At 39.4% G+C, this 72089-nt stretch overlaps 1 long non-coding RNA gene across 3 annotated transcripts; it reads right to left on the bottom strand.

Annotated features, from left to right (window-relative positions):
* Nucleotides 1-26331: 26331 nt before the first annotated feature.
* Nucleotides 26332-30081, bottom strand: LOC136117555 (uncharacterized). Of its 3 annotated transcripts, none has more exons than XR_010655094.2 (3): nt 29362-30081; nt 26719-29305; nt 26332-26662 (listed from the first exon to the last, which is right to left on the bottom strand). It is a non-coding gene; the product is annotated as an uncharacterized lncRNA (long non-coding RNA). The 3 variants fall into 3 exon arrangements; XR_010655095.2 differs by having other exon boundaries at nt 26332-26659; XR_010655096.2 differs by having other exon boundaries at nt 26719-29302.
* Nucleotides 30082-72089: the final 42008 nt, after the last annotated feature.

Here is a 72089-nt window from a genome sequence, read left to right as displayed (position 1 = left end):
ATATAGAAAACTCCAATGCAAAGGTTTGATTAAATCTTATTGGGACATCAAAATCTTATTGGGACATATATATATATCACATGGCGACCGTGACAGGACCTCAGAAGATTGCAACACCTCAGAAGATCGCAGAACGAAGGACAACCCAGTAAGTTGAAGAAAAATCTGATGACCTGGAGGAAATCAGACTGGAGGAACGAAAAATAGTCTGGAGGCCAGTAAAAAAAAACTGAGTGAGTAGAGATGGAGTTATGGCTAAAAGCGGGAGCGTAAGAAATAAAATAAACAATAGAATAGCGCACGTAAAGTCGCTATATTTTAAGAAACAACCACCACCCCCATGGGCAACTGCCCAAAAACTACAAGATAAACCTGATTTTTTAAATTCAAGTCTCGAAAAAAAGCCACTAACTCCAGCTCACTCAGCCATAAAAGTTATAAATACAAAAATAACACCTCCTCTTCCGAAGCCTCTCCCCAAAAGTACCCGTAAGGCTATACGAACAAATATGAAAAGAACTGTAAAAGAGATACACTTTTTTCTCAATCAAAAAAATTCAAACCAAAAAACTTATAAATTAAACAAAAACAAGACAGGAAGTAAACTTCGGCAAGCCGAAGCTTATATACCCTTGCAGTTATATTTATTAAATTTAAAAATAAAAAAAAATGACATTCCCAATAGTATATATGTCAGAAAACAACGGAGCTATAATTTGTTTCATATTATTTTCCCACCAAATTTCCGATCGTTCTTATGGCAGCTATATGACATAGTCGTCCGATTTTGATAAAATTAAATTCGAAATTCAGAACTAATAAAAAAATTTAATTTCCAAGCGTATGTAAAAAAACACCGAAACTATAATTTGTTTAATATTATATTCCCACCAATTTTCCGGTCGTTCCTATGGCAGCTATATGATATAGTCGTCCGATTTTGTAATTTTAAATTCGAAATTCAGTACTAATTAAAAAATGTTATTTCCACGCATAGGAGGTTATATGTTAAACAAGAAAGGAAGTTAGCTTCGGCAAGCCGAAGCTTGTATACCCTTGCAGTTATAATTATTAAATTTAAAAATACAAAAAATGATATTCCCAATAGTATAAGATAATATGTCAGAAAACACCGAAGCTATAATTTGTTTCACATTATTTTCCCACCAATTTTCCGATCGTTCCTATGGCAGCTATATGATGTAGTCGTCCGATTTTGATCAATTTAAATTCGAAATGCAGAACTAATTAAAAAATGTTATTTCCAAGCGTAGGAGGTTATATGTTAAACAAGGAAGAACGCTATAGTCGAGTACCTCGACTATCAGATACCCGTTACTCAGCTATATGGAGATATGCAAGCAGCAAATCGAGATTTCAATACGCCACCTACCGGCGGAAGACAGATTTAAGCGTTATGGGCGTTAGAGTGGGCGTGGCAATTTTTTTTTCGGGACTCGATAGGTATTGATGAGAAGAATACACTTATGTTAAAATTTTTATTCTAGCATCAAAACTGTAGGAGCCACAGTTTTGGGCGGCTTGTGGGCGTAAGAGTGGGCGTGGCACATTGCTGAAACAAACTTGCGCTGCGTAAGAAGCTCAGGAATCTGCACGCCAAATCTCAATAGCCTAGCTCCCATAGTTGCCGAGATCTCAGCGTTCATCCGGACTGACAGACAGACGGACAGACGGACATGGCTAGATCGACTCGGCTAGTGATCCTGATCAAGAATATATATACTTTATGGGGTCGGAAACGCTTCCTTCTGCCTGTTACATACTTTCCGACGAATCTAGTATACCCTTTTACTCTACGAGTAACGGGTATAAAAACATGATCATAAAAGAACACAAAAAAAAAGAGAACTAGACTGTTGGGGCGGGGTGGCCTGAACGTTGAAGATAGATGAAGCCCCAAGATCGATCACTTGGGGGTTTTTACGCGACCTTGGAATGATTGTGAGCCCCGCAATTGGAGGAGTACTTCTGGATATGTACTTTTTGAAGCCGATTCTGGGGGCTTAGCCGTAGAAAGTGGTGGCACTTCCGTTGAGGATGGATCTTTTGGCAGACTCGGCATTGGTAGGATTTAATACCTCGAGTACGTCTGCCATGCAAGGCGGGGTATGGAACCCAATATTCGGATGGAGTATTCTTAGGAGGGACTTTTTGTACGGAAACTTGAGCTGAATAGGACAAAATGATGTATGGAGCTGAGGCGGATACTGGCCTTGGAGGGTCGGATGGAATCGGCGGAGTAGTAGGGCCGCTGTTTCGATGCAGCAAAGTGTGATGCCGATCTTGGCAAGTTAGACAGTTGTGGGCGCTTGTGCAATCCCGCAATTGATGGCTGCTTGCAAAGCAATTGGAGCACAACTTCTTCCTTTTAGTATAGGCTAGGCAATCGTCTACCGTCATTTGTAGGAAGCGTGGACATATACGCACGGGGTGGTTCTTCTTTGAACACAGATCGCAGCCTTTGGGTATCGGAACTAGCCTTGTGTTGAAGGAATTTAATTTTGGAAATTCTGCCACTCGATTTGTGTCTTTGAACTGGACGTGGTGGAAATTGGAAGATTGGAAGCTATCGACGGCCTCAAGAGTTAGATGGCGCTCCGTCAAATATGCATCAAGCTCAAGCCACGTAGGAATTTCGGCTTTATTTTGGATGGATTGCTCCCATAGTGAGAGAGTGAGCTTTGGTAGTTTTGTCGAGCACATATAAACCAGGATAGGGTCCCAATTCTCAATATTAACACCGGAAAATTTTAAGGAAGTTAAGCAACCTTGAAAAGTGCGTTGAAGTTCCTTTAAGGCTGCTCCCGACTCCTGTGCTATGGATTGCACATTGAAAAGTGTCTTCAGGTGACTGTTCACCTGCAATCGCTTATTTTCGAAACGCTCAGTTAGGTTATTCCAGGCTGAGCGAAAGCCGTCATTGGTGAGTGGGGATCTTGAAACTATGGAATGAGCTTCGCCACTTGTTTTTGAATTTAAATGGAATAATTTTTCAACGGGCGTTAGACTAGGATTGTCTATGTATATTGCCGTGAAAAGGTCCCGGAAAGTCGGCCAGCGAAGATAATCGCCAGAGAAAACCTATGTGTCGATAGGAGGGAGCCGACAGCCATAAGACGTGGAATTTTGGGACGGAGTTACTGGAGCTTGAGGTATTTGGGAGGAGCCTTTTTGGATTTGTTCCATCAGCTGCGCGGCAAATATTTCGTAAGTGGAGTACGTTTTGTAATACTTGAACTTTAGTATGGATTTTGTGTCTGCGGCGCTCTCGCCTGCAGCTATAATGCAGTCGAAGCATATGTCGTATGCTGCCTTTACCGTTTGCCACAAGGAATTGAGGTGTTCGCGACGGATTTTATAGGCGGATAACGTTGGGGTAGGAGCACCTGGAGCGTTCACAGTGGCCTCAAAGTGAATCAGACAGTCAGCTGTGGCCATAAATCGGGTTAAAGCGGATTTTACTGATGTTCCCATGACGTTAAATAATTTAGAAATTTAATTGAGAAGTAAGGAAACGGATTGGAATCAAATTGGAATTTAGGAACCAATTAAGATTGTAAATATATACGATCACACTGTCGGGTAGGCAGAGTCAATAAATATTTATTATATCGGATGGTCGGAATTATGTAAAGAATTACGGACTTTTATATTGTATGTTTGAAAGGAACATTTATTGTGAGCTCTTGAGTTGTAATAGAGTTAAGAATTCATTGAATAAAGAAAACTCCAATGCAAAGGTTGGCTTAAATCTTATTGGGACATCAAAATCTTATTGGGACAATATATATATATATATTGATTGCAACACTTCAGAAGATCGCAGGCGGAAATCGGACGGGAGGAACGAAAAATAATCTGGAGGCCAATGAAAAAAAAACTGAGTGAGTAGAGATGGAGTTATGGCTAAACGCGTGGGCGTAAAAAATAAAATAATCAAAAGAATAGCGCACGTAAAGTGGGTATTGTTTAAGAAACAACCACCATCCCCCTGGCCAACCGCCCAAAAACTACAAGATAAACTTGATTTTTTAAATTCAAGTCTCGAAAAAAAGCCACTAACTCCAGCTCACTCAGCCATAAAAGTTATAAATACAAAAATAACACCTCCTCTTCCGAAGCCTCTCCCCAAAAGTAAGAAAACGTGCCCGAAGGACTACCCTGAACCGCTGGAAAGCCAAATGACCCGCGGAGAAAAACCGAAAGAAAAAACATGTGCGATGACTGGCACCGGTGCCGCCTGAGCCCAGAGGCCCCGGACAGCAGCAGCAGAAACTACAAGTACGGGGGGCAAGCCAAAACCGCTACGCCGTCGATGGAGCATCAGCGTGCCAACCCCGGCGACGCCCAGCTGATGCAATATAGGGTCTGAAGAAAAGCGGATTAAAAAAAAAAAAAATTATCAAAACAAATTTAAGTTAATGTAAAGTTTGTTATAATTCAAATTTGTAAAATTGAGCGGAACCCTTTCTGCCCAATAGCAGTATAGCCCGTAAAGCTTTACGAACAAATAGACATAAAACTTTAAAAGAGATACATATTTTTTCTCAATCAAAAAAATGCAAACCAAAAAACTTAAAAATTAAATAAAAACAAGAAAGGAAGTTAACTTCGGCAAGCCGAAGCTTGTCTACCCTTCCAGTTATATTTATTAAACTTAAAAATACAAAAATTATATTCCCAATAGTATATATGTCAGAAAACACCGAAGCTATAATTTGTTTCATATTATTTTCCCACCAATTTTCCGATCATTCCTATGGCAGCTATATGATATAGTCGACCGATTTTGTCAAATTAAATTCGAAATTCTGTACTGATTAAAAAATGTCATTTCCAAGCGTAGGAGGTTATATGTTTAAAAACACCAAAGATACAATTTTTTTAAATTTTTTTTCCGATTATTCCTAAGGGAGCTATAATATAATATATAATATATATATTGTCCGTTCCGACTGGTTCCGCCTTATATACTACCTGCAAATTATAGAAGACTTTTGGCATAGTTTCAGCCCGATAGCTTTAAAACTGAGAGACTAAACGGACGGACAGACGCACAGACGGGCATGGCTAGATCGACTCGTCTAGTGATGTTGATCAAAAATATATACACTTTATGGGGTCGGAAACGTCTCCTTCACTGCGTTGCAAACTTCTGACTGAAATCAATATACCCTCAGCAAGGGTATAAAGAAGAAAGACCTAAAAGTAAAAAATGAAATACTAATGAATAATAATAGCATAAGAAAATTCGATGAAAGTAATGAGATAAGTTATATAAACACAGTGGGATTGATCGATACGAAAACAGTGGACTCCACTGCAAACGTGATCAATAAAATAGAATCGACAAATATCGATCCCCATTTAACAAATATATTGTTATTGATAATTGTCATAATTTTGTGCGGATATATACTATATAAAGCATACCTATTGCACAATAAGTTTATAACAACAAGGGCCCTAAGCCAAGCAAACGATCTAGATAAGATCTAATTGCATACGCACAACATTATGATAATTATAATAAAAATATATTTTCAAAAACCTTGAAATAAATATATATAAATTGAAAACAAAACTTTTTCAAAATAATGGTCTAAGTAATGATGATTATAAAAATAATGATGATAAATATAAATAAAAAAAACATGATCGTAAAAGAACACAAAAAAAAGAGAACTAGACTGTTGGGGCGGGGTGGCTTGAACGTTGAAGATAGATGAAGCCCGAAGATCGAATGGTACGCAAAAAACACGGGGGCACTTGGGGGTTTTTACGCGACGTGCATAGATGTTTATTTGTACACTTTGAAATAAGAACCGCCTAAGCCTAACTTAACTTAAGCGCTCCAGAGCAGAGCGGAAGCTTAGGGAAGAGATGGAGAGGGAGAGCGGACGGCAGTGCGAGCGCGCGAGATGTAGACATCTGGATAAAGCTGCCGCTCGACACTGCCTCCTGAAATTAAACGCCCTTTTGACGTAAACATTTTAAATTTTAAGAAAGTTAAGCAACCTTGAAAAGTGCGTTGAAGTTCCCTTAAGGCTGCTCCCGACTCCTGTGCTATGGATTGCTCATTGAAAAGTGTTTTCAGGTGACTGTTCACCTGTAATCGCTTATTTTCGAAACGCTCAGTTAGGTTATTTCAGGCTGAGCAAAAGCCAGTGGGGATCTTGAAACTATGGAATGAGCTTCGCCACTTGTTTTTGAATTTAAATGGAATAATTTTTCAACGGGCGTTAGACTAGGATTGTCTATGTATATTGCCGTGAAAAGGTCCCGGAAAGTCGGCCAGCGAAGATAATCGCCAGAGAAAACCTATGTGTCGATAGGATGAGCAGCTTTCATTCCCTAAGGCGGAGAAGGTGCTGATGAACCAAATATATGTAGACGACATTCTTTCTGGAGGACAAACTATAGATGAGGCAGAAAATATACGGTTTCAGGTATCTGGTGCTATAAAATCCGAGTGGCTGGAGTTGCGAAAGTGGGCCAGCAACGATTCGAGGCTTTTGCTCTCGATTCTGTCAGAGAACCATTGCAGTCAGACCCTGTTAAGTTGGGACACTTCAGATCCTATAAAGGCTTTAGAAATGTATTGGCTCCCAAGTAAGGACTGTTTTAAGTACCAGATAAACTTCGAGATTCCAGTCAGCTCCACGAAGAGGATGATCTTATCCAGTATCGCAACTATGAAAGCTAGGCTATTGAGATTTGGCGCGCAAGTTTGTTTCAGTAGACTGCCACGCCCACTCTAACGCCCACAAACCGCCCAAAACTGTAACTCCTACAGTTTTGATGCTAGATAAAAATTGTAACTGAAATGTATTGTTCTCATCAATACCTATCGATTGACCTAAAAAAAAGTTTGCCACGCCCACTTAAACGCCCACAAATCGCGAAAACCTGTGACGCCCACAATTTGCATGCTAGATAAAAATTTTTAACTGAAATGTATTGGTGTCGTCAATACCTATCGATTGATCAAAAAATAAATTTGCCACGCCCACTCTAACGCCCATAACGCTTAAATCTGTCTACCGCCGGTAGGTGGCGCATTTTAATCTCGCTTTGCTGCTTGCATATCTCCATTTCCCTTTGAGTAACGGGTATCTGATAGTCGAGGTACTCGACTATAGCGTTCTTCCTTGTTTTAATTTATATTTACTCTCTCTAGCATAATCATCTATGTTATATATAGGCTCTATGTTTTTGATGGTATTAAATTGTTTTGGCAAATTCAATGTTTTGCCAAAACTAACTCATATGGAAAGTAATCATGTGCCATTGAGGGTTTAGTGTTGAAGCAGTATACAAAATATTTTAACCATGCGTCCCAATCTTTTTTATCAATCAATATGTAAGAGCGAATGTATTCGTAAAATGTTCTCTGACTTCTTTCTACTGTTCCAACTGTCTGGTGGTGGTGTGCTGTAGATGTTATATTTTTATACACGTTACTCGTAGAGTAAAAGGGTATACTAGATTCGTCGGAAAGTATGTTACAGGCAGATGGAAGCGTTTCCGACCCCGTAAAGTATATATAATCTCGATCAGGATCACTATCCGAGTCGATCTAGCCATGTCCGTCTGTCCGTTTGTTCGTATGAACGCTGAGATCTCAGAAACTATAGGAGCGACAATACTGGGATTAGGCATGCCGATTCCTAAGATTCCTGCGCAACGCAAGTTTTTTTCAGCAATGTGCCACGCCCACTCAAACGCCCACAAATCTCCCAAAGCTGTGGCTCCTGTGGAATAAAAATTTTAGCTGAAATGTATTGTTCTCATCAATACCTATCGATTGACCCAAAAAAAAGTTTGCCACGCCCACTCTAACGCTGACAAACCGAACAAACCTGTGGCGCCCACAATTTTCACCCAAAAAATAAATATTTACTGAAATGTATTGGTCTCGTCAATACCAATCGATTGATCCAAAAAAAAAAATTTGCCACGCTCACTCTAACGCCCACAAACTGAGCAAACCTGTGGTGCCCACAAATTCCATGCTAGATAAATAATCTTAACTGAACTGTATCAGTCTTGTTAATACCTATCGATTGATCCAAAAAGAAGTTTGCCACGCCCACTCTAACGCCTACAACGTTTAAATCTGTCTACCACCCACATAACCATATATTGAGATCACGGGTAGGTGGCGCATTTCAATCACGGCTTGCATATCTCCACTTCCCTTTGGTCTCTTAGCTGAGTAACGGGTATCTGATAGTCGAGGTACTCGACTATAGTGTTCTTCCTTGTTAATTTTTAAATATTTGCACAATTCGTTTATAATTCAATTTTTATATTTGGTTCCCATGTCCGAAATGAACGTCTTTATTGGAACGTGCCTTAATTCAATTGGTAATTGGAATGGCAACTAAATATTTTGTTAAATCGCATATAAATATGACTGCATATTCGTTACCATTATCTGATTTTGGTAGTGGATCAATTGTGTCCATCACTCTGTCGAAAGCATTTATTGGAATGCCTGTGATTGTCATAGGAGTCTTTGTATGTGTTGTCACTTTTGATTTTTGGCATTTTTGACATTTTCTTATGTACTTAGTAATATATCGGGTCATACCTTTCCAATAATAAAATCTTTTGACCTTGGCCAAGGTTTTAGTTATGACAGTGTGACCTTCTTGGATCGTTGTGAAATGTAGACAGTATAGCTTCTTTTTCATTATCATTATATATTACGGTCACCGGGTTGAGTAGCGCTACTCTCAATGTTTTCAGTGTCTTATTGCCCAGTTTCTTAAAATCATCTATTAAAACTTGTTCAAAGATATTTTCCCACGATGCCACTTTTAGTTGGCTGGTTTTATATATACCGGCTTGCATTTCAAGCCTTTGGAAGAACTGACCTAAGGCAAGATTTTCATTGGTAAATTAATCGCTAACATTATATCTTGCAGCTTTTTTTTTTCTATGTTTGAAGAAACAGGTCATATTATTTACGTGCAAGGTCACTACTTTACGTACTTCGTCATTATTGATGACTCCGTATACGTTGGGCTTTGAAGATTTTTCTATAGATTGCCTAGGCAACTCTATTTGTTTTTCTCCTCCGCAGGATTTCTGTCTACTTTGATATCTTGTAGTGACCTTATTTATATTTCTGGTAATGTCTGTTAGCTCTTCGGTGGTTATTCTCGTTAACTCATCTGCTACGTAATTGTCTTTACCCTTTAGATACTCTACAGTGAAGTCGTACTCTTTTAAATCAAGCCTTATTTGCGTGAGATTGGAACTTGGATTTATCATGGAACATAGGTACGTAAGTTGTCTGTGATCTGTTTTGACAGTGAAGTGTCTACCATAAATATATGGTCTGAAGTGTGTTATTGCCCAATGAATTGCTGTAAGTTCTTGTTCCGTTGTACTTTTGTTACTTTCACCCTTTGTAAACGATCTCATTGCGTATGCAACTGGGAGTTGGAGCCCATTTTTGTTTTGAGGTAAAACTGCTCCACAAGCTTGCTTACTAGCATCGGTTTTTATGTAAAATGCTGTACTGAAATCTGGGCAATGTAACAATGTTGGTTCCATTAAAGCCGATTTATGATGTTCGAACGCATGCTGACAGTCAGCTGTCCATTCAAATTTTACATTTTTTTTGCATAACTTAGTTATGTGATGAGAATAATCGGCAAAGTTTCTAATAAAACGTGTGTAATAATTGCAGAATGCAACAAATCTTCTAGCGCTGTCCGAATCGCGTGGGACTGGATAATTTTTAATGACGTCGCTGGGCAAGATTCCTTTATCAGTGCATTTATGTCTTAGAAAAGTGACTTCATGCATAAAAAATTACCATTTTTCAGGATGTAACTTCAGGTTGTATTTCCTACATTTCTCAAAATCATCAGATAAGTTTTAAGCATATGTTTTTTTGAATGCTTGAGAAGGGTCTAGTCCAGAGAATGCTATAGTCATCACTCTCTGAAATGAACCATTGCTTGTTAAAAAGGACGCTATATATCTAGAGCTTTTTTCAAGCTCGATTTGGTGAAAACCTGACATTAAGTCGAGACATGAAAAATATTTTGCTCTACATAGTTGTCATGTCATCAATTCTAGGTAGAGGGAACTTATCAGACAATAGTTTTTTATTGATCTGACGATAGTCAATTACTAATCGCCATTTCTTTTTATCTGAGCCCGGGATGGACTTTTTCGGAACTAATAACCACTGTTATCGTTTGATTTATCAAAAATACCCTATTCTCTATTCTCAAAGTCTATGTTTACGTCAAAAGGGCGTTTAATTTCAGGAGGCAGTGTCGAGCGGCAGTTTTATCCAGATGTTTACATCTCGCGCGCTCGCACTGCCGTCCGCTCTCCCTCTCCATCTCTCCCCTAAGCCTCCGCTCTGCTCTGGAGCGCTTAAGTTAAGTTAGGCTTAAGCGGTTCTTATTTCAAAGTGTACAAATAAACATCTATGCACGTCGCGTAAAAACCCCCAAGTGATCGATCTTGGGGCTTCATCTATCTTCAACGTTCAGGCCACCCCGCCCCAACAGTCTAGTTCTCTTTTTTTTTGTGTTCTTTTATGATCATGTTTTTATACCCGTTACTCGTAGAGTAAAAGGGTATACTAGATTCGTCGGAAAGTATGTAACAGGCAGAAGGAAGCGTTTCCGACCCCATAAAGTATATATATTCTTGATCAGGATCACTAGCCGAGTCGATCTAGCCATGTCCGTCTTTACGTCTGTCTGTCAGACCGGAAGAACGCTGAGATCTCGGCAACTATGGGAGCTAGGCTATTGAGATTTGGCGTGCAGATTCCTGAGCTTCTTACGCAGCGCAAGTTTGTTGTATGTTGTATGTAAAATGCTGTACTGAAATTTGGGCAATGTAACAATGTTGGTTCCATTAAAGCCGATTTAAGATGTTCGAACGCATGCTGACAGTCAGCTGTCCATTCAAATTTTAAATTTTTTTTGCATAACTTAGTTATGTGATGAGAATAATCGGCAAAGTTTCCAATAAAACGTGTGTAATAATTGCAGAATGCAACAAATCTTCTAGCGCTGTCCGAATCGTGTGGGACTGAATAATTTTTAATGACGTCGTATTTTTTGTCGTTGGGCAAGATTCCTTTATCAGTGCATTTATGTCTTAGAAAAGTGACTTCATGCATAAAAAATTACCATTTTTCAGGATGTAACTTCAGGTTGTATTTCCTACATTTCTCAAAATCATCAGATAAGTTTTAAGCATATGTTTTTTTGAATGCTTGAGAAGGATCTAGTCCAGAGAATGCTATAGTCATCACTCTCTGAAATGAACCATTGCTTGTTAAAAAGGACGCTATATATCTAGAGCTTTTTTCAAGCTCGATTTGGTGAAAACCTGACATTAAGTCGAGACATGAAAAATATTTTGCTCTACATAGTTGTCATGTCATCAATTCTAGGTAGAGGGAACTTATCAGACAATAGTGTTTTATTGATCTGACGATAGTCAATTACTAATCGCCATTTCTTTTTATCTGAGCCCGGGATGGACTTTTTCGGAACTAATAACCACTGTTATCTTTTGATTTATCAAAAATACCCTATTCTCTATTCTCAAAGTCTATGTTTACGCCAAAAGGGCGTTTAATTTCAGAAGGCAGTGTAGAGCGGCAGTTTTATGCAGATGTCTACATCTCGCGCGCTCGCACTGCCGTGCGCTCTCCCTCTCCATCTCTCCCCTAAGTCTCCGCTCTGCTCTGGAGCGCTTAAGTTAAGTTAGGCTTAAGCGGTTCTTATTTCAAAGTGTACAAATAAAAATCTATGCACGTCGCGTAAAAACCCCAAAGTACCCACGTGTTTTTTGCGTACCGTTCGATCTTGGGGCTTCATCTATTTTCAACGATCAAGCCACCCCACCCCAACATTTTGGTCCAGTCGAAGCCGAATTTCAAATTCTTTGGTTTTTCCTCTCCTGGAGTTTCCTTTGATTTTGTACCAGCAGGCTTGAACCGCTCCAGATAAGTTCCACTTACTAGAATTGCCGGTCATACAGCCAGTTTTTTGAATCCTATTTCGACTAACTTTCTGTATGATATATTGTCTAAATCCAAAAGTGATTAATCCGACTCATCGGCATTGAATGTATGTATACCATTCCGTTATTTGTGCCCGACAATAATTCCAGTTTCTTTTGCCCACAATTGTACACTTGAAACAATTCCAGTAGATATTTCAGTGCTACTATTCAACTCAAATATTTCTCAGGTATATTTTCAATTCCAATTGTGTGTAAAATATAACTCAGCCACAGTAAAAAATTCACGATGATAAAACTTTTCCTTAAGATTTGCAGTCTTTATTTTTTACTATGTTCCAGATGCGTGTGTATATTTACATAAATATTCTAATACAGTCCACTCTAACTACTCTTTCTAATACAGTCCACTCCAACTACTTTTCTCGACCTACAAATACGGCTAAACTATTTTTAAAATTAAAAACAAAGTTACAAATTCCACAAATTTACTGCAGCAAATCGTTTGCAATTTAGTTGTGCAGGTGACAAACAAACGCACCGACATACAGACATAAGCGGAGTCTTTCCAATTCCTGCAACGTTATTCCGCTATTCGCACTTCACATGTGTACACATGTATAGTGTACACACATACGTATATCGATATTTTCGCCAGTGCACAGTGGGTCAAGAGCTCACAATAAATGTTCCTTTCAAACATACAATATAAAAGTCCGTAATTCTTTACATAATTCCGACCATCCGATATAATAAATATTTATTGACTCTGCCTACCCGACAGTGTGATCGTATATATTTACAATCTTAATTGGTTCCTAAATTCCAATTTGATTCCAATCCGTTTCCTTACTTCTCAATTAAATTTCTAAATTATTTAACGTCATGGGAACATCAGTAAAATCCGCTTTAACCCGATTTATGGCCACAGCTGACTGTCTGATTCACTTTGAGGCCACTGTGAACGCTCCAGGTGCTCCTACCCCAACGTTATCCGCCTATAAAATCCGTCGCGAACACCTCAACATACGACATATGCTTCGACTGCATTATAGCTGCAGGCGAGAGCGCCGCAGACACAAAATCCATACTAAAGTTCAAGTATTACAAAACGTACTCCACTTACGAAATATTTGCCGCGCAGCTGATGGAACAAATCCAAAAAGGCTCCTCCCAAATACCTCAAGCTCCAGTAACTCCGTCCCAAAATTCCACGTCTTATGGCTGTCGGCTCCCTCCTATCGACACATAGGTTTTCTCTGGCGATTATCTTCGCTGGCCGACTTTCCGGGACCTTTTCACGGCAATATACATAGACAATCCTAGTCTAACGCCCGTTGAAAAATTATTCCATTTAAATTCAAAAACAAGTGGCGAAGCTCATTCCATAGTTTCAAGATCCCCACTGGCTTTTGCTCAGCCTGAAATAACCTAACTGAGCGTTTCGAAAATAAGCGATTACAGGTGAACAGTCACCTGAAAACACTTTTCAATGAGCAATCCATAGCACAGGAGTCGGGAGCAGCCTTAAGGGAACTTCAACGCACTTTTCAAGGTTGCTTAACTTTCTTAAAATTTAAAATGTTTACGTCAAAAGGGCGTTTAATTTCAGGAGGCAGTGTCGAGCGGCAGCTTTATCCAGATGTCTACATCTCGCGCGCTCGCACTGCCGTCCGCTCTCCCTCTCCATCTCTTCCCTAAGCTTCCGCTCTGCTCTGGAGCGCTTAAGTTAAGTTAGGCTTAGGCGGTTCTTATTTCAAAGTGTACAAATAAACATCTATGCACGTCGCGTAAAAACCCCCAAGTGCCCCCGTGTTTTTTGCGTACCATTCGATCTTCGGGCTTCATCTATCTTCAACGTTCAAGCCACCCCGCCCCAACAGTCTAGTTCTCTTTTTTTTGTGTTCTTTTACGATCATGTTTTTTTTATTTATATTTATCATCATTATTTTTATAATCATCATTACTTAGACCATTATTTTGAAAAAGTTTTGTTTTCAATTTATATATATTTATTTCAAGGTTTTTGAAAATATATTTTTATTATAATTATCATAATGTTGTGCGTATGCAATTAGATCTTATCTAGATCGTTTGCTTGGCTTAGGGCCCTTGTTGTTATAAACTTATTGTGCAATAGGTATGCTTTATATAGTATATATCCGCACAAAATTATGACAATTATCAATAACAATATATTTGTTAAATGGGGATCGATATTTGTCGATTCTATTTTATTGATCACGTTTGCAGTGGAGTCCACTGTTTTCGTATCGATCAATCCCACTGTGTTTATATAACTTATCTCATTACTTTCATCGAATTTTCTTATGCTATTATTATTCATTAGTATTTCATTTTTTACTTTTAGGTCTTTCTTCTTTATACCCTTGCTGAGGGTATATTGATTTCAGTCAGAAGTTTGCAACGCAGTGAAGGAGACGTTTCCGACCCCATAAAGTGTATATATTTTTGATCAACATCACTAGACGAGTCGATCTAGCCATGCCCGTCTGTGCGTCTGTCCGTCCGTTTAGTCTCTCAGTTTTAAAGCTATCGGGCTGAAACTATGCCAAAAGTCTTCTATCATTTGCAGGTAGTATATAAGGCGGAACCAGTCGGAACGGACAATATATATATTATATATTATATTATAGCTCCCTTAGGAATAATCGGAAAAAAAATTTAAAAAAATTGTATCTTTGGTGTTTTTAAACATATAACCTCCTACGCTTGGAAATGACATTTTTTAATCAGTACAGAATTTCGAATTTAATTTGACAAAATCGGTCGACTATATCATATAGCTGCCATAGGAATGATCGGAAAATTGGTGGGAAAATAATATGAAACAAATTATAGCTTCGGTGTTTTCTGACATATATACTATTGGGAATATAATTTTTGTATTTTTAAGTTTAATAAATATAACTGGAAGGGTAGACAAGCTTCGGCTTGCCGAAGTTAACTTCCTTTCTTGTTTTTATTTAATTTTTAAGTTTTTTGGTTTGCATTTTTTTGATTGAGAAAAAATATGTATCTCTTTTAAAGTTTTATGTCTATTTGTTCGTAAAGCTTTACGGGCTATACTGCTATTGGGCAGAAAGGGTTCCGCTCAATTTTACAAATTTGAATTATAACAAACTTTACATTAACTTAAATTTGTTTTGATAATTTTTTTTTTTTTTAATCCGCTTTTCTTCAGACCCTATATTGCATCAGCTGGGCGTCGCCGGGGTTGGCACGCTGATGCTCCATCGACGGCGTAGCGGTTTTGGCTTGCCCCCCGTACTTGTAGTTTCTGCTGCTGCTGTCCGGGGCCTCTGGGCTCAGGCGGCACCGGTGCCAGTCATCGCACATGTTTTTTCTTTCGGTTTTTCTCCGCGGGTCATTTGGCTTTCCAGCGGTTCAGGGTAGTCCTTCGGGCACGTTTTCTTACTTTTGGGGAGAGGCTTCGGAAGAGGAGGTGTTATTTTTGTATTTATAACTTTTATGGCTAAGTGAGCTGGAGTTAGTGGCTTTTTTTCGAGACTTGAATTTAAAAAATCAAGTTTATCTTGTAGTTTTTGGGCGGTTGGCCAGGGGGATGGTGGTTGTTTCTTAAACAATACCCACTTTACGTGCGCTATTCTTTTGATTATTTTATTTTTTACGCCCACGCGTTTAGCCATAACTCCATCTCTACTCACTCAGTTTTTTTTCATTGGCCTCCAGATTATTTTTCGTTCCTCCCGTCCGATTTCCGCCTGCGATCTTCTGAAGTGTTGCAATCAATATATATATATATATTGTCCCAATAAGATTTTGATGTCCCAATAAGATTTAAGCCAACCTTTGCATTGGAGTTTTCTTTATTCAATGAATTCTTAACTCTATTACAACTCAAGAGCTCACAATAAATGTTCCTTTCAAACATACAATATAAAAGTCCGTAATTCTTTACATAATTCCGACCATCCGATATAATAAATATTTATTGACTCTGCCTACCCGACAGTGTGATCGTATATATTTACAATCTTGATTGGTTCCTAAATTCCAATTTGATTCCAATCCGTTTCCTTACTTCTCAATTAAATTTCTAAATTATTTAACGTCATGGGAACATCAGTAAAATCCGCTTTAACCCGATTTATGGCCACAGCTGACTGTCTGATTCACTTTGAGGCCACTGTGAACGCTCCAGGTGCTCCTACCCCAACGTTATCCGCCTATAAAATCCGTCGCGAACACCTCAACATACGACATATGCTTCGACTGCATTATAGCTGCAGGCGAGAGCGCCGCAGACACAAAATCCATACTAAAGTTCAAGTATTACAAAACGTACTCCACTTACGAAATATTTGCCGCGCAGCTGATGGAACAAATCCAAAAAGGCTCCTCCCAAATACCTCAAGCTCCAGTAACTCCGTCCCAAAATTCCACGTCTTATGGCTGTCGGCTCCCTCCTATCGACACATAGGTTTTCTCTGGCGATTATCTTCGCTGGCCGACTTTCCGGGACCTTTTCACGGCAATATACATAGACAATCCTAGTCTAACGCCCGTTGAAAAATTATTCCATTTAAATTCAAAAACAAGTGGCGAAGCTCATTCCATAGTTTCAAGATCCCCACTGGCTTTTGCTCAGCCTGAAATAACCTAACTGAGCGTTTCGAAAATAAGCGATTACAGGTGAACAGTCACCTGAAAACACTTTTCAATGAGCAATCCATAGCACAGGAGTCGGGAGCAGCCTTAAGGGAACTTCAACGCACTTTTCAAGGTTGCTTAACTTTCTTAAAATTTAAAATGTTTACGTCAAAAGGGCGTTTAATTTCAGGAGGCAGTGTCGAGCGGCAGCTTTATCCAGATGTCTACATCTCGCGCGCTCGCACTGCCGTCCGCTCTCCCTCTCCATCTCTTCCCTAAGCTTCCGCTCTGCTCTGGAGCGCTTAAGTTAAGTTAGGCTTAGGCGGTTCTTATTTCAAAGTGTACAAATAAACATCTATGCACGTCGCGTAAAAACCCCCAAGTGCCCCCGTGTTTTTTGCGTACCATTCGATCTTCGGGCTTCATCTATCTTCAACGTTCAAGCCACCCCGCCCCAACAGTCTAGTTCTCTTTTTTTTGTGTTCTTTTACGATCATGTTTTTTTTATTTATATTTATCATCATTATTTTTATAATCATCATTACTTAGACCATTATTTTGAAAAAGTTTTGTTTTCAATTTATATATATTTATTTCAAGGTTTTTGAAAATATATTTTTATTATAATTATCATAATGTTGTGCGTATGCAATTAGATCTTATCTAGATCGTTTGCTTGGCTTAGGGCCCTTGTTGTTATAAACTTATTGTGCAATAGGTATGCTTTATATAGTATATATCCGCACAAAATTATGACAATTATCAATAACAATATATTTGTTAAATGGGGATCGATATTTGTCGATTCTATTTTATTGATCACGTTTGCAGTGGAGTCCACTGTTTTCGTATCGATCAATCCCACTGTGTTTATATAACTTATCTCATTACTTTCATCGAATTTTCTTATGCTATTATTATTCATTAGTATTTCATTTTTTACTTTTAGGTCTTTCTTCTTTATACCCTTGCTGAGGGTATATTGATTTCAGTCAGAAGTTTGCAACGCAGTGAAGGAGACGTTTCCGACCCCATAAAGTGTATATATTTTTGATCAACATCACTAGACGAGTCGATCTAGCCATGCCCGTCTGTGCGTCTGTCCGTCCGTTTAGTCTCTCAGTTTTAAAGCTATCGGGCTGAAACTATGCCAAAAGTCTTCTATCATTTGCAGGTAGTATATAAGGCGGAACCAGTCGGAACGGACAATATATATATTATATATTATATTATAGCTCCCTTAGGAATAATCGGAAAAAAAATTTAAAAAAATTGTATCTTTGGTGTTTTTAAACATATAACCTCCTACGCTTGGAAATGACATTTTTTAATCAGTACAGAATTTCGAATTTAATTTGACAAAATCGGTCGACTATATCATATAGCTGCCATAGGAATGATCGGAAAATTGGTGGGAAAATAATATGAAACAAATTATAGCTTCGGTGTTTTCTGACATATATACTATTGGGAATATAATTTTTGTATTTTTAAGTTTAATAAATATAACTGGAAGGGTAGACAAGCTTCGGCTTGCCGAAGTTAACTTCCTTTCTTGTTTTTATTTAATTTTTAAGTTTTTTGGTTTGCATTTTTTTGATTGAGAAAAAATATGTATCTCTTTTAAAGTTTTATGTCTATTTGTTCGTAAAGCTTTACGGGCTATACTGCTATTGGGCAGAAAGGGTTCCGCTCAATTTTACAAATTTGAATTATAACAAACTTTACATTAACTTAAATTTGTTTTGATAATTTTTATACCCGTTACTCGTAGAGTAAAAGGGTATACTAGATTCGTCGGAAAGTATGTAACAGGCAGAAGGAAGCGTTTCCGACCCCATAAAGTATATATATTCTTGATCAGGATCACTAGCCGAGTCGATCTAGCCATGTCCGTCTGTCCGTCTGTCCGTCTGTCCGTCTGACCGTCTGTCCGTCTGTCCGTCTGTCCGTCTGTCCGTCTGTCTGTCCGGATGAACGCTGAGATCTCGGAAACTATGAGAGCTAGGCTATTGAGATTTGGCGTACAGTTTCCTGAGCTTCTTACGCAGCGCAAGTTTGTTTCAGTAGACTGCCACGCCCACTCTAACGCGCACAAACCGCCAAAACCAAGACCTAAAAAAAAGTTTGCCACGCCCACTAAAACGCCCACAAACCGCGAAAACCTGTGACGCCCACAAATTGCATGCTAGATAAGAAATTTTAACTGAAATGTATTGGTGTCGTCAATATCTATCGATTGATCCAAAAATAAATTTTCCACGCCCACTCTAACGCCCATAACGCTTAAATCTGTCTACCGCCGGTAGGTGGCGCATTTTAATCTCCCTTTGCTGCTTGCATATCTCCATTTCCCTTTGAGTAACGGGTATCTGATAGTCGAGGTACTCGACTATAGCGTTCTTCCTTGTTTTTTTTTTTAATCCGCTTTTCTTCAGACCCTATATTGCATCAGCTGGGCGTCGCCGGGGTTGGCACGCTGATGCTCCATCGACGGCGTAGCGGTTTTGGCTTGCCCCCCGTACTTGTAGTTTCTGCTGCTGCTGTCCGGGGCCTCTGGGCTCAGGCGGCACCGGTGCCAGTCATCGCACATGTTTTTTCTTTCGGTTTTTCTCCGCGGGTCATTTGGCTTTCCAGCGGTTCAGGGTAGTCCTTCGGGCACGTTTTCTTACTTTTGGGGAGAGGCTTCGGAAGAGGAGGTGTTATTTTTGTATTTATAACTTTTATGGCTGAGTGAGCTGGAGTTAGTGGCTTTTTTTCGAGACTTACATTTAAACAAGGAAGAACGCTATAGTCGAGTACCTCGACTATCAGATATCCGTTACTCAAAGGGAAATGGAGATATGCAAGCAGCAAAGCGAGATTAAAATGCGCCACCTACCGGCGGTAGACAGATTTAAGCGTTATGGGCGTTGGAGTGGGCGTGGCAAATTTATTTTTGGATCAATCGATAGGTATTGACGACACCAATACATTTCAGTTAAAATTTTTTATCTAGCATGCAAATTGTGGGCGTCACAGGTTTTCGCGGTTTGTGGGCGTTTAAGTGGGCGTGGCAAACTTTTTTTTGGGTCAATCGATAGGTATTGATAAGAACAATACATTTCAGTTAAAATTTTCTATCTAGCATCAAAACTGTAGGAGTTACAGTTTTGGGCGGTTTGTGGGCGTTAGAGTGGGCGTGGCAGTCTACTGAAACAAACTTGCGCTGCGTAAGAAGCTTAGGAATCTGTACGCCAAATCTCAATAGCCTAGCTCTCATAGTTTCCGAGATCTCAGCGTTCATCCGGACAGACAGACGGACAGACGGACAGACGGACAGACGGACAGACGGACATGGCTAGATCGACTCGGCTAGTGATCCTGATCAAGAATATATATACTTTATGAGGTCGGAAACGCTTCCTTCTGCCTGTTACATACTTTCCGACGAATCTAGTATACCCTTTTACTCTACGAGTAACGGGTATAAAAATCAAGTTTATCTTGTAGTTTTTGGGTGGTTGGCCAGGGGGATGGTGGTTGTTTCTTAAACAATACCCAGGCGAAGAGTCGCCGCGGCGGAAGGAAGGTCTTATGTTCACTTGGTGACAGAGCGGTCGTGCATGTCAAATATGCAGACTCAGCACTGTCCAGTCCCAGCCCAGTCCCAGTGCACTCAACGGCGATCATATTACCGGGCACTTGAAGAACTGTTTGGGACTCGTATTTGTGGCTTACATATTCTGGCCTATGTGTATGTAATAATATTAATGCGAAACACTCAGTACAATGTGCATTCGATATGTGAACATACTACACTCGAACACATTTTGGTAACTCACTCAGTTTGTATACCAGAACCACACCACAAAGAGGAAGCGAAAAGAATAGGGCGCTTTGCGAAGTCCGGGGTGCCGTTATTTCGCTTATGTATCAATGTCTTCGTTTCACTGCTTCGTTGAGCCGGCGTGTCGATCTGATGCCGCCGCGATCTAATGGAATTTATTTAACGGAATTCTATTGAACTTTTTAAGAACTGTATTTGCTTTGCAGGTTTCCCTCGTGGGCCACCATGTGCAGTTGTGTCCCCTACGGGTACACTACGGGTCATTGTAATAGAGGTTTCCAGGCGGAGACAAACACAAAAGAGTAAATTCAAAGCGTTATAATTATTCTGATTCCAGATTTACAAGTATATGACAAAAGTGCTAAGTTCGTTAGATCGGCGGCGTGCGCTCAGCGTTGCTCGACCGTGCAGACTGTTGCTTCTTTTTTTCTTCGTTCCTTTTTCTATGCTTTCCCCTACACAGGTCCAGATGAGCGAACGATCAGCTGATGGGGTCGCTCTTAAACTATCGGGACAAGCAGTAGACTGAACACATACGAACACAGCCATATAAGTATTGTATTGCACTTTGCCTCTGATTCGATATAATGTGACAAATGGGACACATAGATCGACCCCGATAAAAAAAAACGATCGTTGTGAATGAAACCGGTCGACTGGAAGAAATAAGGTGCATCGTCGTACAACCTTCCTTCTGAAATTCAGCTTTCAAAATAATGTTGTTGAACTAATAAGCTTTTTTATTAGTTATTGCTAAATTAAAATACGAATTTCAGGTTGCTTTAGGCTTGCTAACAATTTATTAGCGAGAGAGAGTACAGCAGGCGAGACAAGAGTGCATTTAATGTCGAGATCAGAATTCGTACTACTTTTACAAAGGGACAGCCAGCCGAATGCTGGGCCCAAGAATGCAAGTACACAAAAAAAGAGGGAGCTAGATAGAGAGAGCTATCTTTCGCGATGCAATTAATATAAGAGATCGAATTAAGCTAACTAGCTGCTGCGGCTGCGTGACCCGACATACTCAACATCATCCTTAAGGGGAAGAAGACACAGCTTGTTTACTGCTCGCTTTTTCACTCCTGATGCTGTCTTCAGAACGGCAACTCGAGCAACCCCATCTCCACCGGACAGAAGCTCGATTACTCTGGTGAGGGGCCACTTCATGGGAGGCAAGTTTTCGTCCTTGACCAGAACTAAGTCTTCGACAACCAGGCCAGGTTTTGGGGTGCGCCACTTGGAGCGCTGCTGCAGTAACGTTAGGTATTCTTCCTTCCATCGGGACCAAAAGATCTTCTGCAAGTAAGCCACGCGTTGGCATCCATCCAAGCGATTGAAGTTAAGACGGAATAATTCCTTAGCCGGCCATCCACGTAAAAATCACGACGAATGACCTCAGTCCCAAGTGGAAACGCTGTATGCTCGTCTGCTGACAACTGATGCATAGCTCGCACAGCCAGAAATGATGTTGGCTTCGTGCCATAAGTAACGGTGTCTAACTTAAACACCCGCAATTGGTCCTGGGGGAATCCCTCCACAAACTGCATTTCAAATGGCTGTCCTCAGGCTGAACCCTAACACAACGGTACATTTTGCAAATGTCTCCTGTGGTTGCTACTGGGTGTGAACGAAACCGAAGAAGAATCTGGAACAGCTTAGGCTGAATAACAGGGCCTGCCATTAGAACATCGTTGAGAGAATAGCCTGAGGCAAGAAGTATCGGCATCACCCGATGTCAGCGGCAGAAACTGATGACATATGTCCAAGATAGAGGTATTCTTTTATGAATGCTGCATATTGAGCCTTCAAAGCTGGCTGACGATTCAACTTTCTCTCTAGGGACAAGTATCTTCGATAAGCTTGCTGGTAGGACTCTCCCAAAAGATCTAGATTGAACTTGGCAGACAGCCGAACAGAATAATCACCAGCTGGAAAACGAACGACGTGTCTTTCCACTTCTTAAAATCGTCGAAGAAGATCATCTAACCGATCGAAGCTATTCTCTCTACTAGCGAGAAGTACATCTTGAGACGACATTGAAGCCGAGTCATTGTAAAGGCCATAACCTCCAGAAACAACCCAACCAAGACGCGTCTTTTGAATTAGGGGTAATTTAGGTGGGAGCTTGATTTGGCCAACGCACAACATCTCGAAAAAGAGGCTGGCCCCGATTAAAAGATCCACCCGCTGGCGAGCATAAAACCTTGGGTCAGCTAACTGTATAGTTTTGGGTATGTTCCAGCTGCCAATGTCGACGTTGAAGCTAGGCTGTCGCTCTGTTATGTTCAGAGCAATCACCGCGGTAATGTTGGCTGCGTATTCGGAAGTTCGGGACTGAATCGTAATATTGACCGAGTGACCGTCCGTCACAAAACTGGAATCTCCTATTCCAGTTACAGATGCTGAAGATTTTATTATTATTATTATCGAGTAGAGCTCGGCAGGGAACGAAAACCCCGGAACGGTTTTTTACTAAAACGCTAGCCGTTGCTAAGAGCACAATATCGTTACTAAACTCCTGTGTAAGAGCAGTCGAAGTGGAATGCAGTGCAGAGGGTGAGGCAGAGGGAAGTGCTTCTTGAAGCCGTGCTCCTTCTTGTGAAGGAAAGGAAGGTGAGTTTCACAGAGTGAGGTGGTTCCCCAGGGTGTGGTGCTTAGATCCGCATGCACGACAACTACTGGAGTTGCATTGCCGAACTTGATGACCAACCTTAAGACAATTTATGCAAAGACCGAGCCGTTTCGCTTCTTGAAGGCTATTCGCAGGAGACAGGATTTTAAAATTTTGAAAACAAGAAATGGAATGCCCCGTATCATTACAGAATATACAAATCCAAGGGTTAGCACTCGAGGCAACAAATGCTGATCTACGCGCATTGGGTGTTCTGTTACTTCCCACCTGATTGCCCGGCGCATAGTTTGCCATGGCAAAGTCCATAGTCTCCAAAGTCCTGCATCGCTGCTCCAGAAATGATGTTATTGACTCCCACGTAGGAATTAAATTGACGAAGGCAGGGTCTCCTAAACGCTCTTCCCACTTTGCCTGACTTGCCGGATCCAACTTTTGGAACAGGACTTGGACGATGATGCATCCTGCGATTTGTTTCGTCGTGCCCAGTCCTTTGAGAGCACGAATATGAGCGTTGAATTTATCGGACAGCTCCCGAAGTGTCGAGACGGAACCACTCTGCACCGCCTTAAGTCCCAGGATCTCAGTAATGTGTGCCTGAAAAACCAAACGTCGATTATCAAATCTGTTTTTCAGCAAATCTAAAGCAATTGCGTAGTTGCCATCCGAAATTTCCAATGAGCGAATAGTTTCCAACGCTGCGTCCCTCAGGCACGATCGTAGACGATGCAGCTTTTCTACGTTTGTGAGGTCCGGATGACTATCTTTGATCGTGGTAAACATAGAAAAAAAGTCAGACCAATTTGCATAACCTCCAGCGAATTTTGGAAGCTCCAGTGGGGGCAGCAATGCTGCCCTATGTCGAGGCTGACGCTGCTGGGGGCCGAAAACTCCCGGAGTGATGCCGTCAGCAAAAGTTCAGTGCGAAAGAAGCTGTGAGGCGCGCTTTGAAATTTCGGATCGAACCGATGACTTCAGAATTACGAGAATGTCATCAAATTTCTTACTTAAATCACTTTCAATTTCCTCGAAATCCAATTCTTCCAGCTCACCGAGCACCTTTTCAAATGACTCTTGAAGCTCATCAATCAACTCCAACCTCACATGAAGACCGGATTCGTCGCATGAAGTTAACGCCGCACTTGATAGGGAAATACAAAGCTCTCCACTCTATTAAAAAAAAGCCGTTGCCTTGCGTTTTAAAAATATTGCCCTGTTTGCATCAGCGGTAACATCTCCAAAAGAAAGAAATTCGGCTCCAGCGGGAAGAGCGCAAAGCAAACGAGGGAATAACAGCCCGTTACTTGGCTATGTACGCTTCTATGTAAAGCTGATTTTGCGCCTTATATATTTATAGCGCTCACTGCATTTAGGCCCTTATGATTGTTTCTCCGCCAATGCACCGCAGCCGCAAGAATGAAAAAAGTCAATAAATAGACTTATATGATTTGCACTTAGTATTATTTATGCACAAATCACGTCGGTGTCACCAATGTTGAACTAATATGCTTTTTTATTAGTAATTGCTAAATTAAAATACGAATTTCAGGTTACTTTAGGCTTGCTAACAATTTATTAGCGAGAGAGAGCACAGCAGGCGAGACGAGAGTGCATTTAATGTCGAGATCAGAATTCGTACTACTTTTACAAAGGGACAGCCAGCCGAATGCTGGGCCCAAGAATGCAAGTACACAAAAAACGACAGAGCTAGATAGAGAGAGCTACCTTTCGCGATGCAATTAATATAAGAGATCGAATTAAGTTAACTAGCTGCTGCGGCTGCGTGACCCGACAAATGTTCTTGTTGATTTGTTGAATTTCTGTACCAAAAACGAGTTGTTGAATATGATGCATTCCGCTTAAAGACATTTTGCAATTCAAGAAATCCTCTGCTGACTTTGACTTTATTAAGGACACGCATCACGAAAGCAATGACCCGCAGAATGCATCGATAGGATGGAAACATGTTGATTACGTCATCACGTCATCGCCACCGTTACCAATATTGCCACACTTTAGGACTGTTGTTTCTCGTTTCTAGTTCTACTTCGCTAACCTGAGAATTTGGGGTATGTTAAGGCCTTTTCGATGAGTCTCCAAGTAAGAAAGGGGGTCCACAAAACCACACAGTATCCTTAAGGTCAGATGCTGCGCAACCTCTAGACACTATGGTAGCGAAATTATCTTTGTCAGGTACGTGCCTTATCCTAACCGTTGATGATTGCATCTCTAAAATCCGGTTGGTGACGGGATAGAGGGTTCTATGACACGATTTAGAGTGACAGAGGCAAACTTTTCTGGAGATTGCGCTGCTTCTTGCGAAGAAGTAGAAGCTAAAATTCCCTGGTGAAGCAGGGTGTAGTGCTTAGATCGGCATGCATGTCAATTACTGAAATTGCATTGTCCGCCAGACGCTCTTCCCATTTTGCCAGACTGGCCGGATCTAGCTTTTGCAGCAGTACATGGATGATGATGCATCCTGCGCCCAGTCCCTTTTGAGCGCGTATACGAGCGTTAAATTAATCCGACAGGTTACGGAGCATCAAAACAAAACAACTCTGCACAGCCTTTAGCCCCATGATCTCAGTATTGTTTGCCTGAAAACTAAGCGATGATCAATAAACTTATCTTGCAACAAATTCGAATCAATAGTAAAGTTGCCATCCGAAACTTCCAGCGATCGAATGGTTTCCAGCGACTCTGCGTCTCTTAGACGGATGAGGCTATCTATGATCGTAGTAAACATAGAACAAAACTCGGACAACTTCGCATAGCCTTTATAAAATTTCGGAAGGTCAAGAAGGGCCAGTAAGGTTGCCCTATGTCGAGGCTGACGCTACTTAGGGCAAAAGCACCGGGAGTAATACCGTCATCAAATGTTGAGTACGAAAGCAGTTGAGAAACGTGTTTTGATATTTCCGTTCGAAATACCAGAATTTGCGAGTGAATTTCGGTGAACGCCGTTAGCCGCCATGCAAAGAACAAAAGCCTAGTACTCAGATCGGCTAAGAGTTTCACTTGTCGAAAAATGTTATTCTTTGTAGTGTAACCGAAGTTTTCAAAGTTCACCCGCAATGCATGTCAAGCCGCTGGGTTTGATTCCAAACGGAAAACAAATCAAATGGAGAAATTTAAAAAGGAGGAGTCTGCTGGTACACAAAAAAACTAAAATAAAAAAACAAATGGCATGTTCAGCGAATGATTTTATTTGTGTAAATTAGTAGTTTAATGATTCCTTCTTGTCCCATGGACGCTTCGACATTTTTCCCGCTCCACCGCAGTCCAGCTCAGTGTCCCAATAGGCATATTGGACCATGAGGAAGTGGGAGCCGGATTGAGAACGGGAAGTCGCCCAGCATCCTGGCTGTGGCTTGCTATGACTTCTTTAACTGTTCCTTAGCGGGCGCCCTACTTTCCTCCTCCCTATAGAAGTCAGCGGGTCCTCCAGCTCCGCTTAAGCTGCCAAGTAGCTGGTGGTGGTGTCCGGAGTCCTATTGGCTAAGTCGTCGGAAATCGTATTACAGGTGGTGCTGCTAAAAAAAATACTTCTTTAGTACAAGGCAACCAAGTTCTTTTGGCCAGATCTTACTTTCTTTTCTGCCGGGCGGGTCCACGCAGAGAAAGTAAGTTCTTCTCAGGCGAATTTGGTTACGTTGCACTAATATAAATCATTTTATGCTTCTATAAGGGAGGAGGAAAAAAGGCCGCCCGCTAAGGGACAGCTGGGGGATATCAGCCATTGCCAGGATGCTGGGCGACTTACTGCAGCATCAACGGAATAGCCCCGTTCTTAATCCGGCTCCCACTCACTTAAGGTCCTTGGCACATGGCGAATCGGAGTAGGACTGCAGGTGTCGCGGAGAAGACGGCGAAGCATCCGCGACACTGGATGGAAGTCATAAACTATTAACTAACATAAATATAAACATTTTTTAAACATCCATCTATTACTGTGTTTATGCGATGCCGAATTCACGCTTTCATTTCGGGATTTCAGCCGATTCGTGTGTGCATAAACGCCATTTCATGAATTCGGCAACACACGAAAGTTGACTATGAATTCAACCTCAAAGCGTGAAATGGTGACAATTAAACTCCGGTAACTCTATATAATTATCGGAGTTGCCAGATCGATATAAATACATAAATACACCTTACATTTAACAAATTATTTGTTCTTTCAGTGCCAATGGGAACTAGTTTTAATCTTTTATTTTGACGGTAAAAAATGTTATATATGTTTAATAATCGCTAACACATTTTTCCACCGGTCCGGCATCTCTGTCAACTTAGATTGATGAAACGCATGAATTCGGCCGTGTCGCATAAACAGGAGCAAATTTTATTTCACGCTTTTAAAATATCATAAAACCCTTTGAATAAACATAATATATATTTACTTCTTTGTGCACCATCAGACTAGTATTTTTTAAATCGTCAACAAAACAAACCCAGCTGCTTGACAGCATTACTATGCTACATACATTGCGGGTGAACTTTGAAAACGTTGGTCATAATACAAAGAACCTTATTTTTCGACCAGTGAAACTCTTAGGCAATATGAGTACTAGGCTTTAGAAAAAGACATATATATATGACAATTACTGGTATTTTTTTAGGTAAAAGGGGATGGTCTCTTTAACATTTGAACTTTAAACTTTATAGCTTAAAGAACTTCAACTATCTATTTTTATACCTGTTACTCGTAGAGTAAAAGGGTATAGAAGATTCGTCGGAAATTATGTAACAGGTAGAAGGAAGTGTTTCCCATAAAGTAGATATAATCTTGATCAGGATCACTAGCAGTGTCGATCTGACATGCCCGTCTGTCCGTATGAGTGCTGAGATCTCGGAAACTATTAGAGCCAGAGTGTTGGGACTTGTCATGTAGATTCTTGGGCTTCCTGCGAAGCGCAGCAGGGTGTCACGCCCACTCTAACGCCCACAAACGACTCCAGCACTAAAACATGTAGGAGCGTTTGTTCTTATTATCAATACCTATCTATGTGCCAAAAGACATTAAAAAGTTATAACAAAAAAAGTAATATTTAGCAAGAGAGATTGCACACCACAGGCAGCAAATTAGGCTAGCTAAGGGCGCTATAGGCAAGTTAGCGCTTTAGGCCAATCGGCGCTATAAGAATAAGAAGATATGTGGCGCTATTGGCTAGGTGTGAAAGTAAAAAAATTAGAGCTGCTTTAAGCATATCTCTGTCCCACTCGCACTCCAATAAGCTGAGCAACGGGTTTATCTCCGGCAGTAATTTCTTCAAAAAGCCTTAAAGTCATATTTCTGAGTGCTGTCATATAGCTTTGTCTTTAAGCCTAGTACTCAGATCGCATAAGAGTTTCACAAGTCGAAAAATCTTATTCTTTGTAGTGTGACCGAAGTTTTCAAAGTTCACCCGCAATGCATGTAGCATGGTCTTACTGTCAAGCATCAAACGGAAAACAAATCAATTGCAGAAATTTAAAAAGAAAAGAGTTTGCTGGTGCACAAAGTTACTAAAGTTAAAATAAATGGAATGTTCAACGAATGTTTTCATTTATATAAGTTAATAGTTTAAAGCAGCGGTCGACAACACAGACCATCACAAGTTTACCTTGCATTAGTGTGAGTGTAAAAAACACGAAGTTGGCGCGCAGCGCGCTGAAGGCTGACGTTTCTCTGTTTTGCACTGAGAATCTCTGCCGCAGCAGCAAAAAAGCGCGCGCAAGCGGAGAAAAAAAGACCAGAAGACCCATGCCGAAGTCATACGAACATCTACGTTATACGCGAGCGAGCAGCGGATGGGCAGAACAATTCCCTATGCTCACTTAATAGGCCGCTGCCGACCGCTGGTTTAAAGCTTCCTTCTCGTCACACGGATGCTTCGCCATCTTTTCCGCGCCACCGCAGTCCAGCTCCGAGTCCCAATTGGCATATTGGACCTTGAGGAAGTGGGAGCCGGATTGGGAACGGGGTTGATCCGCTGATGCTGCAGAAAGTCACCCAGCATTCTGGCAATTGCTGGCTATGGCTTATCCAACTGTTACTTAGCGGGCGCCCTATTTTCCTTCTCCCTATAGAAGCGAGCGCGTCCTCCAGCTCCGCTTAAGCTGCCAAGTAGCTGGTGGTGGTGGTATCAGCAGTCCTAATGGAGAGGTCGTCGAAGATCGTATTACTGGTGGTTCTGCTAAAAATATAATTCTATTAGTACAAAGCAACCAAATTCTTTCGGCCAGATCTTACTTTCTTTGCGAGAACACGCACGTCAGGATGTCCATGTAAGTAGCGAAGTCCCACTCGGTTTGTTTTTTCCCACTGGGATTCCCTAGCGGATACCCTCTAGCACTGCAACTATTCTGCGGACTTTCCCTGTTGTGGTATTGCTTCCTGCCGCTGAAATCCCACAATAACGGGCAACAGCTTGGATAAGGCGTCGTATTTCATCTGCACTGACCTCCTGCAGTCGATTTTGGCGATTTCCTTCCATTTTTAGTTTATAGTTTCCACACCGCCTTTGCACGAACACCGCCAACGATTAAATTTCTTATTCTTTGGGCCGCGGCTAACGGCGTTCATCGAAATTCACTCGCTAAGTGTGGTATTTTTTCTGGTATTTCCTTAGCTCATCTGAGTACCGCGCGGAATAACAGACCCGAAAAAAGTCGTTAGCCGCGTATTTGCCTCACGCTCACTCCTATGGTTGGCAATCGCGCAAATATAAGGAATTGTATTAAATTAGTAATAATTACTCGTCTTACATTTTTATATCAAAACATGCAGAGTCTCAAGGGCTATACAATCTTAAGATTAAACTGAAATCATAAGAGCCGTTTCTGAGAAATAAAAAAAAGCTTAAAGAATCGGAATAAAAAAACGTTTGCATATCATTTCTAAACAATGGTTTAAAGACAAATCATATTAGAAAGGCGTGCACAGTATTTCAAAATACCTTTCGAACGACTTATAGCACAAGACTGAAGCTTTAGTAGTTCACAAGTAACGGCCATAAGAAATTTGGCTTTTTATAGCTGTTTTCACGCCAAACTTGCTAGTTTTCCCAAAAGTGGTAGAACTAAAGTTTCTTAAATTAAGCTGCTTAACATCATCTTACATTTTCAGGACCCTAAAACAACGTTTTGAGACAAACTGATTACAGCTACCATATTAAGCTTGAGCAAAAACGTTACAGCTCTATAAATCTTTCGGTTTTCTCATTAGTATACGACTAACTCTCGAATTTCGGAACTTGCGCGTATTAATAATGCGATGTTTTGCGAATTTTCCAATTTTAAAGAGGTCATCTAAACGAAAATTAAGCTTTATTATTTTTCAATTTGAAAGCTTAGTAACGGGTACCTGATAGTCGAGACTTGACTATGGCGTTCACTCATGATTTTAATTAACACGCCTCACAGAAAATGGTTCTTGTTGGTTCAAGTTGTTTTGTTTTTGTGTTTAAAAAAGTGCAGCCGGCAAGTGTGGCAAGACGTCTAGCCAGGCGGGCAATATGGGATCCTTCTATCTATTCGAGAATTCTGTTGGTACTCCACTAAAATAATTGTAGTCAAGAAAGCTCAGCTACGACAGCAAATTTTATAAGAACAGATCAATGCAATTGCATTTGGATTTCAATATATGTAATCTATAGCAAAGATGATACAACGGCGAAAGCCGGAAGATTTATTAGAAATCTTATATTAATGAAATCGAAGTTATCACGCCATTCCTAATAGCTTTTTAGGATATTCAGAAAGTTAGCAGCTCAGCAATTTCAAGATTTGTAAATAGGACACTAATCAGCTTATGACCGAATAAAATAGAGAACAAAGAAATACTCTTATTGACAGATGCTGCAGCATTTATATTCTGATATAAAGACAGCTTAGAACCTTCAAATACTTTATCTGAATATAATTTACAATACTGTTTTGAAATCGGTTCGATTTTTATTCCCAGATACGAACAAATACTTTTTGACTATTAAGAAAGTACTTCTAAAAAAAGGAAATAAAAAGTATTTCTAAAAATAACGTCCAGTGTAAGCCTATATATAGTTGTACCACCTGAGCCAGTTATTAAGAGAACAGAAACATGGATTGAATCTTTCACGGAATCCACTTCTCAGTAATAAAAACAGTACGTACTCAAGAAAATAAGTCAATGTAAATAACTAACATATCTTATTGCGCCAAGTTCAGGAGTCTTTCAATCCAAAAGATGCATATTCGATAAAAGTAACACAACGCATTAAAATTAAAATTTTAAAAAAAATTTAATGTTTATAAGGAAGTAATTTAAGCAACTTCTTTGGAAGAATCGGGGATGAAATTAATAGACGGAATGAAAAAAGTGGAAATAGCTAAAATTTTGTTTTAGAAAGTTCCATGAAATATTGGGAAGGACACATCTAGACTTAACATAACAGAATTCATTAACACTTCATTAAACAATTATGCATTTTCAGTGCCCAACATTATCAAAACGGCGTTACATATAACATTTCATCACTGAGAACATGTGACGTAAATAGGGGTTTTTAGCATACAAATTAATTCACTCAGAAACAAGAAAGGAAGTTAACTTCGCCAAGCCGAAGCTTGTATACACTTGCAGTCCCAATAGTATAAGATAATTTTTCAGAAAACACCGAAGCTATAGTTTGTTTCATATTACTTTCCCACCAATTTTCCGATCGTTCATATGGCAGCTATATGATATAATCGTCCGATTTTGATAAAATTAAGTTCGAAATTCAGAACTAATTAAAAAATGTTATTTCCAAGCGTGGGAGGTTATATGTTAAAAAACGCCGAAGCTATAATTTGTTTCATATTATATTCCCACCAATTTTCCGATCGTTCCTATGGCAGCTATATGATATGATATGATTTTGATAAAATTTAATTCGAAACTCAAAATTAATTTAAAAATGTTATTTCCAAGCTAAGGAGGTTATCTGTTTAAAAACACCAAAGATATAATTTTTTTAAATTTTTTTTCCGATTATTTCTATGGGAGCTATAAGATATAGTTGTCCGATCCGGCTGGTTCCGACTTATATACTACCTGCAAAAGATATAAGACTTTTGGAAGAGTTTCAGCCCGATAGCTTTAAAACTCAGAGACTAGTTTGCGTAGAAACGGACGAACAGACGGACATGGCTAGATCGACTGCGTCTAGTCATGCTGATCAAGAACACATATACTTCATGGGTCGGAAACGTCACTGCGTTGCAAACTTCTGACTGAAATCATTATACCCTCTGCAAGGGTATAAAAAATGGTATTTCCGAGCTTAGGAGGTTTTATGTTAAACAAGAAAGGAAGTTCACTTGGCAAGCCGAAGCTTGTATACCCTTGCAGTTATATTTATTAAATTTAAAAATACAAAAAATTATATTCCCAATACTATATATGTCAGAAATCACCGAAGCTATAATTTGTTTCATATTATTTTGCCACCAATTTTCCGATCGTTCCTATGGCAGCTGTATTACATAGTCGTCAGATTTTGATAAGACTAAATTCGAGATTCATAACTAATAAAAAAATTTTATTTCCAAGCGAAGAAGGTTATATGTTAAAAAACACCGAAGCTATAGTTTGTTTCATATTATTTTCCCACCAATTTTTCGATCGTTCCAATGGCAGCTATATGATATAGTCGTCCGAATTTGATAAAATTTAATTCGAAATTCATAAGATATAAGACATTTGGGAAAGTTTCAGCCCGATAGCTTTAAAACTGTGAGACAAGTTTGCGTATAAAGGGACGGACAGACGGTCCGACGGACAGACGGACATGGCTAGATCGACTCGTCTAGCCATGCTGATCAAGAATATATGTACTTTATGGGGTCGGAAACGTCTCCTTCACTGCGTTGCAAACTTCTGACTGAAATCAATATACCCTCTGCAAGGGTATAAAAACACCGAAGCTATAATTTGTTTCATATTATTTTCCCACCAATTTTCCGATCATTCCTATGGCAGCTGTATGATATAGTCATCCGATTTTGATAAAATTAAGTTCAAAATTTAGAACTAAAAAAAAAAAGTAATTTCCAAGCGTAGGAGGTTATATGTTAAAATACACCAGAGATATAATTTTTTTACATTTTTTTTCCGACTATTCCTATGGGAGCTATAAGACAAGTTGTCCAATCCGGCTGGTTCCGACTTATATACTAGCTGCAAAAGATATAAGATTTTTGTGAAAGTTTCAGCCCGATAGCTTTAAAACTGAGAGACTAGTTTGCGTAGAAACGGACGGACAGACGGACGTGGCTAGATCGACTCGTCTAGTGATGCTGATCAAGAACATATATACTTTATGGGGTCGGAAACGTCTCCTTCACTGCGTTGCAAACTTCTGACTGAAATCATTATACCCTCTGCAAGGGTATAAAAAGGGAGAAACTTCAACACAAAACATGGAAAAAATAATACTTATAATAAGGGTGTGTAGGGTATAGTGGCAAGCGATTCGTTTCTTGAATGCCACTTTTCAGAAAATTGATATTTTTCAAAAGTTTAAAAGCAGAAAGTTGCTGACATCTATTGAGCATATTCCTGTAAAAGTTAAATTGTAAAATTCCAGCCGAGTTAAATACTACAGCTCTCGGCGTAAACCAATATTTGTTGTACTTTTTGAAGTTGTATACTAAGTTGACGAACTAATAATTTCACACTAAAACTCTATGCAGATGTAGACATTTTTTTTCTTTCAATATAGGTTAAAAATGTTTAATAATGGAATACAATACTAAATCACAAAAATCAAGAAAAATGCTATTGTTTTTGGTTATCGGCTGTAGAAAAGAAAGAAATTACGATTTAATGTCAACAAATACTAAGAAAAAATTAAATCTTCATACCTCACTTAATGTTTGTTACGATACCCTAGAAGGAATTGTTGGAAATATGATGATGTAAATTTCAAAAGGCGCAAAAGAAAATAAACACAATGTAACAAGATCTGTTGCTACAGATCTTGGTAATACTTGTACAGATTTACCTGACTTGGTTTTCCATAAATCTTTCAGATGACACTGCTGAAACACATAGGTTTTTTAATTTTTGCTCCACCTTTTTAGTCGAAATGATCTTACGAACAAATGACGCGAATTTCTACTGACTACTTTATGTGGGCATAAAGTAAGGCGAATTATTGGTCGGTTGTTTCAGTGTCGTAAGCATAAATCCAAGTCTCATATTCCGTAATCATGCATTTGAGCTTGTCCTGATAGTCAGAAACCATTGTTTCACTCTCATCAACGCGACGACCTTTTCTGCGAGAAATTGAGCGGCTGGTTCGAAAAATGCACTTTTGGTCCTTTGGCAAACAAAAGCGTAAATATATTACTGATAATGTCATTGACATTAAATTTGGCCCAGATGTCATAAGCAGTCCTGCCAACTCAAAAAAAATAGTACTAGCCCAAAATGTTAGTCTCGCGGAGTTTAAATTTAAAACTAACTTTCCTTTTTGCACCTTACAGTAAGAAAAGAAACTAAATTTCTCCTCACACTTTATAAAATTCAAATTACAACATAAGAAATAAAAAATTTAACTAACAAATTTGTGTTTAAACACAAATTAACTTTCATGGTCAGATTTAAAATGCTTCTTGATTGGGTTGCAAGCTGCTACAACGGTAAAAAATGTGTTAACAAGATAATAACCCTTACCACGTTGTAATTTTCTGAAATTATTAGCTTCACTTTCAAATTATTTAAATATATAAAACAAAATAAAGTTACAGTTCAAAACAATTCCAATTTTGAAAATTTTCTCGCTCTATATTATTACCATCTGGAACGAAATGAATAAATATAAAAACGGGCGTTGCCTTTCAATAGCCAATAGCAGTCCTCGAATGAGAATTCCACCCCTAAGCTCCTCCCATGTTATTTATAGTAAACGCCCACTTAGGTCGAACCTGCAATTTTTTTGGTTTGCAATGAACGAATTAAGGCGGAACATTTCCGAAAAATACAACCAAAACTTAAACGTAAATATATGTAACTTCTAAATATAAATGTCTTCTGAATTTCATCAACTTACTTTATTGTTGACAAAAAAATAGGTATGAAAAATATATACCTATCTTAAATGAAATGAGAACACATCCGAATTAAGGTAAACAAATATTTAAAAAATCACTGCAACATTTTGTATAATGCCACATTATCAGATATTCATCAGATTTCCAGCAAAGCGAGTGCATGTTAAGCAAGGCAGGGCTCTTAGTCAATGAGAAAAGGGGCTCCCTTAACCCAAAGAAGGTGCACTTGATGCTTGTATTGTTCGCCAGTAAAAATGAATGAACATGACAATATTGTAATGCAATTTAAAACAGATAGAACAGATTAGATACCTTTTACTTAGCTAATCGGAGTGCGAGAGAGATGGAGATATTCGTGCAGCAGATCGGCTGTTTCCGAGCACACTTTATTTGCTTTTAACTTATGGTCGGTAGATGGTAACATTTCCGACCCTACAAAGTAGATATATTCTTGATCAGCATCACTAGGAGATTCAATCTAGCCATGTCCATCTGTTTGTCTGTTTGTCCGTCTGTCTGTCTATATTTCTTCATGCCACTCTCACAAATCGCCCAAAACTTTGCTAGAATATACATTTTAACAGATATGTATTGGTTTAATCCATACCTATCGATTGATCCAAATAAGCTTTATCACGCCCACGCCAACACCGACAAACCGGCTTATTAAGAAGATAAGAAAAGCATTGACGTCAGAGCCAGGCAATGTCCGGCTAATATAATCTTTTTAAACAATGCTATTGGACCTACATGTTATTGAACAACTAATACAAACGTTGTTTATGTTTAGCAATATTAAATATATATAAATGTTTGATGTATTGCTCCTCTTTTTGGCGAGAGAGAAAATACAATGAACGAGGAACCCTCTTCTCGCGCCTTAACATTTTTTTCAGCAATTAATATTTTACATTAACCTAATCGGAACTAGAAAAATGAAATTGGTATAAAGTTTACTAGAAGAACGAGAGACAAAAAAATCACATTGCTTAAACTGTTCAATATTTAATAGCGCTGGCAGCACTTTTCCCTCTGACTTTTCTGCACATGCTTATGTTTCTGGCAGTGCCAAGAAAGAAGATCGTTTTCCCAGGGTTGCAAAGCACCAGAAGGCAGGACCGAAAGAATGTATCAATTTTCAGTTTAAAAGCTTAGTAATCTGATAGTCGAGAAATGCGACTTTAGCGTTATCTTTTGTTTTTAAATTAAAACATTAGAAAATATTAAAACTGAAACCTTTACAACGCAAAAAAAGGTCTGGACCTGCAGACAAAGATTATTTTCATATCCATTCATTTTTATTGATTACTGCTTATGCAAAGTCCACATCCAAGTCGAAAAAGAACTATCCTGCTTAAATCCAACCTTAGAACCATACGCTCATCATATGACAAAAGTCTTTCCTTACACCTACATCTATTCGAAGTAGACACCTTTGAGTCCCGCCGTGGAAAAGGGGAAAATGGCAGACAAGGGGACGCATTGATGGCTGGTCAATTGGAGACGCGACAACGTAACGAGGGTGGGGCTAACGACAGTTAGCTGCTAGTTGAGAAAGAGTAATAGTACGAGTGAAAACGGAATGTGCATATTAATATTGTGTTCCTCGCGTCAAATATGTTCTTAATTATGTTCTGAATTCGTGTTCATACCAGTTACTCGTAGAGTAAAAGGGTATACTAGATTCGTCAGAAAGTATGTAACAGGTTGAAGGAAGAGTGTTCGACCCCATTAAGTGTATATGTTCTTGGTCAGGATCACTAGCAGGGTCGATTTAGCCGTGTCCGTCTGTCTGTCCGTCCGGATGAACGCTAAGATCTCGGAAACTTCAAAAGCTTGAAAGTGGGGATTTGGTAATCAGGGTGCCACGCCCAGTCAAACGCCCACAAACCGCCCATAACTGTAGTGCCTACAGTTTTTATGCTAGAAAAAAATGTTTAACTGAAATGCATTGGTCTCGTTAATACCTATCGATTGACCTATATATAAATAAGTTTGCAACGCCCAAGCCTGTGGCGCCCACAATTTTTAATGCTAGAAAAAAATGTTAACTGCAATGTATTAGTCTCGTCAATACCTATCGATTGACCCGAAAACGCCCATTCTAAAGCCCATACCGCTTAAATCTGTCTGCCGTCCACATAACCATATATTTAGATAGCGGATAGGTGGCGCATTACAATGTCGCCTTGCTGCTTGCATATCTCCATCTCCCTTTGGTCCCTTTAGCTGAGTAACGGGTATCTGACAGTCGAAGTACTCGACTTTGGCGTTCTTCCTTGCTTAGAGCTAAAGTGATGTCTTAGAAATGTGAAAAATAGTGATACTAACAAAAGTCTTATGTTACATATGTGAGTCTTAAGCACAACAAAGATTAATTTAATTAATATCTGCCGCATGCATACGTGTTTTACTGAGTTGCGGGACACAAAATAAATTACTTAAGTTAACAGCGTAGTAAGAGACGTATTAATAAGTGTACAACGCTTGTGATGAATTGCCCAAAAAATTAAACAAATTGATTATTTACTTTATTTAATTAATATTAACACCCAATAAAATACCATAAACTTAATTAAACGAATGTTAATGACGAACCCGAAGAAGATGTTTAAAAGAACCCAAAAGCACCTTCAATATATATACGTCTTTTAGCAATGCTCTTCATAACAATTGAAACTTAATTTTATGAAAAGAACATAATAAGATAATTATAGAGCATTATCGAGGCATCTAACCGACAACAAAATTAACTTCTACACGTGCCAACTAACAAGCAGCAAGGGCCACAAGTAGTACTAAAGAGCATAGAGTCGGATGTAACACTTGCAGAAAAAACAAGGGCGTTAAAAGACAAGGAATTTAACGCTAAATCAGTCTTCAACATTTTAAACAAGGAAAGGAAGTCCCAACCTTATTTAAGGTAGAACTTGAATAGATAACAGATAAGAAAAACAACGTGCACCCTATCTACAAACTTAAGTTTCTATTACATCGTAGAAGGACCATACAAAAGCAACGGACCTGTGTAATGTTAGAATTGTTAAGAATAAACACACCGCTCTCTACAGAGGTTGCCCCATATATAAAGAGTTGTAAAGACGAATTCATCAGCGAGTGACCACGTTGCGCTCTGCAAACGTATGGTCTAAACCATCTTTATCTCTGGACAACTATGTAAGATATAATGCGTAATCACAATCTATTGATACAAATGGTTGGTGGAATGCTAACGGCGATTCACACCATTAACATAATATATCTTACTTCCTGCTTGACAAACATATTGACGTAATGTTGCTCTCAGAAATAAATATAACTTTACCTTAAGAGGCTGCTCCTTCTATGCAACAAATGTAGTGCTGGTAGCCAAGTCGGAACAGATCGGAGCTGGCGCCATCTGTGGGTTGGTTGCCGAACTAGGAATAGGGGTAAGAAAAAGACTAATAGGTCAACAGGGCGAAATGTCAGTTGTTTTCTGCTGAGAGCGGTTTTCATTTCTGCTGTTAAGGGGTTTGCCGCCCTTGGCAAGCGGCGTTAGCGTTCTTTTCCATTTGAACCTTCCACCGATTAAGTCGTGAAAACCATCGTCTAATTTAAGTGGTTTAATTTCGCGAGTCAAAATAAATAAACAAGATCCAAAGTGTCCGATCAGCAGCACTTTATGTGATTTATAGGGTCTAGGCGATTATAAAACTAAAAAACCAAAAAGAAGGAAAAGTTACGATATTCGATACCGGCGGGAACACTTTGGATTTCAACCAGCTGAGTGCACCAGAAGTTCTAATTGGAGTGCGATTTGGAGAGGGCCACCAGTATTTACGCGACTTACGATTGGCGCGGAGCACAAATAAATCGCTGGACGACGAAAAGGGTGTAATTTTTTTTCGCGAGGTTATAATTTTACCCTGTGCCGACACTGTTTAAAGCTGGGGGAAATTAGTAAAAAACAAGGAAGAAGGCTATAGTCGAGTACCTCGACTATCAGATACCCGTTACTCAGCTAAATGGTATGGAGATATGCAAGCAGCAAATCGAGATTTAAATACGCCACCTACCGGCGGTAGACAGATTTAAGCGTTTTGGGCGTTAGAGTGGGATCGATTTTGGATCAATCGATAGGTATTGACGAGACCAATACATTTCAGTTAAAATTTTTTATCTAGCATGAAAATTGTGGCCGTCACAGGTTTGGGCGGTTTGTGGGCGTTAGAGTGAGCGTGGCAATTTTTTTTTCGGGTCACTCGATAGGTATTGATGAGAAGAATACACTTATGTTAAAATTTTTATTCTAGCATCAAAACTGTATGAGCCACGGTTTTGGGCGGTTTGTGGGCGTAAGAGTGGGCGTGGCACATTGCTGAAACAAACTTGCGCTGCGTAAGAAGCTCAGGAATCTGCACGCCAAATCTCAATAGCCTAGCTCCCATAGTTGCCGAGATCTCAGCGTTCATCCGGACGGACAGACAGACGGACAGACGGACAGACGGACATGGCTAGATCAACTCGGCTAGTGATCCTGATCAAGAATATATATACTTTATGGGGTCGGAAACGCTTCCTTCTGCCTGTTACATACTTTCCGACGAATCTAGTATACCCTTTTACTCTACGAGTAACGGGTATAAAAAACCCCATTAAATTGTGCCCGTAAGGGTTCTAAAACCTATCGCGGAAAACCAGCGGGAAAAGAAAAGAAAGGCCATTTAACCTCACATATTTGCGTGAAGGAGAAAGAAAAGTGGAAAAAGAAATAAGAGATCGAAAAGAAAAGTGGCGGAATACAGCCGAGCTAAATTTTTTTTTATTTTTTTGTTAATTATAAGTAATCCTATTTTTTGTTATATGTTCTTTTAAGGTGTATTTTGTGATTTGTTAAATTGATTGAGCCTCCCGGTAAGCTGCCAAAACTCCGGCATTGACTTCCCATTATCAAAGAAAAAAATAATTGCATGGCAACTTACCCCATCTAAAAAGAAAAAATGATTTTAAAAAAAATGAAAAAGTTAAAAAGCCCCTGTGTCCCCAAAGACTTTATTCTTTTCTCAGCATTTTCAGCCGACTTCGGAAAAGGCGCTTTCTTCGAGGATGCCGCTGGAAAATTGGTGAGCGTTTATTTTATATAAAAACATATTTGATAGTAGATGGCGATCTCAAATTCATTTTTAATTTTTATTATGTTGTGTGATCGTGCCACTAAAAATAAAAAGAAAACTTATTAAGATTTGCTGCCTGTTTATGTAATGGTAAAAATATGAGAACCAATACCGTAGATTTTGAGCAGCAGAAACCCACTCAACGCGCCAATATCGTAAATTGCCTTTGCGACTGCGCACAAAGTTTTGATTTGGCCTGCAAATGAGAACGGTGATATTGTAACGTAAAACAAAGTAATTACGAACTTAAAGTAAAACAAGGAGGAACGCTATAGTCGAGTACCTCGACTATCAGATACCCGTTACTCAGCTAAATGGAGATATGCAAGCAGCAAAGCAAGATTAAAATGCGCCACCTACCGGCGGTATACAGATTTAAGCGTTATGGGCGTTAGAGTGGGCGTGGCAAATTTTTTTTTGGATCAATCGATAGGTATCGACGAGACCAATACATTTCAGTTAAAATTTTTTATCTAGCATGAAAATTGTGGGCGTCACAGGTTTTTGCGGATGTGGGCGTTAAAGTGGGCGTGGCAAACTTTTTTTTAGGTCAATCGATAGGTATTGATGAGAACATTACATTTCCGTTAAAATTTTTATTCTAGCATCAAAACTGTAGGAGCCACCGTTTTGGGCGGTTTGTGGGCGTTACAGTGGGCGTGGCAGTCTACTGAAACAAACTTGCGCTGCGTAAGAAGCTCAGGAATCTGCACGCCAAATCTCAATAGCCTAGCTCTCATAGTTTCCGAGATCTCAGCGTTCATCCGGACAGACGGACAGACGGACAGACGGACAGACGGACAGACGGACAGACGGACATGGCTAGATCGACTCGGCTAGTGATCCTGATCAAGAATATATATACTTTATGGGGTCGGAAACGCTTCCTTCTGCCTGTTACATACTTTTCGACGAATCTAGTATACCCTTTTACTCTACGAGTAACGGGTATAACAAAGAAAGGTTTAAGGTAAAGTAAAACATATCAGCAGCCCGATCCTAATCGAAATATTTATAAGCTACATTTATCGTATCTACCCCATATTTATAAGAAATTATTTATGCTATTTATTATATTTTATGCTATTTATTATATTATGATATTTTACCTTTTTATTGTCTCTATACTGTCCCCTTATACTCAATGTTAGTTTCAGTCCGTAGTTTGGGCGATGTTCATTTTGATAGGATTTTAATTTGTTAGTTGGTAAATAAAATGTTTATAAGGTGGTAAATTAAGTGTTTGTCCTGTCGACAAAAGTACATATCGACGAGCGGAAGATGATCTTAAAAAGCTTTTTTATGAAACCAAACGGAAATACTTTGATGAGATGCTCCTAAATGCTGACCCCACCAAACCTTACGGCTTCAACCTCTGGAAATGCACAAGATCCCCATAAAGAAATCTGATGACACATGGTGCAGGTCCGACTCAGAAATTTCTTTAGCTTTTGCAGACGATCTTGAAAAACGCTTCCAGCCATTTGAACTCGCGAGCCACGAGGATGTTGAAGAAACTCTTGCCTTCCTTCATGCCCCTTCCCCGGATGCCTTACCGATTAAACATGTAAGCCCAGAAGAAGTTTGTCTTCATATCCAAAAGCTACATCCTAGAAAAGCGCCGGGCTTTGATGGCATCGATAGCAGAATTGCCAAGGCTTTGCCTAAAAAGGGAATCCTGTTCCTTGTTCTCCTGTTCAACTCAATGCTACGTATCCACCACTTTCCCTCTTAATGAAAGGGTGCTGTGATAACGATGATACCAAAACCAGGAAAACCGGAGAGCCTTGTCCAGTCTTACCGACCGATAAACTTGCTACCCACATTCTCTAAAGAAAGAATATTTCTTAGCAGAATCATGGGAGTAAGAAGCGTGCAGGATGCCATTCCCGACCACCAGTTTGGTTTTAGGCATCATCATGGAACCCCAGAGCAAGCACATCGAGCTGTCCAGCATATTTTAGATGCTTTTGAACATAAATGCTTTTGGAACATATCCATAAATGGAAGAAAGTCGCAACACTGCAATTTCACCTTGAGTGGAAAGATCCTTCCCAGAGTAGAGCTTCTCGACATCACCATCCCACAATCACCCCATGCGCAATGTTTGGGTTTGATCCTGGACAAGCGGCTCACCTGGAAGCAGCACACTACCAAAATAGCAGCTACATGTAGAGCTAAGCTGAGAAAACTCAACTGGTTGCTTAAGCCAACAAGCAAGCTCAGTCTTGGCAATAAAGTTTTGCTGTTCAAAACAATTGTGGTGCCCTCGATGACGTATTGCATCCAACTATGGGGCATGGCTTCAGACTCGAACGTAATGAAAGTCCATAGGGTCCAAAACCGTGCGCTGCGTATGATTGCAGACGCGCCGTGGTACATCAGGAATGACGCCCTAACAACTGACCTTCATGTTCCCTCAGTCAGGGAGCAGATAAACCGGCACTCTAGTCGGTACAATGATCGCCTCACTGCACACATAAACCACCTAGCAGCTTCCTTGGCCCACCCAAGGACTAGAAGAAGACTAAAGCGAAGGCACCCCGGTGATCTCTGGACAAAAGGACGTCAGGTCTCTCGAGTACAAAAGCAATAAAATTGTTTTTGTTCAACTATTGTAAATATTGTTAATCACCTTTTCTGTTATGTTTCCATGTTAATTATTTCTCTTCGTACACAACGTTTTATAGCCATTAGGTTGGCTGATCAACGTTAAATAAATAAATTTGTTATACTAAAAAAAAAAAGAATCTTTTGAGTTCAAGTTCCAGCCAAAATTCTTATCTGTACATGCTCTTTTAGTCTAGCCACACGAACAAGCTCATAATCAAGTTCCTTTCAAATTCTTATCTGTACGTGCTCTTTTAGACTAGCTACACGCACACGATCATAATCAAGTTGCGTTCAAATTCTTATCTGTACATGCTCTTTTAGTCTAGCCACACGCACAAGATCATAATCAAGCTCCGTTCAAATTCTTATCTGTAAATGCTTATCTTCACACTTTATATTCATCTTTGTGTTTCAGAATCTTTTCAAAAAGATAAGTATTAGGGAATTTTGTTTTTTTAATTTCTTGTTTACCTGGATCACCCTTCAAGTAAATATGTGTTGGGGGATGTATTTTGTACTTTCCGAATTCGCAAAATTTCCGTTGTCCAGTTTGGGGTATAGCCTTTTTCAAAGACATGTTTATATTTACTTTTTCGTACATGATCCCCCTCTTTAAAGTCCCCATTTGTAAATATTTTTAGATGATTGTATGATCTCATTAAAATCTGTTTTTCATTTTTAGCATTACCATCAATGGCCTTAATTTTAATCCTTCTATGCTTCCTGTTATTATAATTATTAATTAACTTCTTGTATATTTGAAGCCAAGTATATTTTCCATTAAAACTAAACTCACGCCACATAAGTTATTTTAATGTTCTATTAAAACATTCCACAATAGATGCTTTAAGAGTACTAAATGTTGAGTAATGTTTAATTTCATATCTTTTCATCAATTCTCTAAATTGTTTATTATAGAATTAATTTCCATTATCTGTTTGTAAATTCTTTGGTACTCCACGACCAGATTTTATTATTTCTTCCTTTGCTTTTGTAACTTCTTCTGCATTTTTTGATTTTATTGCTTCACCCCACCCATATTTTGAAAAGGTATCTATTACTGTTTGTTCGGAGCAGATCGCCAGCGCCTAGTCATGCGCGCATAGGTGTACGACGGCACCTGCATCGCTCTCTGCTTATCTTTCGCCTTCTTTCTTATACCCATAAAGCTGTCGCTTATCTATTCAGCAACTACTTTGTAAGCCTGCATATGTCTATATGAAGATCTTGGAGCCAAGCTTTTTACACATTCATAGTCCGTCTGCCGCTCCGAATAAAAGCTATACATTTTAATATAACCTATTCGTGCGTTATTAATTATAAATATAAGGGTGGCATATTTGTTGTCTTCCCCATAAACATTTGGTGACCCCGACGTGATAGCAGTTTTAATCGGAGTCTGCAACTCGGTTTCGCGATTGTTTAATATAGTTTAAACAAACGCTTTGTTTCGCTGTCTTTATCGTGCATTCGGTCACAAACAGACAAACATACATACATATGTGCATATAAAAGTGCACAGCCGGCCGTTTGATTTTTTGTACATTTTGCGCTGTGAAAAAGCACCAAATTTGTGTTGTGCAAATAATTCTTAACAAAGTGAATCGCATTTAATCTTTGTTAATAGCGCATATTACATATATACATGTACATATAGCCATACATACATTCGTTTGCCAGTTACATAATCCGCTGTTGCTAGGCAGGCAATTTATCGGCAAGAACAACAACAACAAAGTTAAAGGTTCCGTTGCATCTCGGCGACGCTTGTTAACCTTCACGTTTTCGCGGTGAAGGGTATACGGTGTTTTGTGCCTCTAACGCGGTCGGACATTTTATTTTATTTCATTTTCATTTCGTTTTTTTTCTTTCTCGTGATTGAAAAATGTCTGATACGGAAAACTCGGTTCGGGCTCAAAATGAATCCACAAGTGACGTCGACTACTACCGAGTCAAAGCCCAATCTATTTTGCGGCAAATGAGCTCGATGAAATGCTATTTAAACACTGATGCGGTTAATCAGTTTGACGAATCTGATTTGCTGGCGCGAATGGAATGGGTCAATTCCTTAAACCAGGCATTTGATTCTGCGCAGACATCGTTGGAAAGACTGGACTTTGCAGAGATCTCGAGCGACCATCGGATTGAATTTGCTGAAGTCTTCATGGATGTGAAGGCGAAACTAAGCCGAGGCTTGGCGGCTCATCGCAAGTCACAATTGCCGGCTTCAACCGCTGCAAATTCAACATCTATTGACATCACTAATAATGCGGATCTTTCTTTTCGATCTAGAAAGCCTCGGTTGCCAAATTTGGAAATTGCTCGTTTTCATGGATCCTACTCTGAGTGGCCGGATTTTCTTGCGACTTTCACTACGGTCATCGGAAATGATGATGAGCTAAGCGACATTGAAAAATTACAATATTTGCGTTCGAGTTTGGGCGGCGTGGCTCTGGAAACCATACGCTCGCTCGAACCCTCGAATGCTAATTTTAAAAAGGCTATGAATTTGCTGGTTAATCGATTTGATAATAAAGTTTTACACTTTCAGGCACATGTTCAGGCAATATTCGGTTTAAAGGGTGTCGAGAAGGGATCTTCGAAGGGTCTTCGGGAGCTGAGCGATTGCATGAATTCGCATCTGCGAGCAATTCGAACCCTGGCCAATACGCAACAAATTTTGGATGGACTTTTAATTCACATCGTCACTCGGAAACTGGATCAGAGGACGCGGGAAAAATGGGAAGAGGATTTGTCAATCACTGAGCTGTCTACCTGGGATGCTATGGAGTCGTTTTTGGAAAAGAGGTGCAGGATGATGGAAAACTTGGATCAAGCCTTGGTAACTCAAACACCAGGCCAGCAGGTGGGAAAAAACTTGCACAAATATAACCAAAATACACTTATTGCATCTGCTACTAACTCAAATCATTTGACATGCTTATTTTGCGATGCACGGGATCATTATTTGCCAAAGTGTCCTCGATTTTTAAATTTGAGTCCGAATCTTCGATATAGAGAAGCAAAGAAGTTGCACCTTTGCCTCAACTGTTTGCGCAAGGGGCATAGTTTGCAGCAATGCAAGTCGACTCACTGCAAGTATTGTCGCATGAAGCATCATTCATTATTACACATGAACCATGACCCATCCGCAACATCAACCTCATTTTCATCTCCATCATGCGATCCATCCTCGAGCTCTCAGCCATTACCATCTACTTCATCAGCATTAGTATCATGTTCGCATACATCATCGCATCCTGATCATCATTTACCAAGCCCTCCACCCAAAGCCTTAAATGTTTTGCCGATCGACTACGTGTTGCTTCCAACTGCTATTATCTACGTCAGAAATAGAATTGGAGCATTTATGCCTTGCCGAGCAATTTTAGATTCGGCCTCCCAGCTAAACTTCATAACCTCTCGCTTAGCCAGCCAACTAAACTTGAATCACAGAAGATCGCAAACGTCGATTTCTGGGATAGGAGAATCTTCCATGATCTCTGATAAGACTGTCGATATTCTTGTGCAATCACGGGATGCAAGCTATCGAGCGGCATTCACAGCGGTTGTGACTCACAGTATTACTGATTATCAACCCCATTTCAATATAAATGCAACATCGTGGAGGATACCGCAAAACATTTCACTCGCTGACCCTAATTTCAATCAATCACAACGAATTGACCTTTTACTCGGCGCTGGGTTGTTTTTCGAAATAATTTCTATGGGAAAAATTCATTTGGATAGGGCTTTGCCAACTCTTCAGAACACCAAGCTTGGTTGGATAGTCTCTGGAGGGTTATCATCGAACATGCCAACTCATAAGTCGGTTTTACAAGCCAGCATCAAGGACCCAGCTGATTATTCCGATGACACACTTTCCGCCATTGTTAAGCGATTTTGGGAAATTGAGGACTTCACTTCGTCTAAGCCATCTTTATTGCCGGAAGACTTGCGATGTGAGCAACTTTTTACTGAAAATTGCATTCGACTTGGAAACGGCCAATACTCTGTTCGTCTCTTGACCACTTCCGGATTCGAATCTTTAGGTGATTCTTATTGCTTGGCTCGTCGTCGTTTCAAGAGTTTGGAAGCTAAATTAGATAGAAACCCAGCCCTGAAAGCTCAGTATTCAGCATTTTTGAGGGAGTATATCGACCTAGGTCACATGTCTCTTGTAACTAAGGAACCGCCAGAAACACAATTCTTTTTGCCCCATCATTGCGTACATAAGCAGGAAAGCACGAGTACGAAGCTTCGTGTCGTTTTTGATGGTTCTGCTAAAACAACTTCTGGTAGCTCTCTGAACGACTTACTTCTGGCAGGACCAACAATTCAACAAAAAATCTTCAATATACTGCTTCGCTTTCGATTTTTTAAAGTTGCCCTTTGTGGAGATATCTGCAAGATGTACCGTTGCGTGCGTGTTTCGTACCCGGATGATTTCTTGCAGTGCATCGTTTGGAGAGAGAGCTCCAGGAAAGAATTGAGTGTTTTTAAATTGAACACGGTGACTTACGGAACCAAGCCAGCTGCCTTCTTGGCTATAAGGGCCATGCATCAACTCTCTTACGATGAGGAGGAATCATTTCCTATTGGAGCAAAAATTGTTCGTATAGATTTCTATGTGGATGATTTAATATCTGGTGGGGACTCAGTTGAGGAGGTGAGAGAAATTCGTCGTCAGGTGAAGGAATTACTGTCGCGAGGCCACTTTCCAATTCGCAAATGGTGTTCGAATGAGTCAGCAGCCCTGAAGGGAGAGTCTGAATGCGACAAGGAGCAGTTAATCAAATTTCACGATGGATCGGATGTCGCCAAGGCATTGGGACTAGTCTGGGATCCATCTTCTGATCAGCTCCTATTTTATTTTTCTCAACTGCCAATCAATCAACGACCCACTAAGCGGGTTGCATTGTCGACGATTGCCAAATTCTATGATCCACTCGGTTTAATAGCTCCTATTATCACAAAATCTAAGATTTTTCTGCAATCTCTATGGAGTGCGAACGTGGATTGGGATGATGCACTGCCAGAGCCCATTCTTTCGTCATGGGGGGAGTTGACCTCACAGTTATCGGTCGTACAGAACTTAAAATTCCCACGATTCGTACTGCAACCAAGGGCTTCCGTTGAGTTGCATGGATTCTGCGATGCTAGCATGTCAGCTTATGGAGCGTGTCTATACTTGCGATCGGAGACCAATGGAGAATCGAAAGTCCATCTGCTCTGTGCCAAGTCAAGGGTAGCTCCATTGAAGGCCTTAACAATTCCAAGATTAGAACTTTCCGCAGCGCTTTTATTGGCTGAGCTAATCGTAAACGCCAAGGAAGCCATAGATTTCGATTGCACCTTTCATTGCTGGTCGGACTCGTCCATTGTGTTGGCGTGGATTCGGCAACCTCCGAGGGAGTTTAACGTTTTCGTATCAAACAGAATCGCGAAAATTCAGGAGATGACGAAAGACATGTCTTGGCATCACGTTCCTACAAACTTGAACCCGGCAGACGTCGTATCGCGAGGATGTACCCCAAGAGAATTGTTGGAGCATTCCCTTTGGGCTAACGGGCCTCCATTCCTTCTGCAAAGCTCGTCAAATTGGCCGTCCCTGCTAGACTCAGTGAAGGATCTTCCAGAGCGCCGTTCTGTGGCTCTAATTGGGGCCGTTTGCATAGACAGTTCATCAAACTGCAAATTCCTCAACTCTTTCGATAAGTTGCAGCGCGTATTTGCATACATTTATCGATTCATTTCAAATTGCAGAGCCAAATCTGCGCCGTTAAAAGGTCGACTTTCGGTGGAGGAGATCAACTCTGGAACTGTACTTCTTCTGAGGAGCATCCAACAGGTTAACTTGGCGAAGGAGTATGGAACTCTTAGCCAGGGCAAGCCGTTTCCACAGAAAAGCAAGCTGGTTTCGCTTAGACCTATACTCGGCTCCGATGGGTTACTTCGCGTGGGTGGAAGGCTTCAGAACGCAAACTTGGACTACGACACGAGGCATCCGATACTGTTGCCCAAGGATCATCCAGTCACCAAGGCGATCATCGTTTATTATCATGAGAAATATTTGCATGGAGGATCGCAGGCGCTGCTTGCCGCATTACGGCAAAGGTACTGGCCGATTGGAGGCCGCAAGTTCGTCGCCAGCGTTATCAACAAATGCGTCCGATGTTTCCGAATGAAGCCTGTTACTTGGGAGCACGTCATGGGTAGCCTTCCAGCAAATAGAGTGCAGCCTAATCCAGCTTTTCATACCACAGGAGTGGACTATTGTGGGCCATTCTATCATAAAGCAGAGGCCAGAAATAAGGCACCCCACAAGTGCTATATCGCCGTCTTTGTCTGTTTTTCCACGAAGGCTGCTCATTTGGAAGTGGTCCAGGATCTCACGACGAATTCTTTCATCGCAGCGCTGAGGAGATTCATCAGCCTTAGAGGCAGTCCGCGTACCATTTGGAGCGACAATGCTACAAACTTTGTCGGTGCAAAGAGAGAGCTTGCCGAGCTGAAAGAGCTCTTTTTGAGCGAGCAACACACAGCATCGATATCTTCCGTCTGTTTAGCTGATGGGATCGATTGGAAGTTCATCCCTCCGCGTGCCCCGCACTTCGGTGGTTTATGGGAGGCCGCTGTGAAGTCAGCTAAATTTCACTTCTACAGAGTCGTCGGTGCATCCATCTTAGCCATCGATGAATTAAGAACTCTTGCATATGAGATTTCTGCCATCCTTAACTCCCGTCCACTCTGTCCAATTTCAGAAAATGCTGAAAGCCTTGAGGTGCTAACACCGGCGCATTTCCTGAAGGGTTCCAGCTACACTAAGTTTCCTGAGCCTGGCATTACTCATCTCCGCGAAGACCGCCTCAGCAGATGGCAGCGGGTTACCCAGATGCAGCAACATTTCTGGAAAAGGTGGAGCAGCGAGTATTTGTCCCTACTTCAAGAGAGGAGCAAGTGGCGCGTCGAAACGTCTAACATCAAGGTTGGACGCATAGTTTTGCTTAAGGAGGACAACGTTCCACCCTTGAGATGGCAGCTTGGGTGCATCCAAGAAGTCATACCCGGCGGGGACGGAGTCATCAGAGTAGCTATGGTCCGTACAGCTACGGGTCTGATCAAGAGAGCCGTCGCCAAGCTAGCCGTTCTGCCCATCGATTCCGAGATAGTTGGAACCTTACCTCTTCCAACGGGGGGAGTATGTTCGGAGCAGATCGCCAGCGCCTAGTCATGCGCGCATAGGTGTACGACGGCACCTGCATCGCTCTCTGCTTATCTTTCGCCTTCTTTCTTATACCCATAAAGCTGTCGCTTATCTATTCAGCAACTACTTTGTAAGCCTGCATATGTCTATATGAAGATCTTGGAGCCAAGCTTTTTACACATTCATAGTCCGTCTGCCGCTCCGAATAAAAGCTATACATTTTAATATAACCTATTCGTGCGTTATTAATTATAAATATAAGGGTGGCATATTTGTTGTCTTCCCCATAAACACTGTTAACAAATACCTATAGCCTTTATTTGATGATGCATATGCCCTTATTTCAACCAAATCAGCCTGCCATAAATCATTAATACCCTTTAATATAACTCTACGTCTTGGGAAATTCTTGAATGATGGGCGATGTAACTCATTTACAAATCTCGTTTACTCATAGCTTTATTTTTTTTTGGTATAAATGGTTTCTTCTCTAAAGATTCAGTTTCACTTTTTATAACTGAGGTTGGTGCAACTATATAATTGAAAATGTTACTTTCTATTTCATTTATATCCTCCACTATCTAATTAAGGGTTTCATGAGAAATTCCAATTTTTTAGAAATTTCACTCACTTTTCCCTCAATATTATTGATTCGAGGTCTTAATCTAAAGATTTCTTGTTTCTGCGGTTGCTTAGAAATTTCATTAGATGTATTCTGTACTAGTTTACTTATTTCATCATCAATATAAAATTTTGTTGCAATATCATTTTCATGAATCGGGGGTAGGTAATTTTTAAATCGTTTCCTCTGAATATTTAAATGTCCATCATAATCATTAAGTATACTTTGAAGTTTTTCTAGATCTTTTGTTATATCTCTTGAGTAATCTTTCTCATTTAAAAAACAACCAAACTTATCAACTGACATTTTAATTATAAAATAAATAATGAAAGAATGGTATATTTATATATGATCCACATGAATTGGTAAAACTTCTTCTTCGTTTTCACGACATGAAAATTGATTTTTCGAAGTATTGTTCCATCTATTTGTATCTGATCAGAAAGAATGATTGGGTGAGAAGATTTGGGTGTTAAGATTTTCCAATTAATCAAGAAGCTCTTTTAATGAATTATGTATATCCTCCATTAGATTTTTAATTTTTATTACTTTACTTTCCAGCTCTGATACTCTTTTACTTCGTAGTTGAAATGATTTAGTTATAGTTTCTATTTGATGTGATTTCGCTTCATTAATTTTATCATCTACATAAAATTTAATAGCCAAATCATTTCCATTTATTGGTTTTCAAGAGTTTTTTATTCTTTTTTTCTGAAAATCTAATGCTAGAAGGCAAAGAATTAAACAATCTATGAGCTTTTAGTAGTGGCTCATTGCGAGCAGTTGCACGGCGATCCTTCAAGGAAGAAGTGTGATGCAGGGAACACTGACTATCATAGGACGGAGCCGGTTCAGTAAAATGCAAGGATTGCAGTGCAAACTTCAAAAACTTTTTCTGCAACCTCTCAATCCTATTGATCTGGACACTTCACGAGGGATTCCAAATGAAGGAAGCATATTCAACCCTAGAACGGACAAAGGCAGAGTATACAGACAAACTGGAATACGGATCCTTGAATAATAAAGTGTTTCGCTTAACAAAGCCGAACATTGCATAAGTCTTTGGTAATATAAAATTCAGGTGCTCATTAAACAGAAATTTGTCATCAAATAGAACCCCAAGATCAACTATTTCATTCAAAAAAAAAAGAGAAAGGGTGGTTTTTATGTGATAAGTGGATGGAATGGTTACAGAACGAACGATGTGGCATTTGTTAAGGTTTAAAGGCAAACTATTCTTGGAACACCAACTACCGATACTATCTAGGTCAGATTGAAGCAATGTCGCATCATTTACGTTACTGACAGTCCTTTAAATCTTTAGGTCATCCGCATATAGAAGGAAGCTAGAAAAATGGATACAGGCACATATTTCATTTATAAAATTAATGAAAAGTAAAGGGCCAAGGGAGCTTCCCTAAGGAAGTCCAGATGTCGCTTTATACGGATGGGATAATCCACCACCTACTTCAACATGATACAATGCGATTCAGTTATAAAAAGTGGAGTGAAAGCCAAGTTTGGAAAGTTTAGCCTTAGGGCAGAGTGACAAAAGTTGTCAAAAGCTTTGACAAAATCAAATGCATTTATACAGTGATTGGTAAAGACAGCCAAGTTGGTCATCGTAGATCGACCGGGCATGAAGCCATGTTTATTAGGTTCGATGTAAGACCTTATTAAGAAAGATTACTTGCTTAAAATTATTCTTTCGAACAATTTAGCTATGTTGTTGATCTTAGCAATTGGCCTATAGTTAGAAATATCAAATTTACTTCCTCCTTTATGGACCGGCGTGACTCTAGAAATTTTTCATCTAATTGGGAATCTTCCTTGAGACAAGGAGGAAGAGAACATAATTTGCAGGGGTAGGTAAGGACTGGCAATACAATTCATAAGGAAGAATTAAGAAATTCCATCAAAGTCTAGTCTTGGGGAATCATCAAAATAACTAATTGATTCAGAAAGGTGATCATACGACATGTCCAGGCTTCCAATGTAGCAAATTTCTGCAATTGGATTTAAAGTTTCCAGGCCATAACAATCATCGGAAGGTTCCATGTTCGAGGAAAAAAAGGCAGCAAACAAATATGCGATATCGGCCTGAGTGGAATCAACAACATCACCATACGACATTGTTGAAGGTACAGACGAATGTGATTTTTTTGAGTTAACAAAGCGCCAAAACGCCTTAGGGTTGGCCTTCAAACTATGCTCAACTTCACAAATGTATTGGTAATATAGAAATTAATTGAGAAACTCAAAGTCACATTTGTGCTGCCTATATCATTCACCATCAGCCGGGTTATGTGTTTAAAAAATTTTTTTGTAGTATTTGTTCCTAAGGTTTTTGGTTTTTTGCAGTCCCTTAGTATACCAAGGAAGCCTGTAGGAACCCCGTACCTTGGAACGGACTATGCTGTCAAGAGTATTTCTAATATAATTAGTTTCAATGCAAGTGTTTGATAGCAAGGCACCCCTATTTAAGGATAGCAGGCAATCTGTTAGGGAACTCAAACTACAGGGATTAAATATATATCTAGGATTAGAATCATTGAATGGCAGAAAGCTGTAAAATTCGATGTTTAAGCAAAATGGTTTGTGAGGTACAACCCAATTTTAAATTGTAAATTCAGCCAGAGTTACGTTAGAGTGAACAATAGAATTAATCAAGATTTAATCAAGAAGATTATGCAAATCATTGAAAATATTATTAATTTGGGTGAGGCCCATACTAAAACAGTCATCAATGCCAATTATTTCATGTGAATGATGAACATATCCGGGCACCATAGCAGATGTTTGTGGGTCCCACGTCCAGAAAAAAGAGCTGAGGTAGAAGGCTCCTGCCACACATATGCCATCAGAAAACTCCAAGCTGGCATGGATGTTAGAGATGTTGTCTAAGTGAGCCTGGTAAAGCCCAGAATTACTTCCAGGTGGAACATAGGAAGCCACAATCGATATCTTCCTGGATGAGCCAGACACCGTCACCGCCAATTGGTCCAGAAGGGAGTCATCATTAAGGAGTCGAATTGCAGTGCGGCTAACAGCCACGATGACACCTCCTCTCTCGCACTGCATTCTGCCGAAGTCTCTATCTTTACGACAAACTTGGAATAATTTAGGATCGAAGAATTCATTCGAACTTAGGTTAGAATTTAGCCAAGTCTCAACCAGTATGATAATGTCATAGTCACTGTTGGAAGTATTCATAAAGACAGACTGCATTTTAGTTCTCATGCTGGATATATTTTGATAGTATATTTTCAGGCCATTATTTCCTGAATGATGGCTTTTTGAGTTTACTGCAGACAAGCCCCTAGCAGGTTGCCAGTCAGCGCATATTGTTGAAGAGGAAATCTCAACATCCAAATTAGATGTCGGCCTCGCACGATCATAAGTACTATTAAGTACTTTGCGCAACGTATCCGTACGTATTTTTATAGGCAGGTTGAGATCGTCGTTCCAAGGAATGATAGTGCACTCGAATTGGGAATATGTAAAGCGGACAACAAAAGCTACTGCTGATGTTGTTGATGGAGCGTCAGGAGAGCAACGGAAAACGATGTGAGCGCAAGTCCGAGGAGCGGTCCGATATTAGAGCCAGGCGGCTCCGGCTGATGTTGTTGATGGTGCGTTAGGAGAGAGACAGAAGATGATGAGGACGCAGTGAGAAAGGAAAGCAGCTGCCGATGTTGTTGCGAAAACGACTCCGACAAATGAGGAAAGGCTTGCAGAAGATGTCCCGCAAAAGTATAGACGCCAGTGGCGTCGAACACTAGGGGTTTTTTGATGGATGACTTGATGTTGAAGTTTGTCCAGGCTCCGGCAAATTAGATAAGACTCCATCCCCTACCACTATGGTCCGTTCCCTATGAATAAATCTTTTGACCTTAACTGAGTTCGGCCAGAAATCGTTTTGGAAGACTGAATCGTTAAGGTGATCGGGGATACCAAGCTTGAAATTAACACATTTTAGTGTTGTAACGTCAACAAATTTTTTACAAGTTTTACAACAGTGAGAAAACTAGCATCCACCTTAAGCTTGGTGGACACATATTTTAAAACAGCATTGGGCTCTGTATCAGTTGCAAACTTTCCGACATGTAAAAATTTCTTGGTCGGCGAAACATGAAGATCTTGTGCATTAGGAGCCACTCCAACAACATGTTTATTGGGCTTGTTGTTGTTCCTTATCTTAAAATTTCGAACCTATATTAAATTTCCTGTCTCAATATCCAGAGCATGATTAGAAGGGTCAACGACCGCCGAAGACGTAGCAGCAGCAGCCGCATATGGGGAGCTGCAGCTGCGTTGGTAGGCCTCGGTAGACGAGGTTTGGGATTTACATTTAAATTCTGAGTCAATGCATCATCTTTATTTTCTTTTGTGAGCACTTGTTTCAATTAAAAGGTTTTTATATGATTCTAAATCATTCTTAGTATAATCCTTAGGACTATTATGAAAAATAAAAGAGTATAGACCTGGTGATAGAGTCCATAAATTTTCACTTCCTAGTTCCATTACATTTTTTTTAATTTTAAGTGTACTATTACCCAACATTAAAATATTATTTTCTTATCTTGGTCCATAACTATTGTCTAAAATCTTTTCTTGCTTTAACTGATTAATATTGAGATTGTACTTCACCACGGTTTCTTCATATACACTTTTGTTTAAATCATCTGTGTGAGACTGTTGTGAAACATCGGATTCGTCTATAAGAGATTGTTGTGAAACATCGGATTCATCTATATGAGAGTTTTGTGAAAAAGCATCAACATAACCATCACTCTCACTATCATTTTCGATTACTCTCTCGTGTACCCTTTTTTTACTTTTAGGTACTCTTATTTTCTCTTTCTTGAACTTAGTCTTAATATCATGTGTATCATTAATATATTCTTTTTTATTAAATTTTTTATTTTCAGTGAGTAATGCATGTAAAGGTTCTGTAATAGGTTTAAAAGTTTACTCAAAATTTGATACGTTCTCATTTTTTATTTGTTTCAATTCATAAAATTTTCGTTTTAATGAATTTCTACTTTTCGTCAACTGTTCTAAAAGTTTACTCTTCATTGTTGTCGTTTTCTCTAGTATAATTTAAATATTTATAACAAAGGGTTTGAGTTTGAGTTAGATGAAATTTTATTTTTTTTTTTTTATCAAAACAGATACATTAATAATATTAAAAATGAATATGAAAATACAAAAAAAAAATACAAAAAAGATTATCCTTTATATATTCAATTGTTGAATCCTCTAAAGTTGAGAATCTTTCCTGCAAGTACAGCCTACACTCTTCAAGTTCAAGAGTGAGGGCCATTCCAAAGGTGGTTTTCTTACGTTAGGCTCGTCGAATACAAAAGCGCACGTCCGATTCCATCTTTGTCTTTGTTAAAAGAGGTTTTGGTGCGTTACCATTAAAATCCTTGAGTACTTTCATCATTTCCGAATTGACCATTTGTAGTTGTTGCTATTGTAGTTGTAGCAGTTGTAGCTGTTTTTGATGTTGTTGTTTTACTGTTTTAACTGTTTTTAATGTTATTGTTGTTGTTTTTGATGTTTGCAAGATGTTTTAGGTTAAAACTTTAGGTTGAGAACGTTTTTGCTTGAAACTTTTAGGTTGAGACTGTTTGCAGGTGGTTTATAAATGTGAGTTAGAATAACTGTTGATCGAGTTTTTATACCTTAAGGTAAATTAACCCTCCCTTTTCTATCTCATTCTTGATTTAGAATCGACCAATCATAGCAGCGAATAGCGTGTAAATATGGCGGGTTTCAATAAACATAGAGAAATTACTTGACCGTAAAAAAAAAGTTAGGGTGGGATAGAGAGTAAGAATTGAAGGGACAGGTGTCCACAGTTGGTACTATTAAAGGCTTGTTTTCTCTCATAGTTATAGTTAATGTTATTCCCCAAGTATTTCCCAATTTCTTTTGAGGGTTGTAAATTTCCAAAACTATCGAAGTAATGTATACTTTTTTATTTTTGTTATAAGCTACCCAATGTGTACCATTTGATGAACTATAATCTGGGTTTATAATTCCTGACTCTTCTCTCCAAGGAGATTTTGGTAGTGAGTCTCTCATAAACACACCTCGGAAATGTAAAATGTACTTTTGAGCAAAATTCAAAATTTCGAAATTTGAAAGAGGTTTTTTAGGTAGCTTAGTAATTAGTTTTTTGGATTTCCTCTAAATGAATTAAGATATAATCCATAACCTTTTCCATAAGGATTTAGAAACATACCTTCATCCACCTTAATACTTTCCATTTTTTTATTATGTCGCTTACTCTCTTCTAATTGTTTTTTCCCCATATTTGCATTATTGATAGTTTTAGCAATGGCTGCACTACCAGAGGCGAGGCTACCTAATGCACTTAGTGCAGTCAAAATGGGTACAATAGGTAAAAAACCACCAGTTTTCGGTACATTAATAGTACGAGGAACCTTTATTTTTTTTTTTTATACCAATTGATTTATTGACTGCTTTACGCGCAATGTTAATCGCACTCATTATATCTAGTGGCTTCTGAGTTTTCAATACCCTTATTCCTGTTTGGATAACATTTGAAAACTCTTTACCTTTGATTTCCTTTTCTACACTTTCTCTTTGTTCCCTTTCTTACTATTTTTTGAACCAACACGTCCCCACGCTTTATTTATTAATACTGCGTCAGCCTTATGTTGATCAGCTAGATCCTTATATTGTGAATATGCAATATCATGTACTCTACAAGCTTCAACCAATTGAATTATCCCACGATCACCGCGCTCTTAGCTTTGTTTTAGCTTTGTTCCAGGTCCACAAAAATTATACCCAGTAATATGTGCTTCAAATGGAAGTGTGTTAATTATTTTGTTGATAATACCACTACCTCGTTTCAAGTTTATATAATGTTAAATCGAGGAGCATTCTCATCGAATAAACATCAAAAACAAGAAATCTGTGATAGAAATATCGAGGGTGTTGATCACTCTTTAACAAATTCAGTTCCACGACATAATTCTTTATTACCCAATACAATAAGAGCATTGCTTGACGGTCCCTCAAACTGTGGAAAAACAAATGTTATGCTCAGTCTTATTGAAAGTCTAAACGGGCTTAAATTTGAGAATATATATGTATTATCAAAGAGTTTATATTAACCAAAGTATGAGTATTCAGAGAAACTAATTAAACCGATAAAGGGAATGGGTTATTATACGTTCTCAATGATGAAGTTTTACCACCCGCTAAGGCTAAAGAAGACTCTATTATGATTTTTGATGATGTTGCTTGTGAAAAACAATACAACATCCGTTCATATTTCTGAATGGGACGTCAATTTTATTGATTCTTTTTACCTATGTCAAACATATACTCATATTCCAAAACATCTATTTCGTGATAACGCGAATATGATTATAATGTTTAAACTAAATGATTTAAATATGCGTCATATATATCGTGATCATGTAAATACTGATATATCCTATGATTCATCTATGAAAGTTTGTCAAAAGTGTTGGAGTGATAAATACGGATTCCTCATAATAAGTAAATATACCGATATGGAAAAAGAAAGATACAGGAAGGGTTTTAATGAATTTATAATTATTTGATAATATAAGTTTCATTCTGTAAGCCACCCATTGAACTGACAAGTGGTGAATATAAGTGTGCACTCATTGACTTTCATATGTACAACTCTATACCCAATGTTGATATAAATAATAATCTATTTCATATTGGGGATAAAGTAATTCAACTTCCAATAGGATCATATGAACTCAATGATATTTATGATTTTCTAAAAAATAAACTAAAAGATTATGATCTTGAGAAAACATTTCAAATGGAGAGTAATAATAACAAGTTCAAGTTCATATTACAACTACCAAGGAACCTATTTATTTTATTAGAAACAACTCCATTGGACAATTGCTTGGTTTCAATAAAAAAATAGTTTACCCCGACTTGAAAAAAACATAAAAAAAACCTGTCAACATTTATTGATAGTAGACAAGATCATGCATTATGCGAAATGGGAATTAATGTTCCACCGGGCTATAAAATTAATATCACACCACACATTCTTATTTACTTACCAACACTAGAGAAATAAGTACACTCTATATACACATAACTGATTAGAACGGTGAACTAATAAATTTACGCGGTGAAAACTATTCAATTCGTTTACATTTAAGACGGATACAATGATTATATGAAAGAGGTGATACTTACCATCATCACAACACTTTAAAACATATAGTTATAGGAAGAGGATCGAAACCAAAAGGACACACACTTACAATAAAAAATAAGTTAATTCTTAAGTCACTGGGCTTCAAAGTGCGAGCTTAACCAAAGTTATGGGGTTGAATGAAATATTGGCAGTACGACAAAAACCTTTCTCTGACGATACTATATCACAGAAAGAATATCACAGTTATTCACCGTATTCATTTAAACCAAATTATGAGATAAGAATTACAATCCAAAATCAAGATTTATATGTACTACCCCTCGAGAGTCTTCTACATTTTCAAGGAGATATTACCCTAATTAAGGAAGGGGGAGCGGCAGAAACTCAAAATGTTATTGGGAGGATGAGAAATAATTGTATGGCATACTTTTTTGATGAAATACGCTATGAAATAAATGGTGTTGAGATAGATAGAACAAGTTTTAGTAGTATTACTTCTACAATTTCAAAAAAGTATTATTAAATTGTAAACATTAACTAGTACTTTTAATATCAAAAAATTTTAATGATGTACTTGAGCAAGATAAATTTGAGAATGCACATTTATTCGGAAAATATCATCTCGATAAGACTAATATTACATGGAAAATTCCTCTTATAACACCCATCGATTCAACGAAAAATTAAAATGTATGATATTATAAAAAGTGGAACCAATCTACCGATTGCATTCTCTAGTTGGAACAGATCATGTTTGGAATTTTAAATTAGCTGCTAACCGAGAACGTCCACGATTTGCTTTCATTGGATTTGATGATAGCCATTACAAGCAATTTAAGAAATATAAAGGTCTACTTAAACTCTGAAACATATCCCTACGATGACTTACACTTGGACTTTGAAAAAGATCGATTTGCTCACCTTATTAGCATATCAAAATGAAATGGTTAAATCGGGATCCAATGATGTTAGGATTTCAATTGAACTTGCCAAGCCCACTATCGAAAATGTTCAAGTATATTGCGTGCTCATACATGATCGTTTAGTTGAATACTCGTATAAACCGTTGAATGGTCTAGTTCAGCGGATTGTCTAACAATTAATCAATCAATCATGAGTGGAGACATTGCTGCAATTGATGTTCAAGGATTTCTTGGGAATAATAAAAAATTTATTCTAAAAGAAATTGGAGTCGTATTCAAAAACGAGACAATCTTGAATTCTTACTTTATCATACACTCTCCACATAATTTTATTGAATTGAATAAAAAATGTAGAAAAACAGCTACTTGGCTAACAAAAAAACATCAAAAAATTTATTGGAATGATGGATAAAGTTTATCAAAGAAACACAAATGTATTTAAGAGAAATAATTGGAAAAAAGGAAATAATTTGTAAGGGATATCAAAAAAGATTATTACTACAAAAATTTTTAAAAATTGATGATGTAACTAACATTGATGAAATTGGTTGTCCCTCTCTAAAAATAATGGATTGAAATCACTTTCCATATTGTTCATTATATGCTCGGGATGGTGTCTTCTCTCTCAACAATGCTGATAAAATCTTAAACTTTTATACAAACGAAAACTATTAAACACCTTTTCACCATTCATTCACATTTTGAGAGTCGCGAAAAGAAGTTTACGAAATGAGTGATTCTAATTACAATCTTAATATACCGACTTATTCTTCTTTAATAAATAAAATTAATTTATTTATTAATACATTTGGAAATATTTATTTCAAAAGAGGACTTGAAATTACTACTGGAGTCAAGGAACATGGTCATGGGTATTGACGTAAAGGAGTTTACAAAAACAACATTTGGAGAACATTTAAATTTATGTAAATTTTCTATTGATAATATAGAAACTAGTTCTTGTTTTTATTTTGTAATTTAACAGTATAGAGTTAGAAAATTATTTTAATCATATTTTGAAATTCTAAAACAAAGAGAAAACCAAAAAAAAAAAATTGTCTATTGTTTTGAATTTGCTTTCGATGGTGGGTCTAACATCAGCTGTTGCATTTTTTTACATCTGTTTTCTTAAGTCTTAAGTTTAAGATAAACATTCAGACTATTACGTTGAAAAAAAAATGAGATGAGAAGGTGAGATCTTCAAGGAACATGTTACGAAATTGAAATCATTTCATACATTTTTTAAAGATGTAGAAGCCACCCCACTATTTCATTCCAAGTACGGAGAACTCTTACGATCACCTATTGATTGTAAAGTTGGACATGACACTTGCAGGTGTATGCATGTTGAAAAGAAAGAAGAAGATGCCTTAAAATTGATGGAAAGATACATTAATTTATTTAAAAAACTCAATGGAAACTAAATTAACAAGAATATGATTAAATAAAATCGTATATGACTAAATAAACGATCTCATTTGTTTTGGTGTATATTCTGTTAGGAACCTCCACCACCACCACCGCTACCTCCACTAAAGAGTTGAAACATTAAAGATTACCCTCCCCTTAACTTAATATCAGTTAGAAGCAACATACTTTAGATATTCACGCTCACTTTCCCATCTAATGCTCGCTAAAGAGGGGGAGGATGTCGAACTCACGCTTGTTTTACATCACAAAAGTATCCCTCAAACCAACACCTCTTGACCACAAGACCGAAGACTGGTTACACTAACAAATATCATCTACAACCGTAATTGAATCAACAAAACGGCCACGCATAATAAAACAACTTCCCCCTCCACCTCCTCCTCCTCCTAAATATCGTTTTTCAAATTCCTACGCATGACAAAAGGGCAAGCATAATAGGCAATTTCCCCCTCCTCCTCATCCTCCTCCGCCTAAATATCGTTTTACAAATTCCTACGCATGACAAAACACCCCTCCCTCACTCCTACACACCCTATTCGGATAAAGATCACTCCAAACAACCACAAATTCCTACGCATGACAAAACACCCCTCACACACAAGCAATCACAAATTCCTACTCATGACAAAACACCCCTCTCTCACACTACTACACACCCCATACGGGTAAAGATCACTCTAGACAACCACACATTTTTACGCATGACAAAACACCCCTCACACACACACACCTTTGGGGTGAGAAAAAGACAAGACAAGACAAGACATGACGAGACACCCCATCCCCACTTTCACCATTTCTTTGGGGTGATCCTAACACCTCACACCCCTTTCTAACCTCATTAAGTGACCTTTTTATGCTAATTAGGTCATTATAACACCAGTTTGCATCGTAACGGTCACCCCCACCCCCTTTTTCCAAGCTCTTATTACTTAATAATGCTAATTAGGTCATTAAAAGTCCTGTGTGCAACCATGCGTGTCTAATTAGGGTCACCTTCACCCCCTTTTTTGACATGATTTATTACCTAGTGAGCCAGGATCCGTATTATCCCACTACTTTTATAGTTACATGCTTCCACTTTGCTACTCTTCTTGTGGAGAGGAATTGTGAAGATTCTAAAGATAAGGTAGATAATTTGAAAAGGGGCCTGCATAAGGCCTCCGCGCAATATCTAAGCACGCAGCCAGGAATACCATCAGGACCAGGTGAGTATATAGGCTTGACACTGTTACGTGGGCATATTAGTGCCCGAGTCCTGACAGGGACTTGGGTCGAGGGAGAGGCGTCCGATGTTCAGGCACCATTTGCCGGCATAAGCTACGTCGTATTCGGGTCGTGGGATCTTGGTAAGCCTCCCTCCTCTCGTCCATATTAGTCCATAAATTTCGTCAGTGGTCAGTCCACAATGCCCCACAAGCTCGATCGGGCTGTGTTTTGGCCATATTCCCTCCCCTTCACACATTCGTGTGCCAATGGATCGTCGCGGGTTGTCTGTCGAAAGTTATGTCATTGTTCTTGACCTACTTCACTTCTCGCGCGTCAGCACACCCCCCTTAATAAAGCTCTAGCACTTCATGGTCTTGATATCCTTTTACATTATAAATTTATTGGGTAATGCATATATCGGCGTGCGCCGTGGATAAGTAACATAATGTCCGCTAATTCATATGGAAATTAGTTAATTGACAATAATTTTGTTAGCGGAGAGTATCGAGTTTACCACCTGTGAAGGTGCACACACCAGCAAAATGCTGACTATTCACGACTACAATCGTCGCTCAGAGTGCTCTTGCAATTGTACATACAACTACAAGGTGGAAACTCGCCGCTGAAAAATTAACATTTAATTATTTTATATAAAAATGTCAAATGTATAAAAAAAGGAATGTACATCTAAATGATTATATATGAATAGTTATTTCTAAAAGTTCAGCTCTTGACATGAACCAAAAAATTATTTTTATCTAAACGAGAGAGAACAATGACCGTTGGATCGGTAGAGATGATAATTGCCTTTTCGGTCTTGTTACAGTGTATAAGTGGTGAGAAATCTAGACGAAAGGTCTCAATATATAAGTTCTCTAATTCATTTACAGTTATTGGTAGGATGGCTTTTGATAACTGTTGGGGCGGGGTGGCTTGATCGATGAAATAGTTGCAGCCCCAAGATTGAATGGTACCCAAAAAACACGGGAGTACTTTTGGGGTTTTTACGCGACATGCGTAGGTGTTTATTCGTACACTTTGAAACATGAACTGCTTAAGCCTAACTTAACTTAAGCGCTCCAGAGCAGAGCGGAGACTTAGGGGAGAGATGGAGAGGGAGAGCGGACGGCAGTGCGAGCGCGCGAGATGTAGACATCTGGATAAAACTGCCGCTCGACACTGCCTCCTGAAATTAAACGCCCTTTTGACGTAAACATTCTCCCCCCCCCCCCCCCCTTTCGAGGACTCCCGTAGCAAGAACCTCAGGATATTAGGCTCAGGAATATGTTGAAAGTGAAGATCGGTAGTCCATATGTAGGAGAGTGTGGTGGGCCTTTCCACACTTGTGGCAGTAATGACCACTGCGGCAGGAGACCTTGGAATGATTGTGAGCCCCGCAATTGGGGGAGTACTTCTGGATATGTACTTTTTGAAGCCGATTCTGGGGGCTTAGCCGTAGAAAGTGGTGGCACTTCCGTTGAGGATGGATCTTTTGGCAGACTCGGCATTGGTAGGATTTAATACCTCGAGTACGTCTGCCATGCAAGGCGGGGTATGGAACCCAACATTCGGATGGACTATTCTTAGGAGGGACTTTTTGTACGGAAACTTGCGCTGAATAGGACGAAATGATGTGTGGAACTGAGGCGGATACTGGCCTTGGAGGGTTAGATGGAATCAGCGGAGTAGTTCGTCCGCTGTATCGATGTCGATCTTGGCAAGTGAGACAGTTGTGAGTGCTTGTGCAATCCGGAAGTGATGGCTGCTTGCAAAGCAATTGGAGCACAACTTCTTCCTTTTAGTATAGGCTAGGCAATCGTCTACCGTCATTTGTAGGAAGCGTGGACATATACGCACGGGGTGGTTCTTCTTTGAACACAGATCGCAGCCTTTGGGTATCGGAACTAGCCTTGTGTTGAAGGAATTTAATTTTGGAAATTCTGCCACTCGATTTGTGTCTTTGAACTGGACGTGGTGGAAATTGGAAGATTGGAAGCTATCGACGGCCTCTAGAGTTAGATGGCGCTCCGTCAAATATGCATCAAGCTCAAGCCACGTAGGAATTTCGGCTTTATTTTGGATGGATTGCTCCCATAGTGAGAGAGTGAGCTTTGGTAGTTTTGTCGAGCACATATAAACCAGGATAGGGTCCCAATTCTCAATATTAACACCGGAAAATTTTAAGGAAGTTAAGCAACCTTGAAAAGTGCGTTGAAGTTCCTTTAAGGCTGCTCCCGACTCCTGTGCTATGGATTGCACATTGAAAAGTGTCTTCAGGTGACTGTTCACCTGCAATCGCTTATTTTCGAAACGCTCAGTTAGGTTATTCCAGGCTGAGCGAAAGCCGTCATTGGTGAGTGGGGATCTTGAAACTATGGAATGAGCTTCGCCACTTGTTTTTGAATTTAAATGGAATAATTTTTCAACGGGCGTTAGACTCGGATTGTCTATGTATATTGCCGTGAAAAGGTCCCGGAAAGTCGGCCAGCGAAGATAATCGCCAGAGAAAACCTCTGTGTCGATAGGAGGGAGCCGACAGCCATAAGACGTGGAATTTTGGGACGAAGTTACTGGAGCTTGAGGTATTTGGGAGGAGCCTGTTTGGATTTGTTCCATCAGCTGCGCGGCAAATATTTCGTAAGTGGAGTACGTTTGGTAATACTTGGACTTTAGTATGGATTTTGTGTCTGCGGCGCTCTCGCCTGCAGCTATAATGCAGTCGGAGCATATGTCGTATGCTGCCTTTACCGATTGCCACAAGGAATTGAGGTGATCGCGTCGGATGTTACAGGCGGATAACGTTGGTGTAGGAGCACCTGGAGCGTTCACAGTGGCCTCAAAGTGGATCAGACAGTCAGCTGTGGCCATAAATCGGGTTAAAGCGGATTTTACTGATGTTGCCATGACGTTAAATAATTTAGAATTTTAATTCAGATGTAAGGAAACGGATTGGAATCAAATTGGAATTTAGGAACCAATTAAGATTGTAAATATATACGGTCACACTGTCGGATAGGCAATAAATATTTATTATATCGGATGGTCGGACTTATGTAGGGAATTACGGACTTTAATATTGTTTGTTTGAAAGGAACACTTTTTGTGAGCTCTTGACCCACTGTGCACTGGCGATATACGTATGTATGTACACTGTACATATGTACATATGTGGGGTGCGAATAGCGGAATAACGTTGCGGGAATTGGAAAGACTTCGCTTATGTTTGTATGTCGGTGCGTTTGTTTGTCACCTGCACAACTAAATTGCAAACGATTTGCTGGAGTAAATTTGTGGATATTGTCACTTTGTTTTTAATTTTAGAAATAGTTTAGCCGTATTTGTAGGTCGAGAAAAGTAGTTGGAGTGGACTGTATTAGAACGAGTAGTTAGTGGACTGTATTAGAATATTTATGTAAATATACACACGCAGCTGGAACACAGTAAAAAATAAAGAGTGCAAATCTTAAGAAAAATTTTATGACCGGGAATTTTTTACTGCGGCTGAGTTATATTTTACACACAATTGGAATTGAAAATATGTTTGAGAAATATTTTTGTTGAATAGTAGCACTGAAATATCTTCTGGAATTGTTTCAAGTGTACAATTGTGGGCAAAGGAAACTGGAATATTGTCGGGCACAAGTAACGGAATCGAAATACATATATTAAATGCCGTTGCGTCGGATTATTCACTTTTGGACTTAGACAATATATCATACAGAAAGTTAGTCGAAATAGGGTTCGAAAAACTGGCTGTATGACCGGCAATTATAGTAAGCGGAACTTATCTGGAGTGTTTCAAGCCTGCTGGGACAAAATCAAAGGAAACTCCAGGAGAGGAAAGTCCAAAGATTTCGAAATCCGGCTCTAAGGACCAAAATGTTGGGGCGGTGCGGCTTGATCGATTAAATAGTTGAAGCCCCAATATCGAGTGGTACCCAAAAAAAACACGGGAGTAGTTTTGGGGTTTTTACGCGACGTGCGTAGGTGGTTATTCGTACACTTTGAAACATGAACTGCTTAAGCCTAACTTATCTTAAGCGCTCCAGAGCAGAGCGGAGACTTAGGGGAGAGATGGAGAGGGAGAGCGGACGGCAGTGCGAGCGCGCGAGATGTAGACATCTGGATAAAGTTGCCGCTCGACTCTGCCTCCTGAAATTAAACGCCCTTTTGGCGTAAGTTAAACTGCGGATCATTATCTATCGTTTTTGCTAATGATTGTGTGTGTGCACTGATATATATATATGTATTCATAAAAAAAAGGGAACTTCGTTCCGACAAACTTACCCTCTTTTTAATCCTGGGCGATGAGATCTCGACGCTCCGGATCCTGGGCTTTGGGAGACGTTACAATTGGTTTATATTTATATGTACGCCCAATATTGGATGGCGGTTCACAGAAACATAAAACAAAAATTACGTTACACAAAAAAATAACACTATTGCTGTATAGATATGTATGCATAGTGTGGGAGCTCGACTGCGGCTCACGTCAGTTTTAATGCTCGGACTGGGGCTGGTCGGTCCAGCTCCAGAATCTTGTTCAACGTATTTGTGGGTTCTGTTAACCTTGCATTCAGAAATGCATGCACTCGCAATTTGTTTGTAATTGTTTTGGCGATTCACTTTTTGTTTGTAATTTTAAATGCAATTTATTCGCATTTTATTGGTTTTGTTGTCTTTTTCTGTGTCACTTTGCTGCAACTGCTTTGCTTATGCTCCGATGTGAGTCACTACTTTCTCCAGGGCGTGATGTTGGTCGCGGCGTCTCTGAACAGAGAGCTTATAGATCTTAACGACTTTAAGTATCATCAGAACCTGGAGTAGTCCAACGATGAGTTTCATGGTCTTGTTAATATCTTGGATATCATCCTTGTGGTCAACGATCTCCACGGTGTTAATAACGTTGGCGGTGCTACCGGCCACCTTGAACGTTTTGCTGCCCATCTTGGGGTCCTTAGGCCATATACTTGGTTCACTAATACTCATCGTCCTTCGGGGTGTGTAGGTAGACTTCATTCAGGATGCAGTCGATTGCAGGACCGGTAAAAGGATTTTCTCCCAGATAAGGTTGGCTTCCGGGAAAGGATGGGAACTTCCTTTGAGACACTTGTCTTCTTCCAGTCGTGATCCTCACTTCAGGGGATTTGCACTTTTAAACCAGTGCCAGGGAGATCAGTACAAATTCTGTCTATTTTCTCTATTTGGCTGGGGTCTTTTCTACCAGTGCTAGCTTTCGCTAGCCCCCCATATTGGATGAATTAACTAGGTGTTCTCACCTAGGGATACTGTTTCTCTATTTTCCCTATCTAAGGAGTCAACTGCCGGCTGGTGCACCTTGCCACCCACTGGAGTACGGTTACGAGTAGGTCGATCGTGGTTATTGTTCTGGCCACGTTGGCTACGCATGGAATGACTTCGCAAAAGAAATCTTCGAACGGCCATTTCTCTATTTCTTCTTATTTTCGCTTTTTTTTCTTAGGCGCCCATACACGTGTGGATTCGGCCCACTCCTTTAACCCAGTCTTAGAAGAGCTAGTCGGGCTTATTATTTTATTATTGTATCTATTTATTATTAAATATGTTAATTTTATATTTTTATTATTAAATATATTTACTGCTGAAAAAGAAAAGCTTTCCGCCATCAAACGAAAACATACATACATATATATTTTTACCTGTAAACAGAAAATATGGCTTATAATGATATATATATATATATATATATATATATATATATATATATATATATATATAATATGGCTTAAATAAAAATAATATTAAAAAGTATGTAAAAGCTAAAAATGTTTTGAACAAAACTGCTGTGTGTGCCGTAACCACGGTGACCGGGGGATACTCAGCTGTATTGTGAAAAGTGAAAAGAATGATTTCGGCGGGCTTGAAATTTTTACATTTCAAACGATTTTTATTTATTCGATTTTTAACGGTAACTACTTCGTCGGCACTCTCAGGATTTTGAATTCCCAAGATATTTATATTTTATTGACGGTATTGACTTCGTCGGCACTCTCAGGATTTTGAATTCCCAAGATATTGGTATTTTTATACCCGTTACTCGTAGAGTAAAAGGGTATACTAGATTCGTCGGAAAGTATGTAACAGGCAGAAGGAAGCGTTTCTGACCCCATAAAGTATATATATTCTTGATCAGGATCACTAGCCGAGTCGATCTAGCCATGTCCGTCTGTCCGTCTGTCCGTCTATCCGTACGAACGCTGAGATCTCGGAAACTATGAGAGTTACAATACTGGGATTAGGCACGCAGATTCCTGAGATTCCTGCGCAGCGAAAGTTTGTTTCAGTAGAGTGCCACGCCCACTCTAACGCCCACAAACCGCACAAAACTGTGGCTCCTTCAGTTTTGATGCTAGATAGAAAAATTTAACTGAAAAGTATTGTTCTCATCAATACCTATCGATTGACCCAAAAAAAAGTTTGCCACGCCCACTTTAACGCCCACAAACCGCGACTATAGCATTCTTCCTTGTTATTGACTGTATTTACTTCGTCGGCACTCTCAGGATTTTGAATTCCCAAGCTTTTTTCACTATTTTCCACAAATAATGAATCTGTGTTTTCGCTATTTTTATCATCAAAATATTTTTTTATAATAAATTCTTTTATTATTTTCTTCAATTAAACTAATTTCATTTTTTTCCTCATTATCATAATATTTTAACTTTTCTGTTTTCCCTTTATATTCCAATACTCCCTTTTCTATATTTATTATAGCTCCAATATTTCTTAATAAATTAAATCCAATTAGCAGATCAGATTCTAATCCTTCGATTTCATAAAATAATTGTCTTGTTTTAAATATATTTATAATATGGTAACACCTAATAATTGAATACCCATGAACTGTAGTTACCTTTTTGTATATTGATAACTCATTATACCAGTTACTCGTAGAGTAAAAGGGTATACTAGATTCGTCGGAAAGTATGTAACAGGCAGAAGGAAGCGTTTCCGACCCCATAAAGTATATATATTCTTGATCAGGATCACTAGCCGAGTCGATCTAGCCATGTCTGTCCGTCTGTCTGTCCGGATGAACGCTGAGATCTCGGAAACTATGAGAGCTAGGCTATTGAGATTTGGCGTACAGATTCCTGCTCTTCTTACGCAGCGCAAGTTTGTTTCAGTAGACTGCCACGCCCACTCTAACGCCCACAAACCGCCCAAAACTGTAACTCCTACAGTTTTGATGCTAGATAGAAAGTTTTAACTGAAATGTATTGTTCTCATCAATACCTATCGATTGACCTAAAAAAAGTTTGCCACGCCCACTTAAACGCCCACAAACCGCAAAAACCTGTGACGCCCACAATTTTCATGCTAGATAAGATTCGCCGCCGAATTGCAGAAAATACGGCCCCATTTGGCGATGAAAAAAGTGCTCTTCCATCATGACAACGCACCGGCTCACACTGCTACCCGATCCACCATATTCTCCAGGTTTGGCCCCGTGTGACTTCTTTTTATTTCCAAACTTGAAAAAGTCACTCGCTGGACAGAAATTTGTGTCGAATGAGGAGGTCGTCGCCGCCACAGAGGCCTATTTTGCAGACCTCGAGAAAACGTATTTTTCAGGCGGGTTAAAGATGCTGGAGCATCGCTGGGTCAAGTGTATCGAGCTAAAAGGAGATTATGTGTTACGTGGGCATATTAGTGCCCGAGTCCTGACATGGACTTGGGCCGAGGGAGAGGCGTCCGATATTCTGGCACCATTTGCCGGCATAAGCTACGTCGTATTCGGGTCGTGGGATCTTGGTTAGCCTCTCTCCTCTCCAACATAACGAGAATAAATATTAAAAGTGCCTGGAAAATAATATTAGTCATAAAGTTCGTCAGTCATGAGTCCACACTGCCCATCAAGCTTAGCTGTCGCTTGATCGCAATACGATCGGGCTGTGTTTTGTCCATATTCCCTCCCCTTCACACAATCGTGTGCCAATGGATCGTCGCGGGACGCGCAATACGATCCCCATTGTCAACGTTGTCCGTCGCAAGTTATGTCATTGTTCTTGACCTACTCCACTCCTCGCGTCAGCACACCCCCCTTTGTTAGAGTTCTAGCACACCATGGTTTCGAATTCTTTTTCACATTATAAATTTATTAGGTAATATATATCTGCGTCTGTTGATTAATCTAATTTAATTGACAATTATTCTGTTAGCGGAGAGTATCGAATATATCACCTATGAAGGTGCACACATCAGCAAAGTACTGACTATTCGCGACTACAAACGTCGCTCATAGGGCTCTTGCAATTTTCATATAGCTACAACGCTGATACTCGCCGCTGAAAAAGTTTAAAGTAGTCTATAAAACTGTAGGATACTGCACGAATATTTATATATGTATGTTTATAAGAAAGGAACCGTGTCCCGACAAACTTACACCCTCTTTAAATCCTGGGCGATGAGATCTCGACGCTCCGGATCCTGGGCTTTGGGAAAATATTATATTGGATATATATATATAAATATACGTGCACCAAAATACGGCTGTTCTTAAGTATACCAATTCACTTAAACACAAAATATATATATATTATGCCAGAGGCATGCGACTTCTTCAACGGCTGGTGGAGAGATTCGTCCTCTCTAATTGTTTATCATTATTCGCACTTTGTCTATTGATTCGGTTGCTTTAAATATATTTTAATGCATGTTTGAATGCTTGATTTTCACTTGTTATCCAATTGTATTATTTGAGGATATTGGTCCTTGGTTATGCATGAGTTCACTTTAGCTTTGGTTGGCTCGATTAACACATATATATTGCATCACTACTTTCTACGACGTATGCTTTTGGTCGCTACGCTCTGAACGGATGGTTCCTACAGCTGAACAAATTTCCGGAGCATGTAGATCACGGATACTGCGTCCACAAACGTCGCAGTATGTCGGATGTCGTCCTTATTATTGATCTTCTCCACGTTCTTTGATGACAATAGCGGCGCTGGTTCGACACAAGATTATTTCGAGCTGCAATTGTGTTCTCCTCAAGGACTGTTGGATATGGTGGCTGGTCCTGGTGGCAGACTCCGTGGACGACTGCCCCAGGGAAAGTCGCCTTCCCTCGAAGCTGCCGGCTTCCGTCAGCAAGACACCCAAATGGGTTCTCTCCCTTTCTCTATTTGTCTAAGGTCTTTTATACCAGACTAGAGCTTTTACTTGGCTGCGAGTATGGATCCGATAAACTAGGTGTTCCCACCTAGAATTACTGTTTCTTTATATCTGCTATCTTGGGAGTCAACGACCGGCTGTTGCCCTTTGCCAGCTACCGGAGTATGGTTACCAATAGGTCGATAGTGGCCGTTGTTCTGGCCACGCGACACCCGAGAATTGCCGAATTGCTTTTTCTTCTGCCTTTACCAGTATGAGTCTGCTTAGTCACATGCACCCTTCCCCCTGGCTAAAGATTCGTCGTTGTTTCTCTATGTGAATCATTTTATGTGGAGGGCGTACGTAACAGGCTCGAAGTGATCGATGCGGACCGCATGGAATGACTTCGC

This window comes from Drosophila suzukii, chromosome 3 (assembly GCF_043229965.1).
Source record: "Drosophila suzukii chromosome 3, CBGP_Dsuzu_IsoJpt1.0, whole genome shotgun sequence".
NCBI classification, from domain to species: domain Eukaryota; kingdom Metazoa; phylum Arthropoda; class Insecta; order Diptera; family Drosophilidae; genus Drosophila; species Drosophila suzukii.
This window is presented reverse-complemented; position numbering and strand designations above follow the sequence as displayed.